Genomic DNA, 72,089 nt, shown 5'->3' with positions numbered 1-72,089 from the left:
CTGGTTTTATTTTAGGGCTTTGTGTGTTGGCAATATGTAGAGTGCATGTAACAAGTCTTTAACCAATGTTAAATAACAGTTTGTTTACCATGCTTACCATTTTGATAGGAGGCAGCATCTGCACTTACACCATGTTTCCCTGTGATCAACTGCCATTACGTAAACCTCCATAATGCCTCCAATGAATAGGGATGTTATATTCACACATCATTCATTTGATCTGATCTGTCTGCCTAATATTTCCTTCTATTTAGTTAGGTATCGAAGTATGGACTTCAGAGCTTAACTGTTTTTGAAAATCTTGGCCTTAACATGTCAGTCAGCATTCTAGCCAGGTGCCATTCTTCCTATGGTTGAAGCCAGGAGAAACAAATGACTAGGTGTTATCATCATCATTGTGCTGAAACCTGAAATGATCCATTATCTAATAAAGCTTACCTTCCGAGAAAGAGGTCTTTCTTATCCTGCTGTATCTGCTGGTGTGTATAAATCCTTATCTGAGATCAAAAGAGAAGGAAAAAGCTGAGGAAGGCTCACTTTTAAAGCACCATTACTTCCACTGAATGTACCTAGCAATAGTCTCCTTTTCTCAGTGGAAAATGCCAGTAGGGAGCAGGACCTCAAAGTAGGTGGAATTTGGCCACTATAACAATTTTACTTCATTTCCAGCAGGAATCTAATTGGGGAGGAAAGAGCTATGTGATTATATAGTTGGTTGCATTTTGCTGTAAGGGGGAAATTATTTCATCTAGTTGTTTGTGTTACAGCCATTCTGTCAAAATAAATTACTTGTTCACATGATCATATTTCTAGACAGATTGTGCGTGAACAAACTTTTACAAAACAGGCAATCAATTAAGCTACCTTTTGGGTAGCTTAAGTCTTCAGTTCTCTCCCTAAAGCTGCACCAGGCTTCAGGCCCACATTGTAGCCATATAGAGCTCCCAAAATGCTGCATATCTGCACCCCCCACCAGCAGCTGTGAAGGGAAGGGCTGGGCTGGGTAGGGCAGGGCAGGGCAGATGGTTTGTGGCCCTGTGATATCTTTACATCCTTTTTAAAAAAAAATATTTTTCAGCCAGCTCTAATGAGCAAAGAGAGAGATTATGATATGAAACTAACTAAATATTTATGAGACTCAAACAGTTTAAAGCCTACTTTCAGTAAAAAGATCAAATCCTGCAGTCCGCATTCAGTTTGGCTTGATCTTTATCCAGGTAGCACTCATTGCAGTTAATAGGCCTAATTAATCCTGAGAGCTACTGAGCACCTGTAACCCCACCTCCCGCCCTGAATGAGGTTAACAGGAGGTGCAGGTGGCCAGCACCTTTCAAACCAAATGGCAATTTTGCTTGAATAAGGACTCAATAAACACTAAGGCATAGAGCCACAACAGGATTTAGGTGCTTAGTTCCTATTTTAGGTGAGTAAGTCCAAAATGTAGATACCATGGAGATCCTCAAAACTCTGTTTGGCTGCTGCCTGACCTATAGATGCTTAAAATCCCTTGGTGCTTACATTTTTGCTGTAAAAGTCCCCTAGGTACATAAATTTATGCCTCTGGGCATGTGCACTGCTGCCTCACACCTAAGCCTCAGTTTGATCCTCAAACTAGGTGAAGTTATGCTTTGCCCTGCCTATCTTTCCAGTGGGCCTGGATTTAGTAGCCATGCTCAGGGTATACCTTTCTTCACGCAAAAGGAGGGAGCGCCAGCAGAGGGGAGGAGGAGGGGGAAAAAAGTTCCTTTGTAACCTTTAGCCCAGTGGTTAGGGTATTCATTCAGGAATATTTTCAATCAACTCTAGAATCAGCTATATTCAACCCTTTGAAACTGGAACTTGAAATATAACTAGGCTAAGAAAATAAGAGCACTTTATGTAGGGTTAGTACTAGAACTGGTTGGGACATTTTTGATGAAAAGAAATTTTGCTGAAATATGCTGTTTTGTCAAAAGCTGAAATATATCAGTTTTGATGTAGTTTTTGTCACAAAAGATTTTTGAGGGGTGTGGTGGGAAGAGAGGTTCTCACGCTCAATAGGCTGATGGTTAGGCTACTGCATTAGGATGTGGGAAACTCAAGTTCAAGGCTCTTCTCTGCTAGATTCAGCATGATCTGGTAGAGAAGGGACTGGAATCTGGATTTCCCACAACTTAGACCACCATCCTAACTGTCAAGACACATATGCTCCTGAAACTGGAAAACTGAGGTTTTGATCTAAAAATGGATATTTCAACACAATTCTTTTCAGGAAAACATTTGAAAGGCTTTGGTTTCATTCCAGTGTGGAATGAAAAGAAATTTCAAAACCTCAAAAGTTGCTGTGAAGCGGAATTTGTCATCTGCCAGTCAATTCTATTTAGTATACATAAAAGAAACAAATTAAATTAAGATAGATAAAATTGAATCAATTCATGAACCACTGGCACCGTTAGTGAATGGTGACAAAACAACAAAAAGATTTGTCTTGTGATTTATAGTTTCTCTTTACAGAGATTCCATCTATACAAAATAAGGGTCCCAATTCAGGATAGCAATTAAGCACATACTTAAATTCATCTGTGTACAGAACAGCATTTAAGCTCCTGGGGGAGCAGCCCCCTTGCCAGCCCCCCTTGCCTCGTAGTGTCTACCAGGTCCTATTACCATGCTTTGTCAACAATAAACCTGTCCTGGTGCCTTTGTACCTTAATGGATCTTGTGGCCATTGGGCAGTTTGTTCGAGATCTGCTGTACTGTCTATCTGCGCAGCATTGGGGCAGCACACAGGGAGAACACACAAATGCAGCCAAACATCTAACTGCACCTGGGACCCACTATAACAGCAGTAGGCCTTCGTTGTCCTGATCCTGAGAAATGTCCTGACCGGACTGGGCCAAGGAGAGGGACCCATATGACATCATAACCTCTGCCAGCTCTGGCTAAATCCCGAATACCATCTGGATGTGAGACTTCGTTGTTCCCCACTCAATTGTCCTTTTTCTCCCTTACCTTATTTCTTCTTTTTCCTATTCCTCGCTTTTTTCCTTCTGTCTAATATAAGTCTGGCTTAGCTGGCCAAGACTGTATATTTTGCAACACTGTGACCAGAAAGGCAGCTCAAAGCAATGCCCTAAACATCTCAATAATGGTTCATGTTTGCCACATCTCAAAGTGGCTGATAAGATCGTGTGCCATACCTGTGTTTTTTCCAGCAGTGAGATTGCAAGTGAAAGTCAACACCAAAGACAGAAGCTGCATTTTCTTTTTTTGCTATTCTTTTCTCTCCCCTTTTGTGTGTATTTGTCTTGTTTTGTCTTCTAGGAAACAGCTGATATTCTCTATGTGAACCAGCCACTAAAGGGGGAACACAACATTCATTTTCCTAGTGACCCACACAACTATTTGCTAGAAACCAGAGAAATGTTGATCCTTAGCACTGGAGAGGAGCGTGGTCTTCTATTACAGACAGCACAGCCAAGCACATACATTAGGCAAATTACACAAATTACTTTGTGTAGCCTCTCAGTTACCTTATTTTTAAAATAGGGGAAAATAATAACTGCCTGACTTCCAAGGTAGGGTTGTCAGGTGTTTCCCTAATTGCTGCAAAGCACACAGAACTAACCCCATTCAGTGAAATAGCTGTAGCTAGAGGTTGTGGTCTCTTCCTGGCTCTAGTCCAGTGCACCTTCCCTTGTCATGAGGTGGCTGCTGCTGCTGTACTGCTCAGTGGGAATGCTAGCTTTGTATATACCATGTAGGAGGTTCAGTGGGGACTAGGAACATGTTCAGTGCATTTGGACTGTAAAGAGGTCCATGAGACTGGAGCATCTCAGTGCAGATGGAATATTCAGAAATTTTAGCATCAAGTCGCTAAGTAGGTCTACTGAACAAGTACCTAGGTTTATAACTCAGCCAAAATTAGTGAATTTTCATGGGAACAGCAGAAGGCACCTCTTTGATCTCAGGATTATGACCCTTACACAATTTCAAGTGCCTGCTCCAAAGCATAGAAGTGCTAGAGCTCTTCAATGAAATAGTTGGAAAAAATTGGTAACTTTGGCAAAACTACCATTTCCCCCCTCCCCCAACCTCACTCTTGGAAACATCTGAACCATTTTCAGTGAAACTTAAAATATATAAAAAAATCAGCTGGGGGCAGAAAGCCAGCATGGAAAATTTCAGCCCAAGTAGTCAGCTTGGCAAAGCTGTAAACTGAAAACAGAAGCTTATAATGGAAAGTGTTAGGTAAGCATAATTATAGGCACCACTGCCAGCTTTGCATATAATGTAATTTGTATAAAAATAAAAGATATAAAGGCTGTGGTTGCTGGGTTACACATTGTTTAGATTCATGTTTAAAATTATTTCAAATTCAGTGTTATGTTCATTCAAGATTAAGATTCTGTGTAAGAAGAATATTAAAATGGACATATGTAAATAAAACAGTGGTAGGTGCCAGTAAAATGAAAAAAAGTTTAGATAGATAGAATTTAATCATGCCCTTTTCATATAAGTAAGTAAATACATTTTGAGGTGAAGAGTCACAATTTCAACTCAATTTAAACAATTCAGTTGACCTCTGACAGTATCATCAGTTCATCTATAATTTTCTACTGTCTTCTCCTTATAATAACATTGCAAAAATTTCAGTGTCCATTTTTCTCTATTAGTCTTGCACAAGATCTGCCAACTACTTGACTGTGATTTGAAAAGTGATGTCAAACTTAATGAATGCTTCATGTGTTTCCTAGTAGCTCTAACTGTAAACTAGAAGCATAGCTCTAGCACTAAAACTAGGGTGACCATATTTCCCTATACTGAATATGGGACACCTGGTAAAATTATTCAGATTCAAGCGAGTTCAACGGCAATCAAGCGTACAAATGTTCAAATTAACATCAAGTTGACTGAGCCCCCATTAAAAAGAAATACTGTTCAGTTGGATTCTTCTTATTTACCTTCTTATCTTTAAGGTTTAGGGTTCAGACGGGGAGGGGTGACACACACACACACACACTCCCATACACTTCTCTCACACGGGGGGGTGATGGACCAACTTGACTCTTCCTTCCTGGTGCTGTCCACCCTCCATGCCTGGTGGGGCCTCTCCTGGTACCTGGCACTGCGTCTTCCCAAGGCAACATGTGTGTGGGCGGCAGGGTTACATGTCACCCCCCCACCCAGATTTCTGCCAGGGTTCACACCAGAACGTGACCAGCAGCAGCCTTTTGGCACTGTGTGGGAGGGAAGGGATGGGAGCTGCTTCCAGCTGCAGGGAAGGAGGAGCTGGGGAAGGGATGACCTATCCCGTGCCTTTGCAGAACTCTTCTCCCCCTCCCGCCCTTCCTGCCTACACAGTGTTGAAAGGCAACTAACACTAGGGTGACCAGATGTCCCGATTTTATAGGGACAGTCCTGATTTTTGAGGCTTTTTCTTATATAGACTCCTATTATTCCACACCCCCTGTCCCGATTTTTCACATTTGCTGTCTGGTCACCCTAACTAACACCTCCAGGCCGGCCACCAATGTAACCCAGCCACCTCCTATCCCCTGGCTACAGTGTGGGCAGGAAGGGGTTAAGCCCGAAGGATGCATTGTGCACTAGGGCCCAGGGAGCCTGACTGCAGGGGCTTCAGTGAACCTCACCGGAGAGCTGGCTCAGCAGAGGAGGATGCCTAGGGGATGGAGCAGCCCCGCACTCCCTGGGGGCAAGACCCAGGGCAGGGGTGGGGTGGGTGACAAGGGTGCTAAGCCCCTGCTCTGGGGGCTGTTGTGGAGTCTGTAGGTTCAGGGCGTTAACAGGCTGGAAACCACTTTCCCCCACCACTCCAGAGCTTAGCTGAGGGGCAGAGAGGCTTCCCCGTACCAGTGCTCTGCAGGGCTTTGGCACATGCAGGGCTCGGCTCCTCCTGGCCAGCACCCCGGGCCGGAGGGTCTTGGACTTTCCCGGGGTGCTGGCCCAGCCAGAGGTAATGGAGGAAGGAAGGAGCCTGCCAGATAGGCTGTTGGTGAGCTGAGCGCTCCGGCCAGGGGCTGGTTCTCCACACAGACTTGGGAGCAGGATGTACCCCATCAGGTGGGATATGGAGGAGCAGTGGGGCTGGTATGGGGGGACTGGGCAAAGAGGGAGAGGACAGTGAGAGGGGGAGCATGTAAAGGGCTGATGGGTGGGCAGCAGAGGTGACACGTATCCGGCTGCCACCTGGTGCCTGCCCACACTACCAGCCACTGCAGCTCGCAGCGCACAGCCAGTGCCATCTAGAAATGGATGAGGGGGGGACCCTGCTGGCCGAGAGCTGGCACACAGTGGGAGCTGCGCTGACAGACTGGCCGGGGGCATGGCTAGCTTTGCACACCTACCTCCATTGTCAGCCATTGGACCTGCACTCACCAATGGTGGGGAGTGGCTGGCGAGCAGGGATCCAGCCAGCAGCAGGACCTGCCAGTACAGATGTGGAGGGGGGGAGGGAGGAGAGACAGAAAATAGGGGACAATTTGTCTGTTTTTAAGAAAAAGTCTGGACATCTGCTTAAATACAGGACTGTCCCTTTAAAAATGGGATGTCTGGTCACCCTAACTACAAAATTGTAATAAATAACAGCCCTGGATCATTAGTACCTAAAAAGTGCATATCTGTTACTCTTAGACTGTAGACTCTTATTGTCTTCACTGTATTACCCCTGTCTTTGAAATTGTTCCATGGCAAGGTGTGGTAGTTTGTCAGCTGCAATTCAGTTAATACCCTTCTGCCAAAATCTGTGTTATTTGCACCCATTTATTTCCACTGATGTCAATAGAATTGTACCAGTGTTAGTCAGCACTGAAACTGGTCACTTGCCTGTGTCCTCCATTACTTATAACTGTAATCATTCTTTTGATTTGTCCCAAGTGTCTTTTATGTTACTTTGTGTAATCGTTTCTGTTAACTTTCCCAGTGTATCTTGCAGATTAGATTAAAAGCAGAAGGAAAGGTTAAAGTGGACATGCTATATAAATATGACAAACCAGCCAAGCATGCATGAACTTGAGAGTCAGCGTCTCACCCTGACTGTGCTAGATGTAGTTTTTGGAAACCCTGTCAACTCTTCCTGCAGAGCTTTGTATTCTTAAGAGATGTTTGTGTTTGCTATCAGACACATACAAATCTAAGCTTTATCAGTGTAGTTTTAAAGCTGAATTTTGTTAGATGATATCACCTTCATTGGACATTACAAGTCAAGATAGCATGCTATCAAGGTCAAGGACCAAAGATAACCATTTTTTTGTTAGTTTCTAAGGTGCCACAAGGACTCCTCATCATTTTTTTAATGTCTCAGTTTCAGCTTCTGCTAAGTCTTTACCTCCTTTAATCTTAAAATAGATTTAAGTAGTCTGAAATCTTATTCACTCAACAGACGCAGATTTGTTTAATCAACATCTTTTCTGGGTTCTGCTGGCTTCAACTGGCAGAATCCCAGAAAAGGGGCTCCAGAATTGGGAACTCTGCCTGAAATGTGTGTGTGTGTGTTGAGGGATGGACACAGCACAGTGATGCAAGACTCTCTGGTCCACTGAAGGATCCAGCTACCTGGCCAATGAACCCCCATTAGTAGTCATGCTGGACAGTTAAAGGAGCAGGGACAGGGCAGCAATATATGCTGGGAAGGATCTCTGCTTATCAGTAATGCTAGGCATCAAGCCCCTGAATATGAATTATCAATGCACCTTGTAATCAAGACATACTGAAGAATCCACCAAAGATGGCCCAGGTACTAGCTTGAAGAAAGCATGGTTTTAAGGAGTGGTGGGGCATTAGCTGTTCCCCCTGCCCTCCTGAGATTTCCTTCTGAATGACCTTTGCAAGGCTTAGCATTTTGTAGTGTAGGAAAATGGATCCTGGATTTTTCTCTTCATCAAGTCAAGTCAGTTAGGGCAGTGCCTGCTCTGAGGTCCACATAACATATCTTGGCTCTGATATCCATCTCTCTCTACCTACACCGAACCATATGCACAATATTACATAGCATAATTTTGACATCTGTAGTCTTGCACATGCACAAAAGCAGAATATCAGGAGATTAGAGTAGAATTTTGCCCTTAATTTTTAATTAACGCCATACAATAGGCCAAATCCTGGAGCTTCTATGTAGGAATTTGGCTTAAATAAAGACTGAGAGCCAGATTCTGAAATACTTAGTCATGCTGAGTATTACCTTACTCGGGCAGTAAATACATTGACTTCAGTAAGGTCACTTCTGGAGTAAATTGCTAGTCAATGTGAGTAAGGGTATCAGAATCTGGCCACAAGGATTGCATCTGGATCAGATTCTGATATCCTCCATTTCAGTAGGTTCAATGACTTCACAGAGTAATAGTATGAGTTAAGGTAATGGAATCTGGCCCCCATTGATTAGGCGGTAGATGTTGGCATCCTTTATTCATACTGACCTTACTCAGCACCAGATTCTCCCACTTTTACTCATATTGAGTTATTCTGTGAGTGGCCTCATTGACTTGAATTATTATTTATTGGGACTATTTACAATGTAAGGTAGTAGCCAATGAGAGTAAATGTGGCAAAACCTGGAATTTTACCCGTTTTGAGGAAACCAACATAACATTTTTTTACCCGTTTTGAGGAAACCAACCAACATAAAGCTTGTCTTTCACCCTTTTCTGGGTCTGATTATATAAAGTCTGTTTCTTATTTGTTTGTCTAGTGGCTGCACATCTCCTTCAGCTTCACTGACCCACTGGATGAATCACCATAGATATTTCCATTCTAATAATAATTGCTTTAAAAAAGTTTAGCTGGATATGCTGCATAGTTGTCTTAAATTCTGATTTTGTTTTAAAACGACAGCATGACTCACTTTGAAAACCACATGAGTATTGAAACCCTGAAAAACATTTACAAAAACCCTAAATCTTTACAGTGCATTGTGACAATGCCCTGGGTGATGCTTCTAGGCACACATACACATTCCGACCTCTCCTTTTAACCTGTTATTGTCGCTATGCCCTCGGCACAGCAAGAGCCACTTCGTATGAGGCAAAACAATGTGATTAATGTAACAGCATGACATACAATGTAAGTTCACAGGACCAGGTGATCCTTTGTTTTGTGTGTGCGCACTTTACAGTACTTCCCTCAATAGATGCAGTTTATGCGGGAAAGGAAGATTTTATTGAGACACTTGCTTTTCCCATTATTCCTTGAACATGATTTAATGTAATTTCATGTTCAGTGTATTGAGATGACTGAGGTGTAGATTAATGTTATTTTTGTCCTCAAAGTTTAAGAGAATTGACTGGGATACAATTTGTTTAAGGTCATTTTTTTCAGAGTGTGAGGTAAAATCTGCATAACTTCTTCCTTCCTTTCAAACCTGTTGCAAATTCAATTCAAAATCACTTCTTATTTAAAGTCTATGGAATGTATAGTTAATTATATTTTGTGTAAATTATGAAAATTATTGTATAAACGTAAAAAGAACAGGAGTACTGGTGGCACCTTAGAGACTAACAAATTTATAAGGTGCCACCAGTACTCCTGTTCTTTTTGCGGATACAGACTAACATGGCTGCTACTCTGAAACCTGTATAAATATAATTTTCTTGAGTCTTCCGTTTCTCCAAAGATGTAAAGACTAAGCATTAAAGAATCTCTTTTATATTTGGCTTTTATAGCAATAAACTTTCTTTCCAAATTTCTTATTAAATTCTACAACTTACACTTTATCCTGAAGAACAGTACCGTTATAAATATCATTCATGTATGCTACAAGATACCCTTATGTTACATTTAAACTTTGTATTTTATTCTTTTTAGTGTGCTGCGAGTGTATATACAAAAACATACATATTACATAAATCTGACAAAAGGCAATTTTTTCTTTACATAGTATCCCCAAACAACATATTGTATGTCAGAAGTGAGATCTAAACATATACCCATTTTTCATAATTGTAACTATCAATTAAATAGCATAAAATATCTCAGTTATGGGGGGTAACTCCTCAACTATACACTAATGAGAATTATCTGAGCAAATCATACAGACCACAGACATACTTTAATAATTACATACAGTCCCCTGCCTGGTGGATATATAATGTGTGTTAATCTTATTTAATTCTCTCAGTATGACAGGCACATGGAACTTTTACTTTGATTTACATGGAGGTATCTATGCACATGAGATTCCTGTTGAACTCAAGCAGGATGGGGCAAATGCCATTATGTTTATAAATGTTGCCACCACAATTCTGCTATGGAGCTAAGATGATGGTCTTGTAGTCCCATTCAGGTACAGTTCCTGGCATTACTACAAGCTTCCTGTATGACCTGGGTCAAGTCACTCAGGACCAAATTTTCAAAGGTATTTAAGTGCCTAAAGATGCAAATAGGTGCTTAATTTAAAAAAAAAACACCTAAACAGATTAGACCCAGATCTTCAAAAGTATTTAGGCACCTAACTCCCATTACTTTTGAGGATCTGGCTCTTAGTACATAACTACCACAGTCTAAAGAAAAGTGTGAAGAAAATTCAAAATGTTTTTGAATTATACAAATTTTAAAATTACACCGTCTGAAAAAAATAAACACACCCTAAAATGTATTGCTTTGTGTTCCACTTGTAACAAATAGCTTGTTACCAGGCATGCAAAATGTTCATAGGGTCAAATTTTCTTGAAAATTTGGAGGTCAACTATATTTGAAGAAATTATGTTGCAATGAAGCAGTTATTAAACGTTTTTGTTGTAGATAGTTTTGGGTCCAACCTGTCTCCCATTGATTTCAATGGGAGTTTTTTAGCCATTGACTTCAGTAGGTGTTATGTGTGCTCATGATGGCTGAAAAATCAGGGCCCTGTTATTTAGGTGATAAATAAGGATTTATGAGTCTAACTTTAGGCATCCATACTTGAATTTTTTGATCATTGTTATTAGCTTTATTTTTCAGATATCATAATTAAAGCACAGAAAAGTGCTATGACTTGGCAGGAAAGAATAATGCCCTAGTGCATTAGGAAGGGACTGCAGAACCAGGAAGATGCATTTGAGTCTAGGGTCTGATACTTATTTGCACTGTAGAACAAAAATATGTATTCTAGCCTTAGGTTTGCTACTTTTGTGCACTTTGACCAACCTTTGGAGTGAGAGCAGGCTGTAAGGCCCATGCATGCATGGCTGAATTTAACTGTCTATGGAATGTGCATATGATGTCCAGTGTGCACTGAGTGATGCAGAGCTCCACAGGAGCTTATTAGTTTTGCTAGCACCACTTGCACTTAATCAATCTGATTATCCAGAGCATCTCATCCATTTAAAATTTGCCTATACAAAAAAGAAAGTGAAAAATGTATATATGAGGAAATTTCCAAACCAAAACACTCTGTTAAAAAAAACCTAATATTGGTAAGTGGCAACAATGTATTTACCTATCACATCATTTACAAAACTCAAACACACAAATGCAAAGAAATAAATAGTGATAACCACACAATAACTAAACACTTGGAACAGCTCCTCAGTGAGTGTAGGTTGGCATAGGTATATTGATTATATCCATTTACATCAGCTGAGGTTCTGGCTCAAATGTATACGAAAATTGATTTGGAAGCCTTTGCTAATACACCTCTACCTCTATAGAACGCTGTCCTTGGGAGCCAAAAAATCTTACTGTGTTATAGGTGAAACTGCGTTATATCGAACTTGCTTTGATCCGCCGGAGTGTGCAGCCCCGCCCCGCCGAAGCACTGCTTTACCGCGTTATATCAGAATTTGTGTTATATCGGATCGCCTTATATCAAGGTAGAGGTGTATGTACACTGACTAATGGTTAAAAGATTAAGAAATGATCAATATCCTAACCTATGACTACCTGTACCATCCAGAGAGTTTATATGATTTTTGAGCCATATACGATGGACTGTATAATGTCCTCACGTTGTGTTTGCTCACCAATTCCTTTGAGCTTGATAATATGACAGTATCTATTTAGTACTTTCTTTTAAATCTTATACTGACTATTTTTATGTGATTTGTCTTTCAGTGTGATGATTTCCTTGTTGCTGATTGTGTATCCTGTTTGGGGACTTTAGACTTTGTTTTTTGTAAGGGTCTGTATTATTCTCTGAAGACTAACACCAGGTTTGGTCATTCAACACTCTTTCACATTAGTGCATGTTTGCAAATACATTGGGGTCATGATCACACAGCTCATATACACACATACAACTCTGGGCATTAGGGGATTTCTACACATAAGCTCACTACACCCAAATGTGAATCACACTTTTGTGCAAGCCCATTTGAAAATGTGATTCATGTACAGAGATAGAGACAAAGGCAGGTAGAATATACTCCAAAACCCTTATTTCCATTCTGTACAATCCTGATAAATTGTGAGGACACTCAGGCAAGCATGGACCCTTGAAAATCAATTGCTCTTCTGCCTCAAAGCCACTTAGGTGCTTTTGAAAATCCCACTCTGTTTGCATTTACTTTTTTTTAAACCATATTTCTTCTGTGAAGTTGTGATTTTTGTGCACTCATATCCATGATGCAATAAATGTCTAGGAATCTTTCTCATAGATCATCATAAAGCCTTCATTGCTATAACTGACACAAAATATAGCGTATATTAAAAATTTGCAAGCTAGTGTTTCTTCTACCAGCGTATGGAAATAGTATCTACTGAAAACATAGGTGCTCATTTTCGACAAGGTAGCATTTTACACTACAATGTAAAACCCTGGCACCTTGTGATCTGTGCAGCTGAGCTGAGAGGGATTTTCTTTTTGTATGAACTATGTCAGACAACTCTGTTTTTCTGTTTTCAGGTCAGATAGTAATGACAAGTTATCTTTTCCTCAGAAATAATTCAGGGCCTGGTTTTATTCTTTAATTTTAAATCTTAAAAACATCCCAAACAATAAAAAACTGCTCCATTTTCTTTAAATGAACAGATGAAGTTAAGGGATATTTAAATTATGTAAATTACATATGGATTTCTATAGTAGGTGTCACCACTGAATCTGTCACACTGTTTCAGAAGTCATACTTCTCTTCTGTTACAATTTTGCATAGATCTAATCAGTTTAATGATAATACTACACACACAACTCTACAGTACTTGGGCAAAATGCCTGTGAGAAACAACCTACAGCACTGCTCCAAGTAGGGGGTACTGCAGAGCTACACCATCACATGGGAAACTTGGGGATAAATTTTGCCTTGGGGATGCACAATCCCTCCATGAGCACTGCAATGGAAAGGGTGACTGCACAGGATGATGCAATATCCTTTGCTCAGACTGCGCTTTAGGCCAGTGTGGACAGGGTAAGGTCATGCCCTCAGGGACTGCCATTCCAATAGGCCCTTGGGACAAGCCTGCAGAGGGTAGGGTCTTTGTTCCACCCCTCTACATATCAGCATAAGGGCCAGACACTATTTGGCACTGAACAAGGACTGCAGGTATGGGCTTTCAATAGGCGTTTTATTGATGGAGAAGTTAATAGCCAAAAAGTAGGGGTCATTGAGTTCTTTTTCATTGTTTTCATCACACATTTTTCTTGAAGATGCATTATTATTACATATTGTGTATCTTGTATCCAAAATTCACTGGACAACCTGCAGAAAATTATGAAAATAAATAGAGATTTAAGGCCCCAGTCCTGTAACTGCCTCCATGTAGGTGGTGTGGAGGGGTTCAGCATGTGTAAGACTAGGGCCTAAGACCTTAAAGAAAGAGGTCCCAGGCATGATATCACAGGCAGTTCATGTGTCCCCCAGGTTTCCTGGTACTTGCAAAAGATTCGATTGAACTTAGTAGGACTCCAAGAGGGACAAAAGGGCTATGCAGTAAATACCACTGACAATTTGGGGCCTCAGCAGAAAACAGATGAAGGTAGGGAAAGATAAGATGCAACAGCAAGTAGTGTTTGAACAGAGAAATTAGTACGCATCTTATTAATTACATGATTTTATACAGTTTATTTTCACCTATATTTTTTCTTGTTTACATTTCTTTCAGAAGAAAACTAGATTTTCTATGCCTTTCAGGGTAAAGGAGGAGGACTGGGGAATCATAGTAGAAATTCATTGAAGTTTGCTTTTCAGGGAATTCTGCAAGCATGCACATCTTACTATCAACTAGGAACATAGTTGGAGTGCAATCTTCCATTCCTCATCCAACCAAAACTTCCACTGGTGTCACTGGAAATTTTGGGTGGGCAAGTAATATATAATCAGATGAGTTGGTTGATCATTACACCTTACATATTTGATTGTGTATTTTTTATTTATTCTACATATATTTTTACTGCCTAATGGAAAAAATACAGCAATTATTTAGTGTCTAAAAATAATATCTGTAAATTTCTACAAATGGTAATCAAAGACTGGACAGACAATTGGATAAAAGTGCCAAATTCATTTTTCAAAGATGGAATATTGACTTAAAATTCTTTTTAAAGTTGTATTTTTATTAAAATTTATATGGCCATTTCCCCAGCATCAAACTGGTAAAATTAATCAAAGGAATAAAAGGAAAGACATATCTGATCTATAATATTTTAATGGAAAACAGTCAGCTTAGAAGAATAACTGTTCAGCCATGATGTAAAATCTACAAAGGAAGTCAAATTGCAAAAGTGTTAACTATTGACGTGATCAAGGTAAACACTTTTGCCACTAATTCAGTCCCCTCTCTTTAATTCAGAACTCTGATGTGGGAGGCCCCAATTCTGCAGGACACAAAAGCTCGTACGCTGCTTTAAACATGTGAGAAATTCCATTGGCATGCTGATTCAGAGCCTGAGCTTTTGAACCTTAGTCAAGGCACTAAGATCTAATTGTGCATTATTCAGTTTGACCACTGAAGTGGCTGCCTTTTTTCATATAGGTGGATCACAGCTAATATGAGTCAACAGTGTAACACTGTTGCAAAAAAAAAGCAAACATAATTCTGGGATGTATTAGCAGGAGTGTTATAAGCAAGACATGAGAAGTAATTCTTCAGCTCTACTCTGTGCTGATTAGGCCTCAGCTAGAGTATTGTGTCCAGTTCTGGGAGCCACATGTCAGATGTGGACAAATTGGAAAAAGTCCAGAGAAGAGTAACAAAAATGATTAAAGGTCTAGAAAACATGATTTATGAGGGAAGACTGAAAACATTAGGTTTGTTTAGTCTGGAGAAAAGAAGACTGAGAGAGGACATGGTAACAATTTTCAAGTACATAAAAGGTTGTTACAAAGAGGAGGGAGAAAAAATTGTTCTCCTTAACCTGAGGATAGGACAAGCAGCAAGGAAAGGGCTTAAATTACAGAAAGGGTGGTTTAGGTTGGACATTGGGAAAAGCTTCCTGTCATGGTTGTTAAACACTGGAATAAATTGCCTAAATTTATTGTGGAATCTCCATTATTGGAGATTTTAAAGAGCAGATTAGACAAATACAAATCAGGGATGGTTGGCATGTGGACCATCAAGGTAATCTGCAAGACATTTTGTTTACATTGACCGTCTGCAGGCACGGCCCCCCCTGCAGCTTTCAGTGGACATGGTTCGCCGTTCCCGGCCAATGGGAGCTACAGGAAGTGGCGGCTAGCACGTTCCTGCTTCCTGCAGCTCCCATTGGCCGGGAACGGCGAACTGCGGCCACTGTGAGCTGCAGCGGGGCCATGCCTGCAGACGGTCAATGTAAATAAAACATCTTGCAGCCCGTCAGCAGATTACCCTGATGGGCCACGTGCCAAAGGTTGCCAACCTCTGGTCTAGATAATATTTAGTCCTTCCATGAGTGCAGGGGACTGGACTAGATAACTTCTCAAGATCCCTTCTAGGCCTACGAGTCTATGATTCTATTGTTACAGTCAAGCAGGATCAAACAGCAGCAGAAAGCTCCTTCCCAAAGGATTTCCTTTGGAAAACTCAAGAGGTATGACTAATTTGAGATAAGGATCCAGACTTTTACAAGCCAGTTTCTGAACCTTAAATTTCATTCACAAAATAACATAAGACCAGCTCAAACTACCAAGACACATGCATATATTGGAGCTGGTCAAAATTTTCCAAATTTTGATTTTGTCACTTTTTTTAAATCTACATTTAAAATTTTGACAAAAAAGGAATGTTTAAATATCTGCATTATTCCCTCCCTCCCAAAGTTTTGACCATTAACTATAAAAGATCAAAACTATAAAATTCTCCTGAACATTTAAATCATGAGCCACAGGTTCTGTGTGTGAAATTTGGAAGCATTCACCAACTCATGAAATGGTACTGATTTAGAAATATAATCACATATATTAGAATCAGAAAGTTTAAGGCCAGAAGGGACCATCAGATCATCTAATCTAAAATTCTATATATCACTGGCCACCAACTCCATCCAGCACCCACACAGTACACCCAACCATCAAAATTACACAGAAGCATTACAGTCCACAAGAGACTAGAATATTATGTGCCGCAGGCAGAGAATAGGAGGGACTGAGGTGCAGCAATCCCTGAGGCCCTCACAATGGGAGAGTAATGATTAAGTGAGATAAACCCAGCTAATTCTGGCAAGTGACCTACCCCCACATGCTGCACAGGAAGGCAACCCCAATCCCCAAGGTCACTGCCAATTGGACATGGGGAAAAATTCCTTCCCAACCCCATATGTGGCAATCAATTAGACCTTGAGAATGTGAGCAAGAACCAGCCAGCCAAGCACCTAAGAGAGAGAAAATGCTTGGTGCTACCTCAGAGCTCTGGCCCATCCCACCCAATGCCCTATCTCCAGCTGTGGCCATTCCTGATAATTCAGTGTAAGGAGATAACACAGACCAAACCAAACCCAGAGTACATTTAGGGTGCGAGGAAGGAAATCCCTGATAGCCAGCTGAAACCACGAATTTTTAGGAACATAAGACATAAATTGGAAGTGAGTGCCAGGGTTGTTGACCCTTGCCCCCCACCATCACAAACAACCCCATCATGCATTCACAATCATAAAAATGTCCATATCTCTCAAAATTAATTTATTTTCTCCCACACCATCTATTTGGAGGCTGTTCCAGAACCTCGCCCCTCTGATGGCTTGAAACCTTCTAATTTCCAGACTGAATTTGTTCATAGACAGTTTTTATCCATTTGTTCTTGTGCAAACTTTGTCCTTTAGCTTAAATAGCTCTTCACCATCAATGGTATTTACTCCCCTAAAGTATTTATGTATATCCCCTCTCAGCCATCGTTTTGCTAGATTGAACAAGCCAATCTCTTCCAATCTCCTTTCATAAAATAGACCCTCCATTCCCCTGATCATCATAGTAGTGCTTCTCTGCATCTTTTCCAGTTTTAATTCATCTTTCTTCAACATAGGTGACCAGAATTGTACACAGTATACCAAATGAGATCTTACCAATACCTAGTACAATGGCATTCATACTTCACTACCTCTACTGGAAATGCCTTACCTGATACATTCTAGGATCATATTTGCCTTTTTCACAACTGTGTAATATTGGTGGCTCCTAGTCATTATGTGAATAGTCCACACACCCAGGTTTCTGCCCTCTTCTGTTGCTTCCAACTGATAAGTTCCCAGCTTGTAGCATAAATTCTTATTATTAGACTCTACATACATGACCTTGCACTTTGTACTATTCAATTTCATCCCATTTCTATTACTCCAGACTTCAAGTTCATCCATATCTTCTTGCATAATATTCCAATCCCCCTCCATGTTGATGATGCATTTCAACATTGAATCATCAGCAAATGTCATTGGCACACTCCTACTTTTTGTGCCAAGGTCATTAATAAAAATATTGACTAAGACTAGTCCCAAGACTGATCCACTGTTAACTTTCCTCCAGTCAATAATTCATCTTTCAGCAGAACCTGTTGCCTTCTCCCTTTTAGTCAGTTCCTTATCTGCCTTACATTTCTTGTACTGATCCCCGTCCTCCCTAATTTAACTAATAATTTTCCATGCGGTACTGTGTCAAATGCTTTGCTGAAGTCCAAGTAGATTAAATAACTGCACTTCCCTTATCTAAAAATATCAGTTATTTTCTCAAAGAAAAAAATCAGGTTACTCTGGCACAGTCTAACCTTTGGTAAACCCTATTGCATTACACCCCCTTTACCATTTACCTCATGAAGTTAATCATTCTTTCTTTCACAATTTGTTCTAATACCACTGAAGTGAGACTATCAGGTCTATAATTACTCCGATCACTTCTCCCCCCCCCCCCGCGCTTTCTTAAAGATAGGTACAACGTTAACTATTCTCCAGTCATATGTTATTACTCCTGAATAGACAGAGTTATTAAAATTCCTTGCTAAAGGACTAGCAATCTCATTTCCCAGTTCTTTCAGTAATCTGGGATGGAAATCTCCTTCCACTTCCCCAATTTGAGTACATTTAGTTCTTTACATTTGTCTTCCACCTCAAATGTGGCAATGTCCATATCCGACACTCATTTCTAACAACCGTATTGCCTTCATGCCCATGTTTCATATTATCATCCTTATTGAAAACCAATGAAAAGGATTCATTCAATTTCTGGCCATACCTAGCTTACCTTTAATGTCCTTCCAATCCACACTGCATAGCGACCCAACTTCATCCTTCCTCATTCTTTTTTTATTTATATAACTAAAAATCCTCATTGTTTATTTAAATTGCTTGGCAAGAGCTAATTCATCTTGACTTTTAGCAATTCTCACTTTATTCCTACATTGTCTAACCTCCACAATGTTACTTTCTTTGTTAATCAACCCCTTTTTCCATTCCCTATAGGGTCTCTGTTAACTCCTAATAATCTTTTGGAGGTAATTATTCATCCAGTTGGTCTGGGACCTTTCCTTACAATTTTATTCCCTTGCTTGGGATGCAAATTTCAGATTGTTTTTGTATAATTGATTTGAAGAAATTCCAAGCCTCCTCCATATTTAAGCTCTTGAGCTCTTCAATTCAGTTGATTTCAGTAACTAAATTCACTGAATTTCCCCAAATCTGCCCTTAGGAAATCAAAAATCATAGCTGATGACCTGGTATGGATTATCCTTCCATTCCTAACTCAGAGTCAATGTTTTACTTGCTAGTCTAATCGTGGTTGTGGTATTCAAAATCTGGGCAAATCAAATGGGGACATCACACTATTAAATAATCCCATATTTGATTCTGAGCAAAAGACTTTGAACATGAAAACATATCTAAAAGATATGGAGCAGGAATTCCATGTTAGCTGTTAGAAAACTGTAGCAGGACGGCTCACCCCCTAATGGGTGTAGGTCTGATGCTAGCCAATCCTGATTACAGAATGAAGGACTCCGGGGTTAAATCAGGTAATTCCCTATAAAGGGCAGCAGGTGGCTGCAGTGAAGGGGTTGGCTCAGGAAGCTGTGGCAGAGCCTGCAGAGAGAGATGAAAGGCTCCTGCAGGGAAGACCCTAAGACCAGGGGAGTTGCCTCAGGCAGGGGGGCCTGAAAGAGATCCTGTCCAAGCAGGGGAGAGAATGCAAAGGCCTCAGGCAGGAAGGCCTGGGCGGAGGAAAAGAAACTTTGTGCTGCGTAGTTTTAGAAATGGACTTTAGAGATTGATTTTTATCTGCAGTTTTATTTTATATTAATAAACCTAGTCCCCAAGGAGGGGTAGTTTTGACCAAGACAAAGCTTAAAGGGAAGTTTTATTTGAACAGTCCAGGAGGGGAAAGTGAGGCAGGCTGCCTATAGCTTGACCCTCGGCCATGATGGGGCGCATGGGAGGTTGCTGGCCAGGTTTCAGAAATGATATTCGGTAGGATGAAGATTATGTCTAACAATCTGTTATAGTTACTCATTTTACTTCATTTATTATGTTGTTTTCAGCTAGCATTTGTCTGAATTACCATGAAAACATGAAAAAAAGTTGGTTGGAAAATACTTTTTATTATAAAATGTACAGTATACTGACCTTACCATTATAAAATACAGTAACGTATCAGAGTCTTGTAAAGACCAATAATTTATAAAATGAGACCAATCACTGTTGTTCTTTCTAGTCTCATAGTCTGGTTTAAAAATATATATAAAATATATAATAATTGGATTCAACTGGAGCATCCTTACTGGCTGGAAAAGGTTCATTCATTACAGTAACTAATGTCTGAATGTCCTTGATTAGAAATAGATCACTCTTATTTGCTAAATTAATCTTTGAACTGGAAGAGCAGATAGAAGAATTAATAGAAAGGTTAGTAATCATATTCTATAAGGCTAGGTTATGAAACGCACTGCAGGGGATAAAAAAACAGATGTCTTTCCTACAAAATAATAAAGCACTTTTATCACTGTAGCTCACTTATTACAGTTAATACTTCTTTGGTATTTTTAAAGTGCTAGTTAAGCCAAGGCATAGCTTTGGAATATCAACAGGTATGTGTACAGTACATTAGGTCTCAGGTGCTATGGAATGCCATGAGAAATTACATTACATCATGTAAACAATTGTGTTAGCCCCCTCATTTAAGTATTTTTGTTGCCTCTTTCTGCTGCAGGATCATGGTCATTATGAAAGCAGTGATGTACTGCTCATGAAAATGAGAATTAAAATCCCACTTTTGTGCCCTCTGTATCCCTGGCTTTGCTTACAAACAGTACTTTCCTGCTGCACTTGCTTGGCAGTGACTGGGCAGTTGTGTCTAGTCAAAGGGGTTTGTTTGAACTTTAGAATATGTGAATATAAGTTGTTTTTGAATCGCTGCCCAGTATATTTTTAGCAGTGCATTTGTAGAAGCCTGCATCCCTTTGTGTAGATTGCTGGATGATTAACGACCCCTGAGGGTGAAGGAATTTGTTTCCATACAGACGGGACTGAGCTCCTGTTGTCAGATGTGATTTGTCTGGGAGCTCCCATGTTATTTCTGCTTTTGGAATCCCAATGGCCATGCAGTTCAGCTTAACTGCATTGCCAGGCCTGGCGTAGATGACTGGTGCTGGCTCACTGGTGATCCGGGGTGGATAGGCTATCACTATGACTGGGACATTCATAATCGAGGTGCCATACTCTGTCACTGCCTTGCAAAGGTAGGTGCCCCTGTCAAATACAGAAGCATTGCGCACAGTGAGCGAGCCATTCTCTAGGAGAGAGAAGCGACCTATGGATTGAGGGCCATCTAGTACCATCCCATTGGGCAGTGTCCAGGAAATGTGTGCCCGAGGGTTCGGCTGGGTGACGCAGTGGAGCTGCAAAGTCTCTCCATTGATGATGCTTACCAAGTTGTTGTACTGGTTGCTGATTTCTGGCTTGAGACCCACCTTCAGGAAGACCACCCTCTCCGCATAGCCACCTGGGTTCCTGGCCGTGCAGCGATAAGTTCCAGCATCCACTGCAGAGAGGCCACTGATGTGCAATTTCCCATCCCTCTTGTGGTAGAATCTCTGCAAGTGGCTGCCGCTCAGCAGCTCAGTGCCATTGGGAAGGATCCAAGATGTGCTGGGCTCAGGGTTCCCGTGCACTGAGCAGTTCAGATTGATACTGTGCCCAGCCGTGGCAGTGATCCTTTCATTGACCGGGTCCCTGAAGGTGGGTTTCTCCAAATGATCTGTGACCAGGAGCTGCACAATCAGCCTAGCCTCTCCCCCTTCATTCCGCCCGATGCACACTAGCTGCACTGAGTCTGTCTGCCTCACCCCCCTGATGTCCAGGGTGCCATTGCGGTGCACAGTAATTCTGTTCCCATAGTAGGGAGAAGGCAGGATCACTCCTTCTGGGAAAGCCCATAAGATCCGTGGAGCTGGGATGCCTTCAGCTTTACAGTCAATAAGTTTCCGGCTCTCCCTCATGGCTGTCTCTCTCACAGATGTGATTGGGTTGGGATGCCCATTGATTCTAGGAGGCTGAACATTGACTTGGATCCAGACTATTTTCCTGTCTTCCCCAGCACTGTTCCGCACCACACAAGTATAATTGCCGCTGTCAGATCTCTGGGCCTTTTGGATGAGGAGGGTGCCATCCCCATACACTTGATATTTGTCAGACAGGAGAGGAATGGGCCTGTTGGTTGGAGAGAGCCATATCACTCTGGGGGTGGGCTCGCCTTTGGCTTCGCAAGCCACAGTGACCACGTCTCCATAGGGTACATTAATAACAGAGTACGTTTTGTTTCTGATAGTTGCAGGCTCAGCCACCACTTTGACCCGTATTCTCATCTCATCCTTCCCAATTTGGTTCTCAGCATAACAGGTGTAGTCCCCTTCCTCTCTCAGCCCCACATCATTGAAATACAGTGTCCCATTGTTAAAGACCACGTATCTCTTTGCTCGGTTTCCACTGTCGTCTGACTGCATGAAGGTGTTTATCATGCTGCCATCAGGGAGGCCCCAGGAGATCTCAGGGTTTGGCAGACCAGTGGCTACACAGTCGACTTTCAAGTCCCCACCATACATAACCTTGTGGTTATTCTCATTCTTGTGTTCTATTTTGGCAGGTCTCATCATCACGTTCACTTTGAGAACTACATAGTCATCTCCGATCTTATTGCGGGCCATACACAGATAGTCTCCTGCATCCTTATCCGTGACTGCATGGACAACCAAAGTCCCATTGCCAAACACCTTGATTCTGGTCTCCAAGCTAATTTGGGGAAAGAAAAGAGAATGCAATATGAGCTGCAAAATCAGTTTTCATTATTTTATTATTTACTGTAACTCACAGAAAACCCCATTAAAAATTGCAGTGTTGCTACAGCTAGGTAATTAGAATGTACTAGAAATTTTAACCATTTTTTCACCAGAAAGAAAATACAAAAATAATTCTGCTCAGTTGCAACTGAACAATTCTTCTCTGAACTTAAATTTACCCATCTACCGAGTTAAGGATTTTTGATTTATTCTATTACTCTTTTAATGTAGAGTGCATCTACCATACTCTGTAATATTCAGACATGGTAAAACTAAACATTAATTTATATATACATGCATCTACATACCCTAACTATGGGAAGAATGGAACGCTATACTCAAGTCAATTATGAAACAAAACGTGTTACTTCCTCCGGATTCCCATACAACCTTTTTAGACTTTCAGAACAATTTCAAGGAGTAAATTTTTAACAGAGTCATATATTTGTACACAAAATTAATCACTTTATAATGGATCTCTTGATGGCTAAGGTAAGGAGAGAATTATTGTTACACAAACTATACAAAATGCCATTTTGTTGCTATAGCTAAAAGGTATAAAAATGTATTGTGGATAATACAGCCTGCCCAAATAATAAATATGTCATCATGAAATAAACCATGATGAACTTGTTCATTAATCAGGAATGCTGTTGGCAAATAATCTGGCATTATCAGGCAGCAAGCATGTTGATCGCAAAATATCTCTTATCACTCTGTTTATGGACCTCAATGAATGATTGAGTGGCATTTTACATATCTGTGTGGGAAATTTATGTTTTGGGGAAAACATATCAGTGGTATTTATTGCAAATTGTGAGACTGATTATTATAGTGGTAGTGTGATTTTATTTCATGGGCATTAGAGAGAGATTTCTCTTATAGAACCTAAGTAGAGTTGAATTTGCACAGGTCTAGTTACAAGCCATTATTAATGCTAGGATGACTGTACTTATTTAAATAAATAATTGTAGGAAGTATTTCTTCAGCACTGAAATTGTGCTAAGGTCATTTCTGTCTAATGGGTCAAATAGACAAAATATAATGGCTCACAGTAGAATGGGCTCATCTGATTGGGAGGGGGGGAAGGAAGACAGAGCATAACAGGAAAATGAAGTAAATGAAGTAAGTGTATACACCTCCCTCCATGTAATCTCTTCTCCCTGATTCACACCCAGGGCTTGAAATGGGTCTGCCATGTGAGTGTCCTCCATACAGTCATTCTCTCTCTCTCTGGTTCAATGAATAGTTATTTATTCATACAAAGTGGAAAGGCTCCAACAGGGGGAAAGGAGAGTAAGAGAGACAGACTCTATAGGCTGGTGGTTAGGACACTTGCCTGAGATGTTCCTGTAGTACCTGATTTGGAGCAGGGACTCAAACCAGAATCTCCCCCTTCCCAAGTTAGTGCTCCAAACACTGGGTACTGGCTATTCTGGGGTGGGTTTCTCTTCTATTTTTTTTTGCCAAAAAAATTCAAAAGGTCTCATTTTTGTTCCATAGCAAAATGAAAATAACTTCCAACCCCCCTCCCAAATTTTAAATGACATACTTCTTTTCCAGCTAGACCTAGGTATTGGTGCAAGCATAAGTATTAGTGTAATGATATAAATTAACTGATTTATAGAAGTTCTGAGCATCCACGGCTCCTTTTGAGTTTGACCGAAGTTATGGGTGCTCAGCTAGGCCTATACATCTTCATGTGTACCAAACTAGACATTTTCAGTGATTTTTAACCCTATCATTACACCATATACAGTATTTTCAATACTAGGAAAAATTACCAGCTTTGTAAAGATGTACCTAGATTTAATGTCCTTCTTAGTTTTTCCTGAACCTGTAATAGGCCAATGGAGGCTGTGGGGAAGTGGCGCAGGCCAAGGGATGTGCTGGCTGTTGCTTCCCACAGCCTCCATTGGCCTGGAACGGTGAAACGTGCCTAGTGGGAGCTGCGATCGGCCAAACCCGCGGATGCTGCAGATAAATAAACCGTCCCGGCCCGCCAGCAGATTTCCCTGAGGGGCCACATGCCAAAGATTGCCAATCCCTGGTATAAGGTAAAAGCAAACAAAAGACCAAATTTCATGGAGGGAGACCAGATTTCACGGTCCATAATGTGTTTTGCATGGCCATGAATTTGATAGGGCCCTAATCATAAATCTTTTACTGCCTGATTCTTTACTACCCTGGCAGTGTGACTGTAATAGATTTAAATTGGATTTTTTTTTCCATTTTATTAGTGTCATTATTTTAAAATAGCTTTGTACAAGCTTTGCTTTGTACTCTTCTCCTATCAAATCAAGTCAATAACAATACTCCTCTTTATTTCAATGGGCTTTGCATCAGCCTCATTGGAAGAATAATTTAAGCAGGCCACAATGAATAGCAATCTACCTGTGCAGAGAATCAATCATCCTTTTTGAAGGCAGCCTCCATAATATCCGGGGCCAGGGATCCCCAGAAGCACTGCAGTCCAGATGCAGGGTACTGCCGTAGGTTACATCTGTTCTCTGCGGAGAGCTCCAAGTGATCTTGGCATTTGACGACTGCTTCTTCACATAGAGCAGAACTGTTCTCCTGGCTGCCCCCACCATGTTAGCCGCGATGCACTCATAGCTCCCACTGTCCTTGGGGGAGACGTTCCGTATGTAAAGGGTTCCATTGGGGAAGACAAATAAATTCCCATTGACAAATTGGGAGGGTCGGATCTGGGTGCCATCAAAGAGCACCCAGCGGATGCTAGGGAGGGGTGCTGCTTTGGCAGTACAGTGAATGTGAATGTTGTGACCAAAGGGCAAGGAAATATTCTCCTGTTTTTCCTGATGGATCATTGGGGGTAACGCCGCAATGTGAAGCCTCACGGCTATGCTGTCTGCTCCTGCAGTGTTGCTAGCTATGCACTTGTACACTCCTCGGTCTGAAAACGTCACCTCCTTGATAGACAAAGTTCTATTTTCATAGAGCATTATCCTGCTCTCAGTGGTGGTTACTGTCTGCAATATCTTCCTGTCAGGTAAAATCCATGAAATATGTGGGCTTGGGATCCCATTGGCCTGGCATTCCATTGCTACCGTGTCTCCAAAATAAATAGTGGCATCTCTGTAGCGGGAAACTAGCATTTTGGGCTGCTGGGCTGTCACTGTCAACAGGACAATCATTTTATCGACACCATGCAGATTCTGAGCAGTGCACAAGTACTGCCCACGGTCCTGGAGTTGAACATTTCGGATAATGAATGTGCCATTTTTCAAGACTTCAAACCGTTGTATCCTTGTGTTTGCTGTCATCAGAGCTCCTGGGAGGATAGGACGAAAGAAAGAAAATTGGAGAGTTTGTTCTTAAGACAGATAACATTGCACTGAAAGACATTTATAGAAACGTCTCTCTTTACTGCATATTAACAATAATGAAGTAGAATCTAGGAGTGAAGATGAATGGGGAGAACAGACTCCCCAGTTAAGAATGATATATATGGGCAAAATCTGATATATGCCTTCTGATATACTCCTGTGGCTTTAGCTTAAGAATTTGGCCCTGGAGTTTTTGTTGTCCAAACTAATCATCCAAAAAGTCCAAGACTTAAAAACAGTGGGAAAAGGTTCTCAGAGTACAATATACTCTTAATGCTTTGGGGGGGTCAATTAACCTCTTACATGATTTCCAGGAACATTTTACTGATATACCTAGACATATAACATAAAGAACTCTGAAGTACTCTCCTAACTAATCAGTTCCCCTAGGCTCCTCTAGCATAAATTCCAGTCTAGGAGAACATGCACACTTGGATGCCCGGATCTCTTAAAGACAAAGTGTTTTCTTTTGATACATTTCCCTCCTCCTCCTGCGTTTTACATTTTTTAGTGGGGGTAACTTTTAATGTTAAAAATTATAGTGCATTCACAGACTGATCCAAAGGGCAATGAAGCATTGATTTTGGATCAGGCCCTTAGAGTATCTTTTAGGAAAGGACCTAAAAGTCATTTTTATTTCAGAGTAGCAGAAAGTGGAGGTTTTTCTCATATCCATGTGCAGAAATGGGTAGCCTTAAAAAAGACTAAAATATCCTAGTGGTCCAAACTATTAACATGGATAAAAGTGTTATATAGTGTTTTGGATCATTACTGTACAATACTACTGTATTTGTTTTAATATGGAAGTTACTGTATGTGTCCCCTTTTACAGCTATATGGCAGATCAAATGTTTAACTAACTTACCTGTGGAGACTTTTGTCCAAGTAACAAAGGGCTTGGGTTCTCCTACTACATCACATGGGATAACCGCATCTGTTTCAGCAAGGATGGATAAGCTCTGAGGACCTTTCGTGGTAATTTTAGGTCTTTCACCATGTGCCCTGAAGTTAGTTGAAGGTTGAATTACACTTGAATTATTTGGCATAATTCCTCCCAGTTTAGGCACAGATGGGACTTTTTGATTATTATAAAGTACACTTCTGAAGGACTGAATGTTAGAGGATATTTGAGGTCTGATGCTTTGAGAGATGAATGATGGAAGAGTGCTCTTCAAAGTAGTTGTGGCTGGTGGTGTGGTACTTGAGTTGTGGAACAATGGAGCTACTGGAACAACTGTGGCCTTTAGAACAGTGCCTTGCATTGTAATCCCAGCAGATGAGACTTGGATGGCTTTCTTCTCATTTGTATTTACTGGAGGAAGTGGACTAGGCATCACTGGTTTAGGATTCACTCCTAAGTGTGAAAATGTTCTGGTTCTATTAAAGACAAAGGAGATTCCAGGGTTGGGGTAATATGGGATTCCTTGACTCGATAGTCTCCCAGCTGTGCCTCTGTTATCGGGAATATAGTTATTGCCAAAAACTCTGGAGTGAACATTGTATCTGTTTTGTCCCTGATTGCCAAATCTACCTGGAGCAAGTGGGATAGGTCTGTATAATGGAGTGGCTGTCGTTGTAGTGGTTGGCTCTGTTTGAGGAGCATAGGTTTTTCTGTCCTGTGTTGTGTGTGCAGCATATGCTGTTATCTCTGGTTTGTTGGTATAGTGGAGGGGCTGGTGAGTTATAAAATGATGAAATGATCCTTGTATTATGAGATATGGTGGTCTCTTTGTCCCCCTCACTGGAATATACTTTGGAGGTGCTACAGCCGGTTGCTGGTTAAAGATCGGTACCATTCCAGCTGACTGATGGGGAAAGTTTGGATTTAACAATAAACTATTGTTAGACCTAATAAGACCAAATGTCTCTTTAAATTGCTCTTGTTTGTGTTGTGCTTTAATCCTGTTTTGGTTTGAATAAGATGTGGAAAATACGTTTTGTCTTGTGCTGTGTGTGATTGTTGTACCATCAATTTCATCTCCTTTGGTCGCTGGAAATCTTACTTGATTGAATGTGGTATTTTGCTTGGTAGAAGAATGAATAGACAAATGTAAAGTGCTTGAAATTGATGGTGGAGGAGCACCAGGTTTTGTAAATGGAACAAAGTCAATGGTTGCAACTGGAGATTCAGGTTTTTCAGTTGTGTATATAGCAATTTGATCATGATCAAATGCATGAGAGTTGGTTTCCTTCTTGTCCCAGGAAGACGATACTGTTTTTGTCCAAGTTTGTACAGGAACAATAATTGGTTTCTTGGTTTCTGTAGGTGTGAAAGGTTGAGGTCTTGTTGTGCTGAAGGGAAAGGATACAGTCACAATTTCTGTTTGCTGAAGTGGTGTGGTTACTGTAGCTGTTTTTAAAGATTTTGAAGGCTTCTGAAGTTCATCTGAAATTGACAGGTTCTTAAAACTTTCCACTGTGCCAACAAGAGCACTTGAGTGCAGCACAGTGGGAGGTATTGGCTGAGATACTCTCGAGCTGATTCCATTCTCTCCAACTTTTGATCCAAGAGGAATGGAATCTTCTCGAAATTCTGGAGTCACTGAATAACCAGGGCTAAGCAGGCTATTAATGTACTCAGTGGAGACTGAACTGCTTGTTTTTTGTGCCTTACCATCTGTAACTTCATAACTTGTTTTAATGACATTTTCTTCAGACACATTAACTAGTGTATGGTACGTTGCGGTTGTCCGCTGATCTGGTTCTTGGGACAAATGTAACTCTGTAACAGAGGCTGTGTTAAGTCCACCATATGATGATGCAGTTGTGATAGCTGTAGTCACAGGAAGTACCTGGGTTTCACCAGCATTAGAAAGCATTGAATGTTTTGTTTCAGGTAAAGAAGCAGTAGGCCTAAGTGAAAAAGCTGCCTCTGTGTCTCTGACTTTGGTCAACCTCTCTAATACATTTGCCTCTGTAACCAATGAAGAAATCATCTCTAAATGATTATGTTTCTTAATTTGTATTTTAGCATCAGTTTTACAATCACCCTCAACAACAGATCCAGGAGAACTTCTAGTAGCACCTTCTATTTTAGGTGTTTTTTGAATAACAAGCATCTCCTCTGTGGTAAAAGCAGGAGAAGGAATAGGTTTTGGTCTTTGTCGAAATCTGTTTGGTCTTAATCTCCTTCTCCCATAAGGTCTTCTTCTGGGATGCTGGGTAAGCAGTGTGTTAGAGGTAGTAGTCTTTCTAGAGGGAGTTGTAACCTCGGCCATAGTGGTCAGGTTGCCAAATGAAACAGCAGTTGTTACTGATTCTGTTTTTTTAAGAGGAGCAATGGTACTTGCCAAAGTGAATGTGGAGTCTGATTTTGGAACAGGCATATCTTCATGTGCAGCTCCTTCAGAGCTCCCATAGATGCTACTAGACACTCTTATCTGAGTCTCTATATCCTTGTTTGTCTCATTAACTGATGTGAAAACTTGAAACATTGTGCTTAAGTCAATGTCCGTAATTTTAGTCTGATCTGTAGGTACCTCCCTGTGCTGATGCTTTACGACATTGCTCTCTCTAGTAACAAAATCCTTAAATGGAGAAGCAGAAGAAGAAATAGTAGTAGTGGCTATTAAATCTATATAGCTGATCTTATCACCCTGAGAAGGTGAGGAATTTATGGAATCCGCATCTACTTCATTGTGCTGTACATCTGTCTCCAAGGTGGTAGGGAGATTTACAACAGTCTGAGGTTCTGCAAGGACAGTAGCATGCCCTGGTAGCTCAGCAGAAGCGGAAGTGGAAGATTCCAGTGTTGTTGTAGCTGCATTTTCCACTGTGTGAAAACTGCTTTGAATATTGGGCAAGGTGTTTGTTTGTTCATCTAGGGGATCTTCAGTGACAGTGTTAATGCTTTCTTCTGCTACTGGTGAATAATCAGTCTTTACATCAGCATGCTGCTGATCATATGAGTGATGTGAGTGTAAAGTTGGAGAGATTGGAGTAAGGTACGTAGACCACACAAAGGATGGTTCTACAGTGTATATACTTCCAGGTGTTCCTAAAGACTGGCGTTCTATGGAGGGCTCAGTTTCTGTGCTCATTAATGTGGGTTGAGCAGAAGTTGTTTGATCTGGGCTAAAATCTTGTGCTATAACGGTGGGGGAAACAGTGACTGAGAAGATCTTGTCCTCACCCAAGTGTGATACATCTGCAGAAGACTCTTCTCCATTGGCTGCATTCTCTAGAGAAGGCTTCTGGGGGGGACTGGCCATAGGAGAAGGAGCTGTAGTGGCTTTCTGCATGAGTGATGGCAATGTAGTCATTAAAGAAGGGCTTGCTGCTGCTGTTGTTTTAGTAAGATTTTTCCCACGGACCTTTGCCAAAATGTCAGCCCAGTGTTGTGGATTAATCTTTTTGTTTGACATATTTATTCTTCTTCGAGATTCAAATACCCTACGGCCTTCAGCAACATTGCTGTCCTGGGTTCTATCTGTACCTTTCCATAACTTCATTTTTCTCCTGCCTTTCTTGTTTTTTTTAACCTGAACCTCAGGAATGAGGTCATTCTTTTGTTTAATGGATGCTTCACGGTCCTTCAGATGGTTCTTTTTGTACTGGGACTCAGCTGGGACTTCCACTCCTGATCCCCCTTCATCTTCTATCACCCCCCCTCTTCTTTTTCCGGAGGTTTTCAAACCTGGACGCTTCCTCATTTTTATCCTTTTGGATGATCTGTCAGATACCATCTTATTTACTGATACCCTAACAGCAAACTGATCTGATCCCTGCTGATTGACAGCCACACACCTGTAATACCCGCTGTCACTGACATGACTCTTTGGAATTAACAATGTGCCGTTGTGAGACACGTACCCTTTGGATGAGTTTGACAAATCATTAAGCACATGGCTGTTCGGAAGGATCCAGCTCAGCTGTGCATCTGGTATGGCAATTGCACTGCAGGGCAAAACTATTGGGTCCCCTACATTTTTTTCAACCCTCATTACATCAGAGTCAGTGGGCTGAATGACTGGAGGCTGCACTAAAACTCTGTAAGCCATTCTGTCTGCATCATCTCTCACCTGGGCAACACAGTGGTACAAACCAGAATCAGTGTAACCCACTTTTTTGATCATTAACTGGCCGCTGCTGAGGATGGAAAACCTACTGTGTTTCTGATTAAATGGAGCTATCAGCTTACTCCCATCTGGCAACACCCACTGGATGACAGGACTCTCTGATGCTCTCACATTGCATCTTAGCTGACAGTCTGAGCCTTCAATAACACTCTGGGCTGTCTTTGAGTTCTGAGGTTGCTCTATCATCACCCAGCTTTGTCTGTGCTGCCTTATGTCTTTCATCTGAATTGTTTGAGAAAACTGGGTAAAAAAAGACAGCACCACTTTTTTCCCTGTGCTCTGGTGTCTATTTAATTGAATGTTTATCAGTGGTTGCATAACCCAGGCAGGTTCTGCAAGTATTTGAGCTTTGACACCCGTATAATAAAGGGCATCATCATCTGAATCTTGCCGGTACTCATAACTTATTTTAGACTCTTTGCTGAGCATAAGTTCTCTTTGTAATTTAACAGGCACTTCGCTGTAATAAGCTATAAGTTTCCATAATTTTTCATAGTTTTCTCGTTTCATTGGGCATTCAAAATCGAGTGAAACTGTAGCATTGATATCAATTTCCTGAGGATTGATTTGGTTCCATTGAATTTTGTCAGAGTCTGTTGGTTTCTTGATTTCACAGTTTAAGTTCACTATGTTCCCATGCTCATCAGTCATATTAAGAATAATGTTCCATGGAGATAGCTGAAACGCCTCCATAGGAATTTCATAACTGTCCCTATCTTCCTCCTCATCAATGCTGTTGTTCTGTTTCAATTGGGATTGTATAATAGGTTTCTTACAGGAAAGATCTTTCAAGTTTTGAATATCTTGTTTCTGCAGTTGTTTGGGGCTGGTGCACTTAGGGCAGAGTTGACCTCCTTCATAAGCTTTATCCTTCTTGCACTTTAATACACCTGGAAGAAAAAAAAAGATACATTCTAGAGACCAACACAGAATTCTGACATAGAATTCTAGCATTTTTTAGAGAGCTAAATGAATGTTGTAATAATACACATATCTTCAGCCAAATTTTCCAAAGTGGCCACTGATTTTGGGTGCCTTAGTTTCTAGATTTTCAACTTGATGCAACAAAGAGCCTGATTTTCAAAGTAGCTGAGCAACCATGGCTCTCGTTGATTTTAATGATAAGTTTGAATGTTCCAAGCCTCTGAAAATCAGACTCCCATCTCTCGAGTTGGACACCCAGTTATCGAGGAATCTAAGGTCACTTTTTAAAATGTTACCTATATAGCACAAGTCAATTTTTCAAGTCTGTGTTTGTGCTGTGCCCACAAAAAGACCATGCACACTTTTTCACACAAGCAAATGGGCATTTGCTTAAGCAGAGCAGATAAGCTGTGCCTAAGTACTTATTTACTTAAGTCTATCGAACAACAACAATTTGAAAAACAAGATTTTGTAAAGTTTGGAGTTTCATGTCTCCAATATTATGTAGATTCTTTTCTCTTGTAAATTGATGACAAAAATGGGAGCATACCAATGGATATGGTGAACATCTGTAGCATGCGTACACTAAGCTTTCAACATTATCATTGTGATTTATGTGACTGTTACCAACAGTCAAGGCCAAACTGTGGAAAATATCTAACATAGTTGAATGGTTACTTGGTTATTACATGTTTACAGCAACTTTATTAGGTTTGCAGGTGGCATATTTAAAACAAGTTTTAAATGTTTTTTGCAAGTCATGCAAAGGTCTTTAGTCGCAAACTTTTTAAAAAAATATTTGTAGAGTTTCCTTGAGAAATGTAGCACATATTCTTCATTCATCAAATGTTCCAGCAGATTATTTATAATTAGGCTGAAATGGAATAATCAGGGATGCAGAGTAAAATAGTAGACATAATTATTGAGGGAAAACAACACTTTTTTTAATTTATGCAGTTCCCCACACTGTGAGGGCTTGGGGTTTGTGTTCTACATAAACATTTTATGCTTATTCCTCAATAATAATACTGTATTTATGCAAACCTTTCTACTCTATCTGCCATAACCCCTTTGCTCTGACTGATTTGTGTCCTTTCAAGCTATTTGCCAGCAGCAAAAATGGCTTTATCAGCTTTTCCCTTCCTTCACTGGAAGCTAACAATCTTCACAATTTACATGAAGAAAAAGGGGAAAAAATACCAAACAGAAAAGAAAATGGGGCTGTTGAAGTTATGAAAGAGAAATCCTATTGCTTGCCGGGTTCCTTCCCTCCATACAGGCTAGCAAAACCCTTGTCCTCAGACATATACTTGTATTTACATTATTTTGGTTAGTAGAATCCCAGCTGCTTCCTGAAAATTCCATTTGGAAACTCAATGTAAACAGAATATATTGCAATTATTCTGGGTACAAGAGTCATGCTGACTTCTAGTGAGGGAGCAGGGATGGGTGAATGAAATGGGTGAAATGAGGAAGGAAAATAAAGGATGACGATAGGATGAAGGAAGGAAGGGGCAAGAGAGTTTTAAAACTTTTTTTATTTAAACAATGTATTGTTTGTCATTTTGACAGTCCTTTTATGTAAAGCTCTCCCCCACTTCCCATTCAAATTAAACTAGACTATTAATTATGATATTTTAAAAACAAATAAAGCCCCTTCAGCCCCAGAGTTTATTCAGCCCAGTGTTAGTTGTTGCCCCACAAAAAGGAAGCACCCTCAAATCTCAAATGACCATTTTAACAATATTTATGCCCATATCCTGGCATGTACAGAACTTCTAATGAAGTCAGTGAAAGATTTGTATAAAAATAACTAAACATAAAAGTTACATCTATTTGACAATCACAAGAATAACTTTCTTACTACATCCAAAAGTAGTTCCCAACACTAGCATGCTGGTTTAGAAAACAAAACTAATCGAATAAAAATTGTGGCAAACTATTACTGTGTAAGAAAAGAGTGCTTAACACAGTGGTTGAGCCTAAATTAGTGCATGTGCAGAGGAAAGCTAATATCTATCAGGTGAAATGGGACAATTTAAAATAATTTGACACATCTACTGTGTGTTAAGGACAATTTATCTATTAGACTATTAGAAGGCAAACTATCTAAATACAAAACTAAAGATAAATGCTTAAAATCATTTTAGTCCTGTTAGGTATCCCACCCTCACAAGTCCAAAATAATAAAGTTCTACAACACAAAGATCTGTAACAATGTGACCCCCAACAAAGTGCTACAAGCTACACACTATATGAGGAAATCTATGCCACCAGAATCTGCTATGATTGATTACATCTGCTCAACCCACTCCCAAGTGCTATAAATCTTTTGATTCACCTCAGTGAAAGCAACCCTCACACCTTGTCACTAACCCTGCCCAAACCTCTTCCATTGCATCAACCTTCCTGAGAAAAACAGTCCCTTCTTGATGCCCAGTCAGCTACAGCAACTCTTACAGTCTCCTATGAGTCCTCTACCTGTTCTTTTTCATGTTGGTATAACCCCAATCCCACACTTATGTGAGTCCCTAACCTAGCTGACCCTTCCCAGTGCTGCAACCTTCTTGATCCTCCTCATAAGACTTCCAACTTCTGGTCTTCTTTTCTTCTTCCCTGAGATGAGGTTTGCCTGGGAGTGACTGTCCTCCCAATCCATTCTCGGAAATGGCCTTTAATTTCCTCTTTGTTAACTGCAGCTGAATTCGTTGCAACAAAGCCAGCTCCTTGGCTCCTGCACCATGGATAGATCTTATTTCTCTATTAATAGTGTGCTCTACCACCTTTTTATTCCAATTACAATTTTCAGAAATCATGCTTTTTAACTCAGTTGTGACCATGATTCCCTCATGTATAAACAGATTTTTTGCCTGAGATTCAAAATTATTTCTCCATCACATTACTTTTTGGAATGTTTCTTGTTTGCGAGATAGTGGAAAAAATAGAGCAGTCCTTAGGAATTCACAATATATAAGCAGTACAGCCAAGAGAATAACCAATTCTCTTTCATGTGCCCAGCAGAAGAAGGGCATATTACTGGAATGTTGTCACTATAATGAATAGAATAATCATTGATCTTTTCTCACCTCCAGACTTTTTATCCCATTCCAGGAGCCATTTCAAGCTGCAGTCACAGGACCAGGGATTCCCATGAAGGTAAAGATTCTCCAGGAGTGGCATTCCTTGAAACATCCCTACAGGCAGTGTCCTAATGATATTTTCAGACAGATAGAGGTGTTTTACTGTTGACAGTCTGAAATAATCCAGGAATGTAAATGTTGAAAATGTGTTGGGATGAAGCTGCTGGAGTAAGTTTCCTTCCAAATGGAGCAATCTCAGAGAAGTTAACCCATTAAAAGCATTTGGGTGGATGAATTCAATTCTGTTGTGGTCCATGTGCAATCTCATTAAGCTTGAAAGTCCTTGGAAAGTTTGGCCTGTTAGAACTTTCAGCTTGTTGTAGCTAATTTTGAATACCTAAAAAAGAAATACCTAATAGTGAAACAGAGAGCAGAGTAACAGAATAACATCAGCCATTAATGGACATTATTAATCATGATATTATTGTAATTCAAAAGTTTTCAATATATTTGGAACAAAAATGGATAACCTATTGGACAATAAATGAAGCATTAAAGAAACCTACTTATTTCAGTCTTTTATCATTGTATAACTTGTAATTTATTATATTTAGAAACACCTTAGTATTACCTGTAGAGACATGAGATCTTTTAAAGCCCCATTGGGTATATTTTGGATGTCATTTCCATGAATCATGAGCAATTCCAGTTTTGTAAGTCCTGAAAATGAGTTTTCAGATATGGACTGTATGCTATTAAACCTGGGGAAAAAAACACAACACATTCAGTTATATTTCATGCATGACAGACTCTCATGGATTGCTAAAGCTAAATTAACAGAACCTGACTTTCTAGGAAACATTGGATGCATCCTAAAATATGCAGTTAAAGGACCAAATGTTTCAGTAAACATTTTTATAAGGCCAAGTATACTTAGCCCATATTTACATTATGTTTTTTTAATTCAATTTGTGCTAGTTTAGACATAATTTAAAGTAAAAGCAAATGGGAGTTTAAATTCTAAGAGAAGTCAGTTAGTATATTTTTCCATGGAATTCTCATTATGGGAATGGTATAAGTTAATGGCATGTTGCCAGCCTATGACGGTATGGAGACTGGCAAACTACCGCAGTATTGCCAATAGCAGGATTGCCAACAAAGCAACTAACAATAAACAAATGAAGCTTTGTGAAGAGGACTATTTGAAAATAAACATTTGCCAAGCAGTTCCTGAATTGAAAAACCACAGTTACTAGCTCAACTGCTTGCCCTACTTTTACCACGTGCTACTGGATATTTAACTACTGACATAAAATCCAGATACTCATCTTCCAGTTGCAAAATTATTTGAGCTTTCTTTTGAGAAGTAAGGGAGACAGAATTTGCTATTTGAAAACAACTCATTTCAGCTTTTTGAACTGACACGTAAGGTTTCATTTGCCAACTTGGGTGCCTTAAATTAGGATGCCCAGTTCTGCATTTGGGCACACAAATGCCAAATGCAGGAATATCCAGTGCTGACCTGAGCACCAGGAACTCTAAATTAGGCACCCAAGTTTTAAAATTGGATTTTTCATGCTTTCTAATGCTGTAATGCATTATTTTTCAGGAAAAGCAGAATATCAGGAGCATGGAGGAGATACATTTAGATACTGAGATGTATGGTTTTGATGAATTTGCTAAAGATTTCATGCTTTTTTAAAAGACATTTTTAGACCTTTTATAGGGGGCAAATTAATTATATGTTTTGTACCTTCTATTTCTTGATTTCAAAATCATCCATTTCCATTTGGAAAACAATATTTTCTTCCTAAATCTATTGTTTTAATGATGCTTATGAAGAAAACTTTCAAGTCTGAAAACAAATGCAACAGCAAACATGCATAAACTTTACTCCCTAGCACAAACATTATTTGCTCTAATGAAAAGCTAACTTTATAGCATAGCAAAGACCATTGTAATGCTACCATTAAATACGTCACTTTTATAAGAAACACTCATCTGCTGGGTTAACGTTTTCAAAAATGACTACATGGATTATAATGTCCCATTTTCAACAGTGAATTAGGGCTCAACTTTTAAAGGTGTTTAGGTGCCTAAAGATGCAGATAGGTGCCCATGTGGGATTTTCAAAGGCACCTAAAGAAATTGAGTTGCCTAACTGCCACTGAAATCAATGTCCAGATTAAAAATATGATTCAAGTACCTAAAACACTTTTGAAAAATGGATCTTGGGCCCCATAAGTCACATAAGTGCTTTTGAAAAATGTATTCTTGATCTAAAGGGCCAAATTTTCAGCCAGGAGTGTCTGAGTTTTGCCCACAAAAAGTGTGTGCACAAATAGCTAATAATGCAAGAGAAACACATTCAGTGGGCATGAAACAAATAACTGCTTACACAAATGTATATTTGTATACTCAAGTACCCTTTTGCACATATACTTAACTATTTTGTGCTTGTACATATGGACTCTGCATATTCAATTCACTGTTTTAATGGGTGCATTGTCTGCAAGCTCAATTTCGAGGCCAATGATGAAAAATTTAGCTCAGTGTGCCTTTAACAGTTTTTAATAGAAAATGCCATTACAATGAGCAGATGGATCATATTATTATTATTAAATATTTGTCTAGCACCAGGGTTTTACATGGAAGTTTATAGAAATAAAAAGACATGATCCCTGCTCTGGAGAACTTAAAATCTAAATTGGACAAACATAGGAAATACTGAGAAGTAAGAAGGAAAGGGATGAGAATTTAACAAATACAGAGATTGGGACCATATGTTGTGCATGCATCTTGAAAGTCCAGACAATTGCATTTGAGAATAAGGCCTGGTCTACACTATAGATTAGGTCTAAACTAAAATGTACCTCCGACACATATGTAACTCACCCACTATACCAATTGAATAACTCCATCTCCTCAAGAGGCGAAATGCTTGGGTCGATGTAGTTAGGTTGACACAGTGTCAGTGTAGACACTGTGTTGTTTACATTGACTGCTGCTGCCTTTCAGAAGCCATCCCACAATACCTCACACTGACAGTTAAATCGGAAAGTCATTCTGGGCATAGGAAAAAGGCAGAAAGGCATGAGTGAAAAAAGGAAAAGTATCAAAGTGAGAAGAGTTGACAGAGCACAAATCACATTGTAGGGAGTAAGTAGAGACAAAGGTGAGATATAGGTTGAGTCAAACTCGTGTGGCACCTTGAAAATAAGGATTAGGTGTTCAGAGTCGATGCAGAAGTGTGTGTGAGAGTGAGTGAGTGAGAGAGAGAGGCGGTGGAGGGAAGCAGTAGAAATAGGGGGTGATGTAGTCAGAGTGGTGGGAAAAATGTTTATTTGCAGGATATTTGGACAGTTTGAAGAGGGAGAAATAATCAGGAAGGCTGGAGAGAAGGAAGTTACTATAGATTATGGATGATATAAGGAGTTTAGGCTAGGAAGTTCATTAAGGGGTCCCCAGCAACATTTCAACCTTCAGTGTCGCTATGACTGTAACTGCAGAAATTCTACCAAATCCTCCTTGCCTTTACTGCGAGCAAGGAAACTTGCCATTAGTGACATTGAGAACTCCCAAGAAAAGAAATCTTTTATGTCTGCACAACTAGACTTGATTTATATTATTCTTGTTGAATGCAGTGAAACTGAGTAAGATTATGAGATAATTTTCGCTCCGTAGCTAGTGTGAGAATACTATAATTCAGAGGTGAAATATATGTGGCTGACCTTTTTCTATTCTAACTGAATACAAGCCATCAGATGGAAAGAACAGCAAGCGGAAACTAAAATAAGTATTCTGTTTGGAGGGAGACAGGCACACCCGTATAAATGGAGTTAATGGGCCTGATTCTCCAATCCCTTATGTAATTTTTACACCATTGTAATTCAGAGGTACAATGTCATAAACCCAACATAACAGGTGCAGAATCAGGATCGTAATTCATTAAAAAAAATATTTAGTCAGATTCACTGGTGTCAAACTGACAATGCCAAACCATAGTAAACCCCTCTAAATCATCAGGTTCAGTTGGGTTTATGATTACTTTGCTTCACCAGAGCAGCACAAAACAACCAAACCCTGTACTTGAATGTGGTCCATTGTATGAGCTCCTATACATGGTGGAAAGACATACGTAAAGAATCCTGTTTGCAGGGAATAATTCAGCCCTCAGAAAAATTAGAACCCTTTAGCTGATTTGCGTACCTCGTTCACAATTCAGTAAGCAGTTTAGGAAACAAATAACATGATTCTCTGGTACTCTGACTAATTTGGGCTGCTTCAGTAGCGCAAACAGTCATAACTCTGACTTAAATGTCTCCCAGAGGATTTTCTTTATGCATAGGAACCCTCGGGTGGTAAAGGGCAGCTGTACTGACTTCTCTCAAAGGGTAGGAAATAAGAAGTTGTTATCCATTGACTGGATATGGCTACCAGAGCTATGGTATATCCACAACCATTATCAAATATCTGTCCCCTTGATTGTCACTTGGTCAAGATGCTGGTGAAAATTGGTATAATTCCGTTGTCTACAATAGAGTTACACAAAATTATATTAGCTGAGCATCTGGTTTATAATGTTTAGCACTTTACATCATTCATTTAAATCAGTCTCTCTAGCCTCGTATAATTTTTGTTGCTCTTCTCTGAATAAGTTTTAGTTTTCTGATGTACTCAGAAATGTACACAGTACTCCAAGCATGGTCTCACCTGTGCCATGTAGAAAAAGGTGAGGGCCTGACTGATCCATGTTATGACATTTTTGTGCATGTAGTCAAAAAGCACGTTGGCTGTTTTTGCCATCATGTTGTACAGTATCCTTATATCCAATGTGCTACCCACTTTGATTCTTAGAACTTATTTATACTACTGTATTCCAGTTATTAACCTCACAATGACTATTTGTTCCCCTGTTTCTAATCTATATAGGGGAAATCCAACTCCCATTAAGACTAGAACTGGTCAAAAAAATTTTGATGGAACAGTTTTCCATTGGAAAATGCCACTTTGTTGAAATCTAAAGGTTTTGTGGGAACACAATGAACTTTTTTGAATGATGCCATGTTTCTGAATCAAAATATTTTGGAATTTCTGTTCCCTGAAATATTTCCAGATTTTGACTTTTAATCCCAGTTTAGGATGAAAACAAATTTTGAAATGTCAGAATTTCTGGCAGCATGGAAATTCTGTTTTCTGACCAGCTCAGCTGAGACTGAAAAATCTTTCCACTGACTTCAGTTGATCTGGATCAAGTTCAAGGCCTCTGTGTCAATTTTCTGTCCTCACTAACATTTGCAGCAAATCACAATTTTATAGTATCTGAAAATATAATTAACGCATAGTTTAGCCCTTCTTCCAGGTCAGATTAATAGAAATGCGAAGTAAAAGATAGCCAAGCACTGATGTTTGGAACCCTAGGTATATTTACAGTTATGTTAAGCCTTATAGTTACTTTACCTTAAGTAACAAATATTTGCTGCAGAAGAAACATATCAGAGACAGTTTCATTCTATGAGTCATAAAATATACACAAATTCTGAAATCCTCCTCCTACTTCTACTGCATTAGAGCCATGCAAGAGAAAAGAATGCAAATTGAAAGAATACAGCTGTAGTTTCAAATACTGTCTGTGCCATTACTTATAGTAATCAGCTATTTTTAAGAAAAAATTCTGCAGTGCACTACAGTGATTTCTAATTGTTACTTTAGGTGTCTGAGGGAATGAAGTGGAGAGGGGAGGAAATGCAGCAGCAAAATACTTGATCCTATAGGTAAAACTTCATGAAACAAATGAGAACAGTGCCTGTACAATGGCTGCAGGATATGGATGTAAGAAATGAAGGAACTGATCTTACTACTGCTAACTTCACTGAGAGAAGGGGACGGGGCTCTAAAAGAAAGCGAATAAGTAGACCAGCCACAGTTCTCAATTCTGGAGAACTGATTTACACTCCATTCAGTCCCACCTTAGTCACAGCTCTAAATCGCAGAATAGACTCTAGGGTCTTGTTTTAATTACTATTTGTTAAGGGCTAATGATGTGCTCATGGCTATACAAGTAAAAGCGTGGGTGGCAGGGAAGGAGAGGAGAGATGTATTACATCTAAAAGACCGAAACAGAGATAAGACAAAAGAACTAGGAAACCAAGAAATAGTGCTGGCTTGTATGTCTTTAAAATACATGGTGTGAAATCCTGACCCCATTGAAGTCAAAGGGAGTTTTGCCATTAATTTTAAAAGGGCCAGGATTTTACCCATGCATCCTACCTCTCTCTCTTCTAAAAATCAAGAGGGTTTTAAATGAGGTGAGGGTGTAGGCCTGGAGCTTTGGGATTAGACCACAAATGTAGGTCTTGTCTACATAGGCATTTTAAACCAGATCAAATCAAATTAATTTGTTTTGAAAGCACTTGCCTACATATGATGCAACCCATCAGTGCACACTAACTCTGCATTTATTGGGAACTCTGGAGTCCTTCTACAAAGTGATTGACTTTGAATGTAATTAGTTCTGTCTTTTGTTTATGTTCACACAATTGCTGTGCACCACTTTTTGCATGTTGCCAACAGCTATTCCACAATGCTTTGTAGGTCCATCATTACTGTTCTTTCAATTTACTTGTGTGCTCTCCCAGCCCTGGTGTCAAGTTTCCAGGATGATCCTTCCCTTCTCTCCTTTAAAAGGTGGTGCAGAGCCAGATTTTGCCCATTTGCTTGTGGATCCCATGTGATACAACCACAATAGCACGCCAGAAGCCCCACAATATGCATTACACAGCCTGGAGCCATGCTGGGCCCCTGGATCTCATCACCATCTGGGGAGAAGCATCGGTTTGGGAAGCTCTTGTGGCCACAGGAATAAGGACCTTTTTGTGGACATTGCAAAGCAGATCTCTGTGAGGGATCATGACCAGTGCCAGATAAAGAACAAGCAACTCAGGAGAAACTACACTGAAATGAGGGATAAAAGGAGACATCTGGCAGGAGACATGTAACCTGTGCATTTTTTTGATGAACTGGACAGGATTCTACACAATGATAGAATGATAGTACAACCCATCACAGAACTATTTGAGCCTGCTTCCTGCACTCCCTACCCTCTCAGTCTAGGATGACTGGCTCAGCCCATCAGGGGATGAACAGCAGAGGAGCTGCTCTCTGTGTGGGAGGACCTTTGGGGGATTCAGGAACCTGAGGATGGCCAGCAGGACAGCCAGCCTAAGTCCTGCCCTGCTAGAAGGGACTCTGATTCCTGCCTTGTATCAGCTGATCCTGAGTCCCCACCATTCCATTGACTTGTGGGGAGAAGTAAACCCCACCAGAAACACAGGCTGGGACCAGAGTCAGATCTCCCAGAGGGAATTGCAGCATGTAAGTACCTATCTTTACAATTTATTATTGATTATTGGTGGTGAATGTGAGCTAGGAGCCTCCCCCCTTCCTCCCACCCCCTCCTTTTGCTGCTTCAAAACGGTGCCCGCCAGCATGGCACAGTCACAAACAGTTCCCCATCCCCCACCTGCCCCTACCCCACAGCAGATTTGAATACCGAAAGCATTCATTTGTGCAAGAATTCAACTGTTTATTGAGACAGGGCTTACAGGAAAAGAAATGTGGTTAGTTTTCATAGTTTACATGAGGTATGAGGGCACGTTGTGGACCCAGTCAAGGCACAAACAATACTGCTCCTTGCTGAGGTACAAATGCCTTGTACCTGCTTTCTAGCTGGCAATCATTGCAGGACCCTATTTAATTTTCTCTACACTTTCCCCTCTCTGCAGGGGAGATGTAGCAGAACTTAAGATTGAGAAATTGCTCCATTTTGTTTAGCACATTATAAGAAATAGCCACACACCCATGCCCCCTGATAGAGCTTGCAAGTCCCTTCCACTCTTGCAGAGCTTCTGGTGGGGTGAAGCGGGGGGGGCAATCCTGGTGAATAACTTCACAGCAGATCTTGCTGGTGTGTCATTTGCCTTTCTGAGTAAGACCATTCTCTATCTCCTAGTGGCCTGCCTCAGCATACTCAGCAACAGACAGGACAGCCTCAAGGGGATGTACAGGGGATTAGTATCCAGCACACCCTCCATGCATGCCTCTTTTTAAAATATCTCTGATGCCACAGAAGCACTCCAGTGCACCAACAAAACTGCAAAAACAAACCTGTAACAGCTCCAACCACCCAACCTGACTCCGACCAGCAGATGAATGCAGACACACTAGACTGAAATCCAAATGCACCCAGCAATCTACCTTCTCTGAGGTTCCCTAAAAGTGGAGGTAAAGTCACATATACATACTTAAAAAAAAACCCATAACTTGTCTGGAATATGAACAAACAACTGTTTTTTTTTCTTCCTGCTCCCATAAAGCCACAGTACCTGCAACAGCCAGACCACCAAGGACAAGGCCTGTACTGCTGACAGACTGGCCAGCCTGAAGGGAGGAGAAGGGAGAGAAGGAAGACTCTGAATGAGAATGCATGGCAGAGTGAAAGGAAAACTCAGCTGGATGAGAGGTGGAAGCTGTACACGAGAACCCAGTGGGAGAAATAAATGCAGCTTTCCTAGGAGATCATGGCAGTAGCCAAGGACAGTGTCATGGTTGCCAGGGAAAGAGTGGGTGTGGCCAAAGACAGCATCACCATGGTGAAGAAAAGCATGGAAAAAGACAGAGAGATGCACAGGCATCTCATGGATGCTGTCCTGAGCAGAATGCCCTCCAGCAAAACATGGTCATGCTAGGCCTGCAATCCCATAATTTGGGACTCAGCCATGTCCTTCTGCCCCTGGACAATGCTGGCTATGGCGACCAGCAGCAACTCCTAATCTTTGCATCCCAGCAGCAGTACTTCCAGCGGCTCCCATAAACCTTTTAGATTCAGCCTTTGGGCACCAAACACACGTCACCCAAACTCCAGCTCTTTTGAGCCCTGAGAATTTTGAGCTGTGGCACTCAATCCAGAACCCATGAGGACAAGAAGAGCCAGAAACAAAGTGTATACATGTGTCTCACTATATGCACTCCCTGCCCTCCACAAAATTGTACTACTTTGAGTTTTGTTTATACTGCTGTAGTAATTAAAGGTTTGTATATAGCTGGTTATTTATGAAGATTGGTTAGTTAAAAGTTTTTTCCAAATACAAAGATATTATTATTCCATTGTTTTCATTAAAACTTAACTATTTTTTATTGTTATTTCATAATAAAACTGCTTACAATAAATCCAGGAGTCATGATTGCATTTAATACAGAAAATCCTTTAAATAAAGCTGAAATAATTCATAGCATTTTACAATAGCACATAGGAATGTGGAACTTCAACCACCCACACACAATCCCCCACAATCAGCATCCCCACACCCTCCATGGGCTAACATGTTCAGGAAGGAGGCTTAATAAATGAACAATAGGCATCCCTATCAGGGTGCCCCCAGCATTTTTGTGGAACTCTGTGGAACTCCTGGAGGTCTGCTCAAACCTCCAAGCAAGTTTCCACACCTCAGCCTCCCACTCTTCAGTAAAGCTTCCTCTCTTGCTCTCATAAATATTGTACAAAATACAACATGCTGTTAGAATGACTGGAGCATTTTTTTCCTGCTGTTTCCAACCTATTCCATAAACAGTCCCATCTGTCTTTCAAAAGGCCAGATGCACACTCAACTACCATTCTGCAGCTACTCAGGCGATAGTTAAAAATATTCCTTCCTTCTGTCCAAGTGATCTGTGAATTGCATCAGTAGCCAGGGCACCAGCGAATAAGCCCAGAATAACCCGACAAACCTCCACACCGTTAATGGCCACCGTGCTCCTGGGACAAACAGTCCTTTCTCCATAGTTTAAATAGTACTGAGTTCTGAAAGACCTTAGCATCATGGACCCTCCCAGACCACTCTGCAATTTTGTCTATAAACCTGCCACAGTGGTCCACCAGTCCTTGGAGCACTATGAAGAAATACCCCTTTCTGTTTATACATTCTGTGCTCTGGGGCATGGGGAATGATAGGCATATGGGTTCCATCAATTGCCCCAATACACTTTGGGAACCCCATGCATGCAAAGCCATAAATAATTTCCTAAGCGTTACCCAGTTTCATGACCTAATTAGACAGCACCTTATCAAAGCCATACGAGACCTTTAGGAGAATGGCCCCAAAAGCTGATCTTCCTATGCCCAATTGGATGGCTACAGACCAAGAACGTTCTGGGATAGTCAGCTTCCAGATGGTAATAGTGACCCATTTGTCCACAGGTATGAGGCTTCACATGTTGATATGCTGTTGCAGAATATCTGGAGTCAGTTCTCCACAGATCTCAAAAAAGATAGCTCTCCCCATCTTGAAGTTCTCTGCCCATTGCTGATCATCCTGGCTCTGTAGAATGATCCTCTCCCACCAATCCACACTGGTTTCCTGACCCCAGAGACAGCACTGAATGAAGTGTAGGTCATCCAGGACCAGGCCTCCTGTTCCAACAGCTTGGCATCTTCCTGTTCTTCCTCCTCCCTCCTGATGCCAGAGAAACTGCTGCTATTGCTATCGAATATTGTCCTGGTCCCGCAGCTCATTGGTGCAACAGGCAAAGTTGAATGCCAAATTTCTCCAGCTCTGAGAGCTTTAATACAGTCCAAGCAGCCTGCGCATATTCACATGTCACCATAGCAGCACAGAGCATTGTTGGGACCATATGGCCAATGGGAATTTGAAAATGGTGCAAACCAGCCCAGAAAGGAAGCATGGGGTTGAGCAAGTGGAAATGTGATTTGAAAAACAAAACAAAACTGAACCTATCTGACATCTTATAATTCACAGCAAATATAATCCCAGAATGCACGCTGCTCAGCAGCAAAGCGAAGGACCATGGGATATCCGTGGAGAATGCTACAGCCTCAGTTGGCAGCAAACTGCAGTGTGTCCATCTGATGTGAAATGAAAATGGAGCAGGCATTGCGTGTGCATGCTATTGATGAGACTTGTGTACTGTGAGTTACCTGACCCACATCAAAAAGCTTCAGACAATGTAGACACAACATTAATGTTTTCATCCTAGTTCCCATCTATGCACAACAAAAATCCTGAACACCATTGTCACTGAAAAACAGTAGTCCAGATAATCAGCTGGTCTAATTCAGCACAGCTATGTTAATTTCTGAAGGTCAACTGAGGATCTGACCCAATAATCATAATTAATAACTAGAGCTGTCCAAATAACAGATTTTGCAGCTCACTGGCAATTCTTAAAATTGAAAAAAATAGTTTCAAGTTTAATTAAATGTTTTGTTTCAACAACATCAAAACATGTCATTTTAATTTTGACCATTTTAAAATGTTTTTATTGGATTTGTTTAAAATAAACTTAAAGGACTTTTTCAATGAAAAGTCATTTCAAACTGAAAAACCGAAACATTTTGTTCTGAAAATATCAAAACTAAATGTTTTGATTGTTTCACATTTTTTTCTGACCGAAATAAATTGGCAAAATTGACAGAAATTCACAAAATGAATTGGTGTAGCTGAATCTGCTTTAGCCAAAACATTCACCTAATTCTAAAAACAACAACAATACACTCAGCATCATGATTTCAAATATATGACTAAGACAGTCCAAAGATTAGTAGAAGATTAGTGTAAAGAAGGACTAAGACAGAACTGTATATAAAAGCTTGAGTAATGCTTGTCTTTACTATGTCTGGCTCATGAGAACTAAGTTCATTCACAAAAAGGGTAAACCAACCAAATAATAGAGAATCTCTCTCCTCCCTGTGGTAAAACGTGCAAGAGGGGCCTAAACCTGAACTCCTACCAAACCATTCTGACTGGGAGGTAAGATTTCCCCCCACCTAGTGCAGAATGGGCCATTTGTCTAGGAAAAGAAAGCTGGGAGTGCGGCCGTGGAGATGTCCAATCCTCTATTCCTTTTCCATATTAGGAAGAGAACCCCAAATAAAACCTCCATGAGCAGATCTTTAGGGCAAGATCTCCACATAGTTGTTATAGGTAGAACTGGTAGAGATGTGTGTAGTAACGTTGCTTAAAAATTTCCATCTAAAATGCTGTTCACTTGCTTATAATTTTGCCAGATTTTAATTGTTTGGGCTCAAATTTTCCATGTCAGGTGTTTGCCTCAGACTGAATTATTCTGCAAATTTTCAGTGGAAAAAATGTCAATGCACTCATGTAATTAAAGATTGTATCATAATGCATATGCACAAGGTGGAAAATTAACTTTTCACAGGCAACCTTAACTCTGGCACTTCCTAAATTTTGAGTGCTTGACTTTGCAACCTTATTATTCTGTTAGCATAGATTTTTGGATATAATTTTATTTAATAATGACTCCTGTGAACGTTCAATAATTTTTCTATTTTCCAACCAAAGATTCACTAACGGTTTTAGGGCCAACTAGAGCAGTGCAAACATGGCAGGATAGAATTCGACTTCTCTTCATTTCAGTTTGTTTGGCTACAGCTTTGAGACAACAATTCTAATGACTCCCTGGGGTAACATATCTGTTCAATGTAATTAAGATTTATTTCCCATTTATTTGTGCACACAATTTATTTTCTAAATGGGGCCCATTAAAAATTATACTAATAGCAGATGGTCTGACATAATCACAGACCAGATCTGGGCCAACACTATAGCCGTTTGCACCACTGGAGCAATGAAAAGGAGTAATAAAGCTGTCCTAACTAGGCATCCCTTCTGTATTGTGGGAGTTATACATTATTCTGTGAGCAGTCCCATTGATTTCAGAATGGGCAGTGGAAAGACTAAAAGAGCTAGGAAACTATAATAGGCTGTAGTATAAAAATAGGTCCTCTTCTAAAATGAATATTATTTGATGTACAGAATTAGTCTAAGATGGGAAGAGAGCCTTTCTTTCAACTTCAGTAGAGCAATTATATCAAGATCCAGACTATCACTCATAAATTATAGACTTTTTCTGGTTTCTAGTATTGTTCTAAAGTTATTTTGCAAAACAGTTTACTACAAGTGCAGTTATCAAATTCCTATTGGGTGCAATATTTCTCTAAGATACGTCTTATTCCAGATATTCCTAATAAAATATAATTTCAGGTAAAATATTCATTTGTATAGACTTTAAAACATTGAATTTGTCTTACCAATGTTCATAAAATGTTATTCAAATGTATGTATAGCATTTAATAGTAATTCCCATCACAATAATTTTTGTTCGAAAAAAATGGGACCCAATCTTGGAAAATTAGGCTTGACCAAAACATCCTTGTTACCAGTGACTCTGATGTCATTTTGAACTCAAGCAGTTATCAATAATCATCCACAGTTGCAATTCTGCTCAGCAAGGATACATAATGCTTTCACCTTGCAGCATGTGTGCTGAGCTATATAGGATTATACACAGAAAATGTAAAACTCTTCAGTAAAATTGCAATACAAACCCCAAATTGATTCTTTCCACATGTTTAGAGATTCTTGCTGGCACTGCTGCCAAGGATCGAAATGTGCAGTGAACTTCAGTGGGAACGTAACAGGCACATGGGCGTGGACATGCAAAAGCGATTTGTGGAAGCCCCAGAGACACAATCAGCACCACGGATAGTGCCCCCAAATTTGCCCTCTTTTGCATCTTGTCAGTTGTCTTCATTTCGCTGTATCTGTTTTATTTGTAAAAGAAAATGTTTTTATCTTCATAAACACACTTATAGAGCATGATCACTTAAATGATGGCTTCTGTAGGAGCTACTTTTCCTAAGGCTTCCTGACTGAGCTATAAAATAGAGAAAATGTAAATAAAGAAAACTTTGTACAAATCTATTTCTATGCAACCTGATAGGCAATTTAGGTAAAAGTTTATGAAATATGGTTTGAAAAGAGCTTTTCTTTCAAGCTATTTGCTATTTCAAAGTTAACTTTTCCCCTCGTTTCTATTTCACCATAATTATACTAATTTTCTGTTTCTCTGTGGTAAAATATTGTATACTTTTGGTTTACACATATAACTTTTATGGGAGAAGGCATTCTCTAGTAGCTTAGGGCAGAGAACTAGGTGTCATTATATCTGGGACTGTCATACTTTACCTCTCATTTGTTGTCTGATGTTGGTATGCAATGTCATTTAAGCCAAAACGTTCAATGGAAGCTGTGGATAATCAGGACTTCTAAAACCAAGCCACTTATTTAGAAGCCTAAACATGGATGTAGGAGGAAGCTTACGCTCCCAAGTGTGAAAATTTTGGCCTTAACATCTATAAAACTTAAGCCAACATTTTAAAACTTGGATTTCCAGAAGTTAAGCTGGTAAATTCATATTAAGGCACCTCAGCAACAATCCACATTTTACAAAGCTGCTCAGAACCTGCAGCTGTCATTGACTTTGAGGACTTAGCACTTTAGAAAATCAATTTACTTGGGTGCCTAATTGTGGCTTGAAGAGACTAGCTTCAGGCAAACAAGTTGAACATTTTAGTTCTAATTGTTAGACCTTTATGAAGAGCTTTGAGTGCTTCAGATGAAAGGTGCCACATAAAGGCAACTTATTATTAATTTTGTTGTTATTGTTGTATAGCCTAGTCTAACAATGAAGGACACTCATCCAAGTCTATGGTGGCTTGTGGATTTCAGCCATATTAAAACTTCATCCAGTATTGCCTACATCAAGCTATTACCCTTAGTATAAAAGTAAAATTTTTAAAATTTTCAAACAGTATGACTCTCATTTTTCTACCAACATCATATGCAAACCATTATAATTCAAAGAAGAGACTCATAAATCTGAAGATGTTTCTCAAATGTCTGTGGTCAAGTTAATAAGACAGCTACTATTCTCAACAGAAACACTTCATAAAGTGTGTAAGAACTATGCACTTCTTCAGGTGTTCTCTTTAGTGAAAGTTGTCATGTTAAAATACCTTACACATTTCATTTTCTTTTGAAGTGTACTAAACCCCCATTTTCTTTTATATAATTCTTGCAGGAGTCAAGAAGAAGTTACAACAACATGAGGACTTGCTAAGCAAGATCAAGAATTAAACTTCTAAGTGGGAAATTATAGATTGCATATTTTTTCTCCATTTAAGAAAATAAAATGAATAACAATAATGCAAAATACTCATAACATTGAAATTGTTAAATTTTGAAAAAATATCCACCTAATACATACTAACTTGCAATAAAATGTATTCTCCTTTCAGTGCAATACAAAATCCCTCTCCTTTTAAGCATTCTAAATATTATTTAGTTCAATAATGAAGAAACATTTGGAAGAGAATAAATGATACATCTTCAGACTCTTCATAATATATTTTATTAATAGAAAGGGATGATTTCGTTAAGTTTAGGGAACTCAAGGAAATGTCCTACAAGAGGCACTGCTCTTTTGGCAAGATCTCTTTGGAGGCCCTGATACGTCAAGATGCAGATTTGGGACAGAAAGGACAAAACAACCACCACCACCACCAACAACAAAAAGGAGAACCTACAGCCCAGATCTCCAGGGGGTATTTAGGCACCTAACTCCCATTAAGAGTCTAAATAATTTAAAGTTACTAAAAGCAAGAAGTTTAAACTGATTTAGGATTCATTTCTTTAAGAGGAGTTACATTTACTATAACCTCCATTTCATGACTCATTTCTGATGTTTTCATCATTAACAACAATTTCTGCAACTAATAATGATATTTAACTTTTCAGTTATTCCCCAAACTTTCATTGAGTCTTAAAGCACTCCTGTTATTCAGACAAACATTCTTCTCATTTTGCAGATGATTAGGTGACTTCTCCAACATCACAGAATAAGTCGGTGGGACAGCAAATAATGGAACCCCAGGAGTTCTGACCTCTAGTCCCCAGCTGTAATCACTAGACCAATGTTTCTCAGACTGTGGAAGAGTCCAAACCCCTGTAGAGGTAGGTGCAAACAAAGAGCAATTACCTTTGTTCTCTCCACCAGGAGCTGCTGCCACATACCATGAGAGAAAAAAGAAGGACTGGAAACACAAGTGAGTGTGGTGTTGCCAGCCACCACTAGGAGTCATCAATGGGAAAGTGAGAATGGGAGCAGAGAGAATAGAACCAGGTAGGTCTGCCAGCATGTCAAGTGGATCAAGGAACCAGGCACGTTGCCATTATGTGTAGGGAAGGAGGCAACCAAATAGCTAGGAATTGTGTGCAGGGGAACAGGCTACTGGGCAGTATATTTAGGGGAGCTGGGAACCAGGCAGCTGAACAGTGTATGCAGGACAAAAGGGATCTGGACAGCATGTGCAGGGGAGCAGAGAACCAGGGGGCAACACACATATTCACAGGAGGGGGCTGCAAGGGAGTGTTGCAGTTGGAAGAAGGGTTGAGAAAGCACATGCAGAGAGAGAGAAAAATCAAACACCAATAGAGAAGCATACGCCAGGAGGAAAGAGAGACAGAACACATGAGAGGGGAGTGGAAATGAACAAAAAAAAGTGTGATTCCCACTCCACACCCCCAAAAAGAGGACAAGACATTTGTCATAGTCAATACAATTAAATATGCAGTTGCCACAGGAACATTGCACGATCATGAGTGGCACGCTGGAGGGGAAGGGGCCCACGGTACAAAGCATTTAACACACACCCCCCCCCCCCAGCGCACACACAATAAGCAGAGCAAGGTAAAAGCGCTTGGAGAGCAAAGGGTGCAATTTGGGATGCCGGGGGAGAGATGTGGAAAGCCCCTGGCCAGCTCTACTTTGAATTCTTTCCAGAATGACCTACACTAGTAGAGTTTAAGGCCCCACCTCCTGCCAGGGCTGGCTCTACTTCCCACAAGCTTGACCAGGGCATTAGTAGTTTGGCTCAGGTCTGAGGTAGCAGGTCCATCATTCCTCTGATTGGCACAAACCAGAGGGATGTTTGTGATGGGCTGTTTTCAACTGTTACTAGCTGAGTGAGAACCAACTGGCCTCAGTCTCCTGAACAGTGGCACGAGGTGCCCCCCCTCCCGAAACTGCACCGGGCGGGAGGGGGGGGAGGAGGAGATACTGACAATGCCCAGGCATTAGTGACAGCATCACTGGGGAGCTGAGTGGCTGACTAGGGGAGGGCGCAGCTCTGAGACCACCACTGGTGCGGGGGGAGTGGGGACACTCACTCTTACAAAGTGAGCTGAAAGCTCCTTGCGTGGCTCTCCACGGATACCGCTGCGACGTCACGGGGGGCTCTGCCTGAGGAAGGACTGCAAGCCCAAAGCCAGTATGTGGCCTCAGGTTTCCGTCACTGAGGGGCAGTGACGGGGAGGGGGAAAGACGCTGATTATTTCAGCAGCACGATTTGCTGGAGCTGCTGCACGAGGAATCTCAGAAGGGGGGGGGGGGGGGGGGGGGGGCTTCCCTTCTTAGCTTTTTTCAGGGCAGATGCTTCCCATTAGGGAAGAATTCCCCTAATACACCGAGGTCGACTTGAAGGGAGCTCATTCCCTGCACAGCCGGACAGTGAGCACCGAACAAACAGAGGGAAATAAAACAAGCCCCGATTGCATGGAGGTGAACCCCGGCCCCCAACCATCCCCTCCCCGCATTCGGGCAGCATTTCACCTCTACAGCCTGAGGCTTCCAAGCAGCCCAGGGAACCTAACGAACCACATCCAAAGTGGCTGCTGCACCAGCGTGCGTTTGTTTGGGTTAATCAGGCATTTTTCCATCTCTTCTCCCCCCTCCACCCCCGCGCGGGGCTCCTCTGCAAGGGCTCACATTGCCAGTTAAAATGCAATGAACAGCACGCAGCAACGCGACCCCATGCGGGGAGGGGCAGACAGCGAAAAGGCATTGGGTGCAACAGCCATTACCTGCAGTTCGGTATCACAAAACTCCGGCAGCGGCAGCGCCCATCCTCCTCCGTCGCTGCCAGGGGCTAGAAGCTCGTCTAAGGTATGCCCAGGAACGTGGTTGTTTCAGATCCTGCGTGCTCCGGCAGCGTGTCTGTCATTGGGTGCCCCCCAGGCTCCAAAAGTTCATCCCAGCCCAAACAAACCTGGCTCAGCCCCGGGCTATCATTCCTTACGCCTTCGCATTGCCCGCCAGCCAGGTTGGGGAGTCATGGCTCAAAAAAAAAAAAAAAAATTAGCCCTCGAAATCCATCCACCTTTTGTTATTATTATTTTTTTTTATTAAAGACAACAAATCCCGAGATCACTCGTTTCAAAGCAAGCAGACCATGCAGGCAGCTTGTAGCATTTCCCGGCACCACCGCTCTTTCCTCCCAGGCACTTGGGGGAGAGCGCAAAGCAATTCACCAGCTTTTGTTTCCTGCAGCAGATGGCTCAGCCCCCAGCGCCGCAGCCTCAGGCTCAAATCCAGCCCCGGGACAGGCAGGAAAGGAAGCGCTCACAGCGCTCGGGGCACGGCAGCACTTCTCGGGCGGTGTGTCTGGAGCGAGGACGGAGTAACTGCTCAGCTCCTCTTTCTCGGTGGGCGGCTCTTCAGAGGGGAGCTGATGGGGAGGGAGCTAAGCGAAGGTGCTGGAGACAGCAGAGCTTAACTGAGGTATAATTTACGCAAATTGAAAGCTGTCTCTTGCTGGGTAGCCACTGGCAATCGACAGAAAAACCAGGACCACAGCTCATGGTGGAGGAGGGAGAGAGCATTGTGAAAAACAAAACAACAAAAAACCATATCTGGCACCTGGGTTTCCAGGGCCAGCTCCAGGCACCAGCCTATCAAGCATGTACTTGGGGCAGCACCTGGAGGGGGTGGTGCTCAGGGTTGTTTTTTGTTTTTTTAAACATACTGGGGCTGTTGGGGCGCCTGGCGGTGCTCCTGTCCAAGAGCGGGGCTGTGACTGGGCTCGCCGCCCTCCCCCGGCGCTCCGGCCCGCAGGGGACAGCGGGGCCATGGCCGGGCGGGCCGGGCTCGGCGCCCTCCCCTGCCACGCTCCCCGCCGGAGGGCAGCGGGAGGCTTTTTTGCCTGGGGCGGCAAAAAACTCAGAGCCAGCCCTATGGGTTTCAGACAGGTTTTTCCTCTAAATCCTTGAATTATACTGTCTGGACTCAATTAGGGTAGACTGGGCCATGACACCAAAAAATCTAATTTACTGCTGTGCAATAATAATGCAAAACTCTATATCTAGCACTTGGGGATTGCTTGATCCAGCCAATTTTTGGAGACTCTAAATCATACCCTCAAAATAGGGAAACAATGTAGCTGCTGCCATTACACACACGCAGGCACACACAAACTAAAATCCTGTGTCTAATTCATCCTAAAACAAGCAAATTGCCAAAGGTGTACATTGAAACGTAGAGCCTAATGGATCTAGTCAATATTTGGCCTGAATTCTGCCATATAGACAAGTGGATCTCCCGTCACCACACCAGGAAAAAAACAACCCAAAAGACCCCAGCTCAGTACCTGACATGAGATTGCCTCAGGAACCTGTCTACCAGTCTAGGGATTTGAACCCTTGAATTCTACTAGTGCAAGAACCACAGAAATACACAAGCATAGCTAGAAAACTCTGAGCAAGAGCTCAGAAAAAAAATCTGATCTGGCACTTGGCTCCATCTATGGTAGAGACAGTGTTTGGCCTTGTATCTCTAAATTCTACTACAGTAATAGAAAAATGGAGTCACTGCTATTTCACCAGAAAAATCCAGACTCTGACTTACAGCTGGAACAGCATCTAAAACCCCATCTCAGGGCAGATGGATCCTGCCATCTCCTCCCATTTTAAAATGGTCAATAAGCAGCAAAAGGCAACGCCTGGGAGGGGAAGAAGGGTCACATGCCCCTCCCCAGAAATGTAATCATTTGTTGCGGGTTTGGGGAACCTGAATGCTTTTGAAAATGAAAGTTACATGTTGGTCCAGTCAAAGGTGACATTGCGTAGCCATTTAATTTTACATTTACTTGCACCATCCTACAAGTGGTTATGCTACTGATCCTTAAACTAACACTGAGAATGGCATTATTATTCATCAGAGGAATCCATTTAAAATGAAATGGTATCTAAAATCTTAGTTCCTGTTGGTGGTACCCAAATAACAGTCCTCTAACATCAGAGGGGTAGCCGTGTTAGTCTGGATCTGTAAAAAGCGACAAAAAAGAGTCCTGTGGCACCTTATAGACTAACAGAAGTATTGGAGCATAAGCTTTTGTGGGTGAATACATGTGTCTGACGAAGTGGGTATTCACCCACGAAAGCTTATGCTCCAATACTTCTGTTAGTCTATAAGATGCCACAATCCTCTAATCACTATTTGCACTATTAGCATCTCCTGTCCATATCTCAGATGTTTTAAGATACTTGCCATTAAGTCACAACAGTTGTCCTACAAATGAAAGAAGCTGTCTAAAAATCCCAGTGATAGGCAGAAAAGTTAAGTTTAACTTCACCTTTTATACCCACTTAAAGCAAGCAGAATGTCACATTTACTTTGGAAACCATTAAATACAAAATACATTCGATAACAAGATACAGTGGCTAGAAGTTGATGTCAGCAGAATTCAAACTGGAAATAAGATGCAGAATTTCAACAGAGAAGTTAGTTAGCCATTGGAACAGATTACTAAGGGATGTGGCAAATCCTCCATCACTTGGGGTTTCTAACCTGGGATTAGATTTCTCTCAAAGATATGCTGTAGTCCTGGCACAAGTCATTGGACTATATTGTCAGGAAGCAGAAGGGGATACAATTAATGAAAACAAAAGTTTAGATCCACAGTATTTAAGCTACTGAAGCAACTATTACTATCTTATATGTCATAAACAACATTTCAGTAGAATAATTTTCACCACCAGTAACATGCACATCCATATTAAATATATTAACAATTCATGAGCTAAATCACATCCAATTTGACAATGAACAGCCCTTCCAGCTATACTTCATCCACTTCACTTACTGCAAATTTGCAAGATTTGGTTGAATCCACATAGATCATGATACCATAACTGGACTTATGGAAACACAAAAAAATAGGTCCAGACTTTTCTACATCTATACTTAATAGCTATTTAGACAGCATGATGATAGAGTTCAGAGTAAAAAATTGGCAGCATAGAGCAAAAGCTAGGTGCTGGATAAGGATTTGGCAGCGGTCTTAAGCCACTGGATCAGGATCTGGATTTTTCTGAGGATGGGACCCACAAAGATGCCTAAGTCCCATTATTAGGCACCACTGTGACCTACAACACTCCTGTTCTGCTGTTGCCTAACCTCATTTGGTACCTAGGTTTTTACAGTAAAAGTTCCCTACATGCTTATGTTTGTTCATTTGAGCATGTGCATTGTGGCCTCACTCTGATCACCCAGGTGCCTCTCTCCCACTTAAGTCCCCGAGCAATCCATGAACACAGGTATTTAACAGTGTAAGTCATGTGGGGCCTGCTCTGGTAGGTGTGCTCAGATGCCCCCTACCTAAGCAGCTGCGGCAGCTCACTGATAACCTTGTGGTTAGGGTATGCATCCAGGCTGCGGAAGATCCTTGGGTCAAGTCCCCCCTCTACCTGATAAGGAATTTAAACAGGGATCTGTCCCCTCTCAGGAGAGATGTCCCAGCACTAGTATGCCTCCCACAGTCAGCACACTCTGTTCTTCTATAATCCCTCCCTAGATAATCTCCCCTCTCCACTTGGGCACAGTCTTCCCCAGCTGGGTTTGTATGTCCTTGTCCTAGCAATTCCTTCCTCCGGCCCATGCAAAGGGTGGCTAGTGGGTGTCCTCTGCCTCAGTGCTTACTTTGTAATAAAAGAGGTGCTGGGGCTCAAGCCATTTTTTTTTTACTTTCATAACTGATGTGGAGGGCCCAGAGGTGCTGGGGCTATGAACTGCCAAGCCTAGAGGTGCTGGGGCATAGCCCTGGCAAGCCCTGGCACAAATTAAGCACTGCTCTGTCTCTTCCCACCTGTTCCAGGTCTGTAGGGAGGAAGATTCCCTTCTTCTTCTCCCTTCACCTTGTGGAGAGTGCAGGTGCAGACAGCATAGAAACTGGGCTCTTCTCTCTGGCTCCCCATGCTGATTGAGTCTGGTTTCTCTCTGCTTTTCAGGTGCTATGCAAGGCTCTCCTCAGTTTTTAAGCAGCCCTGCAGATGGGAGACAGTTGACCCTGCCCCACTGCAAATGTCAGAGCTTATGAAGCCAGAACTGGCCTCCTCTTCCTTCCTTTCTGCTACAGGCTCAAAGTTCAGAGGAAAGTTATTGTTGTTGCCCTGCCTGAAGGTTAGTGGAAAATGTCCCCCCTCAGGCTGCTAGAAATTATACCTAAGGTTAAAACTAGAAACAAATTGCTGAATTTGGATCATTAGCAATAGATTGAAATCCAGTGAGTGATGTATGCATGAAGTAGTGATAGAATAACACTGATACCCCACAACTGCTGTTTAGCAGACCCTGGTTCCAAAATGTATTCTCCTGGAGTTGGTAAGAGATCTAACACCTGCTTTGACCGGTTGGTGGAATCTAAGAAGTGAATTTCTGCTTGTGAATCAAATCTAGCTTAGCTTCCAGTAGAAGAATGGGGGAGTTTAGAAAATGCGACAGATAATGCTGGACTATATGCAGCAGAAAAACAGGTTACACTCTTGAAATAATGCCCACATACCTATTCTCCATTCTCTTCCATCTCAGTGTATTGGTGTTGTGCTGACTCTGGTGCCATTGTCAGTGTTTCCTTTATTTCCTTTTGACTTTACACATGTTTGTATTGTAGTTCCTGACCAGGCAAATTGCAAGCAAGTGATGCATTGATAGGGAGCAATGCAAAATGAAGGCAAAGGATGTAGTAAGGAAAACAATGATAGACTGGGGCTCACTGAGGGGGATGTGGAAAATGTGGACAGTGAAAGGAAGAAAGTTAGAGACTGAGTAAAGGTCAGTAAATGATGTGAAAGATGAGGATGTGAATGAGTGAGTGAATGAGCAAATCTAAGGGATTTTCTGTGAGGACAATGACTGAGTGAGGGATCCATCATAGTGTGAAGTGAATCAGTGGGGAATGGTAGGTCTGATTGAAAGTCTGGTTGAGAAAGCAAAAGATCATAGTCCCTCTGATTTCATACACACATCCCCATCTCCCTCCTTTCACACTGTTTCTTTTCTCAGTGAGATATTGTGCATCTAGATGAGGGGTAGTCAATAGGCGGACCGCAAGCCAAATCCGGACCACCAGACACTTTTAAATTGAGCCTGTAATCTTTTTATTTATCTTTTATATATCTCTCTATATAGATATCTATATCTATATTTATATAGATATAGATATAATTTTCTCTGGATTCTGGACCTTAACTATACCTTGATCAAGAAATTTGGACCTTGACAAAAAATAATTGACTACTCCTGAATAAATGAACACTGACTCCCTCAGTCTATCAGTTTACTGGGAATAATTCATTAGTTCTCCTGTGACAGTAACAGGGAAATGACAGGGTAGCACAGGGATAGGCAACCTTTGGCATGCAGCCCATCAGGGAAATCCTCTGGCGGGCCGAGATGGTTTGTTTACCTGCAGCGTCTGCAGGTTCAGCAGATCGCAGCTCCCACTGGCCGCTGTTTGCCGTTTCAGGCCAATGGGGGCTGTGGGAAGCAACGTGGGCCGAGGGATGTGCTGGCTGCCGCTTCCCGCAGTGTTAGTGATTTCTTCCCCACCAGGAAGCTGACCTCCAGAATCATGAGGTGACTTTTTTCTATGGATTGCATTATGCTGGGAAAGAAAGTAATGGGATAACCTAAGAATAAATGGATCTTACAAGAGCTGATCAAAATCACCTAGAATTAGAGCTAGTTGGGAATTTGCCCACAAAATGTTCTTTTTTCATGGAAAAGTGCAAATTTGTTGAAACCAAAACTTTTCAGCAAAGGATTCATTAAAACAAATTTGCCAACTTGAAATAAAATTGTAAAAAAAGTTTTGAAATTGTTGAAACATCCCAGATTGACCTCTTCAATACAAAAAGATTCATTTTTTTAGTGCGAAACACTTTTGTTTAGAAATTTAGTTCATTTTATATTAACAACAACAACAACAGGTTAAAATCTATCAGATTTTTTTTTTTTATTTCAAAAGGGCAGACACTGGGAAATTAAGAGAATTTAGTTTTAAAAAGTCAATTGGGTGGAAGAGCTCAGGGACTTAAATGTGGAGGAGGCTTGGAATTTCTTTAAATCAATTGTATAAAAACTATCTGAAATTTGCATCCTGAACAAGGGGATAAAACTTGTAGGGAAAGACCCAGCTTGTTGAATAACCATCTCAAAAAGGTGTTAGGCATAATCAGAGAGTTTATAGGGAATGGAAAAAAGGACTGATCAGCAAAGAAAGTTACATCTCAGAGGCTAGAAAATATAGGAATAAAGTGAGAATTGCTAAAAAAGCAAAGACAAATTAGCTCTTGCAAAGGAAATTAAAATAAATAATAATGAGTTTTTTTAGTTATATGAATATAAAGAGATTAAGGAAGGATGGGGTTGGGCTGCTATGCAGTGCAGATTGGAAGGAGATTAAAAATAATCTATGTATGGCCCAAAAACTAAGTGACTATTTTGCCTCAGTTTTCAGTAAGGATGATAGTATAAAACATGGGCATGAAAGCAGGATGGCTTATGAAAATGAGGGTATAGAAATGGAAATTACCACATCTGAGATGCAATAAAATCTTTAAAGATCTTAATGCGTTCAAATTGGGGGACTGGATAATTTCCATCCCAGAATATTGAAACAACTGTTTTATGAGATTGCTAGTCCAGTATCAAGGATTTATAATATATCTATCTATTTGGGGATAATACCATATAGGTGCTGAATAGCTAATGTCGTACCCATATTTAGGAAACGAAAAAAGTGATCAACCTGTTAGTCTGACTTCAGTAGTATGCTAGCCTTTAGAACAAATTGTAAAGGAAAGAATAATTAAATTCATGGAGGTAAATGATAAAGGGGATGTAAAGGAATTGGTTTACTAAAAGTAGATCATGCCAGTCAGACTAACCTGATTTTCTTCTTTGAGAAAATAACTGATATTTTTAGATAAGGGAAGTGCAGTAGATCTAATATATTTGGACTTCAGTAAACCATTTGACATGGTACCACATGGGAAATTATTAGTTAAATTAAAGAAGATGGGGATCAGTACAAGACCTGTAAGAGGGACAAGGAACTGGCTAAAAGGGAGAAGAGAATAGCTGAAAGTTGAGTTATCAGACTGGAGGGAGGTTAATAGTGGAGTTCTTCCAGGATCAGTCTTGGGACAAATATTATTCAATATTTTTATTAAAGATCTTGGCACAAAAAAGTGGGAGAATGCTAATGATGATCATTTGCTGATTATACAAATTGGGAGGCATCATCAATATGGAGGAGGATTGGAATATTACACAGGAAAATCTGAATGACCTGAAGGACTGCAGTGATATAAATGGGATGAACTTGAATAGTACCAAGGGCAAGATCATGCCCTTAGGGTCTAATAATAAGAATTTCTGCTGCAAGTTGAGGTCTCATTAGTTGAAAGCTACAGAGGAGGAGAGAGACATGGATGTGTTGTTGATCACAGGCTGACTAAGACCCACCAATGTGATGCAGTTGCAGATGTATCAGTTGAGGCATTTCCAGTAGAGATAGAGAAATATTAATGCCATTGGACAAGGCACTGGTAAGACCTCATTTGGAATAATGTGTGCTATTCTGGTCACCCATCTTGAAGAAAGATTAATTCAAACTGCAACAGGTGCAGAGAAGAGCTGCTAGGGTGATCAAGGTAATGGAGGGACTATGTTATGAGAGGAGATTGAAGAGCTTGGCTTGTTTAGTCTAGTAAAAAAGAAGGCTGAGAGGGGATATGATTGCTCTCTATAAATACATTGGGGGTAAACAACAGGGGAGCTATTTAAGGTAAAGGTCAAGGTTGGCATGAGAACAAATGGGCATAAACTATCCATGACCAAATTCAGGCTGGAAATCAGAATATTTCTAACCATCAGAGAAGTGAGGTTGTGGAACAGCCTCCCAGTGGGAGTGGTGGGGGGGCAAACAATTTAATTTTAAGAAAGCTGGCCAAAGTTTTGAGTGTTTTGTATGATGGGGCTACTTGTGATGGTAGGGCTCAGCAGCATTTTGGGACTCACCTCCCATTTATATTTTATGTTCCATTCTTGGAGTGGCCCCTTGAGAGTCCTTTCCAACCTCAGTAACTTTCCACAACCACTCCAGGTCTTCTTAACCAGCATGCTTTATTATATTTACGGTTAGTAGCCTGCTTCCCCAATTGCTCCTGGGGAAGGGTGCAGTAGTAGCAGCAGCCAGTCCTGCCTACTTCTGCCTTCCTTCAGGCTTCCTACTCTCCTTCAGCACTTCCTTTCTGTCTGCTTATATATTTCTAGCTGCTGGAGATACTTCCACTCAATTAGTCCTCAGTTCTATCTCCACTCAGTTAATTGGCATCCTCTGCAACTTCCAGTCTTTCAATCAGAGTGCAGTTAATATAAACTGAAGGGGATTTGAGTAACAGAGTGCTGAGTTAGCTCCTGACTCAGCACACCTGGTTACAGTTCCTAAAAGTTCATGCTTCAGGGTTTCAGCCAACCACCTGCAGGGGTCAGGAAGGGATATTCCCCCTCCTTATTTGTTATGTCTCTTTCCTCTGAAGCATCAAGGATGGCCATTGATGAAGACTGGACATTGGATGGAGCATTCTGTCTCTCTCTCTCTCTCAGGTGCTTGACTGGCTGGTTCTTACTCACAGTTTAACTGATCATAATATGTGGGGTCAGGAAGGAGTCTTTCCCCACGTTAGAATGGCAATGACCTTGGGGGATTTTCACCTTCTTTGGCAGCATGTGGGTGTGGGTCACTTGCCAGTATTAGCTGGTTATATCTCACTTAATCATTTCCCTGTCATTGTAGGGGCCTCTAGCACTGGTGCACCTTGGTCCCTCCTATTCTCTCCCTGTGGCGCATAATAGTTTAGTCTCTTGTGGGCTGTAATACTTTGGTCTAATTTTGGTTGTTGGGCTTAGTGTGTGGATGCTGGGTGGTGTTGGATGCCAGACTGGAGGATCTATGATTGAAATGATCAAAACTAAATGTTTCAATTGACTTCAACTGAATTTCTTTTCCGTTTGTTAGTTTGCAAAATTTTCTGAGATTTTTACCTTTCATCCTGCTTTGGGATGCTAACATTTTTTAAAACCTCAAAATCCACATAGCTCTATCTGGAATTCACTGCTGTTTGGAGCAATGCTGAGAACTCTGAAATTGATACTCAAAAGACATTCCCGCTAAATCAACTGAGTGCAGTTCCAGCGTGGAAGTGAGGCAAAACTTACGGTGCACTAAACACAAATCTGCATGGCATGTGGGGGACACTGAATTGTGTGTTTGAAATCTAGTGCAAAACAATTAATGCAACTCTGTAGTGAAAACAAGCCCAATGATTAACTGCTCCTTGATGGGTATGAAATACATTGTGCTGCCAGTACAGAGATTCCTCTCGGCACTTGACCTCTTAATACTTGAGGAAGGAGTAGAAAGCAAAAACTATTTTTATTTTCAGAGGTTACAGGACTGTTAAACAACTTTTTATTAGATTCTAATGTGTACTTTTTTTAGGAAGAACACCTGCAATTATTTTATGTTTGATATACAAAACACAAGCAGAAATTGGACAAAAAGAAGGGTGGATATTTTCCATATTTTCAACATGTTGGTGCGGATAGGTTACTTTAGATTATGTCCTGTTGCATCTTGTTAAATTTGAGATAATTGAGATAAAGCAATTTTATACAAAACTGTAAAACACAGATAACTTAAATATAAAACGCAGTGTGCCAGCATATTAGAAATCAAAACTCTTATTTTGTTTAAAAAGAATACATACGTATAGCACACACCCATCACATATCTTGAACATACAGTGTGTTTTGATTTTAATAAAATATGTTCATTATATTTACAGTTCTGGGAGAACTGTTTTTTTCCTACCAGCTAACCACCCCCCCAAAAAAAACAACCCCTCCCCCCCCCAAAATAGAATGCAATAGATTTTCCTTTTACATAATGTATCTATGTACTGTTCAGGTGTTCAACGTGTTTTATGTACAGACATATGTGTATAACATACAAGTCCTGGTGGTGCTCCCATTGAATCCAGACGCAGGGACTTCACTCTGCATCTGTAATTGTTTCCACTATAAACCCCTATTTCAGGGTTCAGAATTTAAAATTGGCTCCAGTATATAACTTGGCATATCAGGTCACAGTCTAGGAACATTTCTTATTATTTCATTAGAATTTTCACTGAAAATAATTTTTGCTCTTGTAAGTTATACATGTACCCAAAGTGTTTTATTGCTGGTTTTAGCATGTAAAACTTAACAATGCCGTCATCTGACAAAGGGAAATTTGGTGGAGAAGAAGCTGTGATGTGGATTGACAGTTTTAGTGTTTAACCCCAAAGCCCTAAAACATCCAAGCCATTGCTTCACTCCTCTCTGAGTAAGTAGGAGTATAGCTACTCCAGATCTGCTTTGCTGAGGGTGAAATCCAGCCTTCCCTGCACAAAGACCAAGTAAACATGTTTTCTTTAAAGAACTAAACAGAGATTTTAGGAGTAACACAATCCCCTCCTAAACATGTGACCGAACTACAGGGTTATAATGCAGCCCATCCATGGCTCCTGATTCCAAACTATGGGGTGGAATATTTTCTTCTGCCTTTTAAGCTCATTGGAGGTATAGTGACCCAGCCCCAACATTCCCTTCCAATGTCTGTTTGTTTGAAACCTGCATGGAATCATCTCCTCCCTAGCATTCAGAGAGGGTGGAAGTTCACTGGACAGTTTCTCTGTCCATGCTCCTCCATGTACTGTGGAGCTTGCACAACACAGAAGGTTTTGCATTGGCCCCCTGCCAGTAGGTTTAAATTAAGCCTAAGTGTCTGAGAAGGTCCATATGTTTAGTTGTGTTCAGCCTTTTTTATGCAGGCAATTAAGCAAGAGTGGATCAGTGGGAAGGTGAGGGTCAGTTGGCTTGTCAATTGCTTCTTCTCAGCATCTGTTAAGTGGCACATGGAGCAAAGATTGGGTTTTCTGTCATTATTAGCACATTTCATCACTTATCAAGACAGGGCCTGGCGAGTATTGGTTGCAAAATGAGGCTGCTGCCTTGCCTCCATTTGTCATGGCTCTCTGGTGAGAAAGTAACTTACAAAGGGAAAGTAGAACCTGTTTATAAAGTGACTTCTAATACAAGCTGTTGGTTATGAAGTCCTGCTCCTCCTTACCGAATATCATTTGAAGGGGCAAGATTTTTGGCAGGACAGGGAACCACTGCAGGTTAGATTGTTGCCTGGGACAATGACCGTTAGTGATATTTTTCTACCTTCATAGCTGTGAGACACAGCAGGAAGGAGCTACTGTCTCCCAAACAGCAGACAGTCCTATATAAATCCTGATAAGAGCCAGTTATGCATTTTAAAAGTAATCTGAAAGGTATTTTACCTGTCAGTACCTGACTTCTGGCTCATGTCTCTCTGGCAAGAGGAAATGCCAACACTAAAGGCATGGCAGAGAGCTGCATTCCTTACAGTACTGGGGGTATTTGCACAGGGCTCAAACAGGACAAATAAAAGTGCTGGTATTAACTCTCCTGTCCACACCCACCAAAGGCCACAAGAGATCCAGTTCTTCTCTCTGTTCTAGTCAGGTTCTTATGCTGCACTCCTCATCATGGTATCTGAGCATCTTTCAAAATTATAATAAATAAATAAAACCCAAGAAGACCATGGTCTCTCAAGAGTGGCTTACTCTCTGTGGGTATGTCTACAGTACGAAATTAGGTCGAATTTATAGAAGTCGATTTTTAGGAAGCAATTTTATACAGTCAATTGTGTGTGTCCCCACTAAGCGCATTATGTCGGCGGAGTGCGTCCACAGTACCGTGGCTAGCGTCAACTTTCGGAGCATTGCACTGTGGGTAGCTATCCCACATTTCCCGCAAACGCCGCTGCCCATTGGAATTCTCGGTTGAGCTCCCAATGCCTGATGGGGTAAAAACATTGTTGTGGGTGTTTTGGGGTACATGTCGTCAGTCACCCCTCCCTCCATGAAAGCAATGGCAGATAATCGTTTCGCACCTTTTTTCCGTGCAGACGCCATACTGCTTTCAGCTGACAGTGCAGTAGGACTGCTAAATGTCATCATCCAACCACCACTTCCGCTGCAACTCTGCTCTCCTGGTGCCATGAATCCACTTCGGAATTCCTCTTGTTGTTCGGTATAAATATCTATTCTCGTGGCATCCGTCGTCATCCACCGCTTCCGCTGCAACTCTGCTCTTCTGCAGACACCATACCACGGCAAAAATGGAGCTCGCTCAGCTCATCGCTGCTGTTGTGAGCATTGTAAACACCTTGCACATTATCCTGCAGTATGTGCAGAACCAGAACCTGCAAAAGCAGGCGAGGAGGTGACGACAGCGCGATGACAATAGTGATGAGGACCTGGACACAGACTTCTCTCAAAGCACGGGTCCTGGCAATTTGGACATCATGGTGGTAATGGGACAGGTTCATGTCATGGAACGCCGATTCTGGGCTTAGGAAACAAGCACAGACTGGTGGGACTGCATAGTGTTGCAGGTCTGGCACGATTCCCAGTGGCTGCGAAACTTTCGCATGCGTAAGGGCACTTTCATGGAACTTTGTGACTTGCTTTCCCCTGCCCTGAAGCACAAGAATACCAAGATGAGAGCAGCCCTCACAGTTGAGAAGCGAGTGGCGATAGCCCTCTGGAAGCTTGCAACGCCAGACAGCTACCGGTCTGTCGAGAATCAATTTGGAGAGGGCAAATCTACTGTGGGAGCTGCTGTGATCCAAGTAGCCAGTGCAATCACTGAACTGCTGCTATCAAGGGTAGTGACTTTGGGAAATGTGCAGGTCATAGTGGATGGCTTTGCTGCAATGGGATTCCCTAACTATGTTGGGGTGATCGACGGAACACGTATCCCTATCTTGGGACCAGACCACCTTGGCAGCCAGTACATAAACCACAAGGGGTACTTTTCAATGGTGCTGCAAGCACTGGTGGATCACAAGGAACGTTTCACTGACATCAACGTGGGATGGCCGGGAAAGGTACATCACGCTCACATCTTCAGGAACTCTGGTCTGTTTGAACAGTTGCAGGAAGGGACTTACTTCCCAGACTAGAAAATAACTGTTGGGGATGTTGAAATGCCTATAATTATCCTTGGGGACCCAGCCTACCCCTTAATGCCATGGCTCATGAAGCCATACGCAGGCACCCTGGACAGTAGTAAGAAGCCATTCAACTGTAGGCTGAGCAAGTGCAGAATAGTGGTAGAATGTACATTTGGACATTTAAAAGCGCTCTGGCGCAGTTTACTGACTTGGTTAGACCTCAGCAAAACCAATATTCCAATTGTTATTGCCACTTGCTGTGTGCTCCACAATATCTGTGAGAGTAAGGGGGAGATGTTTATGGCAGGGTGGGAGGTTGAGGCAAATCCCCTGGCCGCTGATTACATGCAGCCAGACACTGGGGTGATTAGAAGAGCACAGCAGGGTGCGCCGCGCATCAGAGAAGCTTTGAAAACCAGTTTCATGACTGGCCAGGCTACAGTGTGACAGTTGTGTTTGTTTCTCTTTGACGAAAACCCGCCCCCTTGGTTCACTCTACTTCCCTGTAAGCCAACCGCCCTCCCCCCTTTGATCACCGCTTTCAGAGGCAATAAAGTCATTATTGTTTCAAAATCATGCATTCTTTATTAATTCATCACACAAATAGGGGGATAACTGCCAAGGTAGCCCAGGAGGGGTGGGGGAGGATGGAAGCACTGAGTGGGGTGATGGAGAAGGGAAGGACAAGGCCACACTGCATTTCAAAACTTATTGAATGCCAGCCTTCTGTTGTTTGGACAGTCTTCTGAAGTGGAGAGGTTGGGTGCCCGGAGCCTCCTCCTGTCTCTCGCCCCCCCCCCCCTCATTCTTGGACGTCTGGGTGAGGAGGCTATGGAACTCGGGGCGGAGGGTGGGCGGTTACACAGGGGCAGCAGTGGCGGTCTGTGCTCCTGCTGCCTTTCCTGCATCTCCATCAGACGCTGGAGCATATCAGTTTGATCCCCCAGTAGTCTCAGCATTGCATCCTGCCACCTCTCATCACGCTGCCGCCACCTCTCATCACGCTGCTGCCACCTCTCATCTTGTTCCCGCCGCCTCTCATCTCGTTCATCCCTCCTGTCCTCGTATTGTTTGCCTCCACGCATTCTGCTGAACTCTTTCAGTGCGGGAGGACTGCATGAGCTCAGAGAACATTTCATCGCAAGTGTGTTTTTTTCGCCTTCTTATCTGTGCTACCCTCTGGGACGGAGATGGTAGGGGGAGCATTGAAACATTTGCAGCTGCGGGAGGAAAAAAAGGGAGAGTACTATTTAAAAAGACACATTTTAGAGAACAATGGATAGACTCTTTCACGGTGAACCAAACTGTTAACATTACATAGCACATGTGCTTTCATACAAGGTCGCATTTTGCCTCTTATATTGAGGGCCTGCCAGTTTGGCATGAGAGATCACACATGCAGGGCTGAGCAACAGAATTCGGCTTGCAGGCAGCCATGGTAAGCCAGAGTCTTTTGGTTTCTTCAACCTTCAGAACATGTGGGAATGGTTTCAAACAGCAGCGGCCTTCTTTCCCATACCAAGCACCCGTTGGGTTGGCCATTTAAAAGGAGGGGCTGTACTGGCTGAGAATGCATCCCAAGTCTTCAGGGCAAATTAATCATTAAACACACTTGCTTTTAAACCATGCATTATATTTACAAAGGTACACTCACCAGAGGTGCCTTCTCCAGCTTCATGGTCTGTGAGCCCACCTCGGGAGGGTTAGGAGGGTATTGGCTCCAGGGTAATAAACAGTTCCTGGCTGTCAGGGAGAATGGTTTCTCTGCTTGTGTGCTGTGCGCTATCCTCCTCCTTCTCCACCTCCTCATCTTCCTCATCTCCAAAATCCTCATCCCTGTTTCATTAGACTCCTTCCTTGCAGGTGTCCATGGACAGGGGTGGGGTAGTGGTAGCCCCCCGCCCCCCAGAATTGCATGCAGATCATCATAGAAGTGGCATGTCTGGGGCTCTGACCCAGAGCAGCCATTTGCCTCTTAGGTTTTTTAGTAGGCTTGCCTGAGCTCCTTAATTTTCATGCGGCACTGCTGTGGGTCCCTGTTGTAGTCTCTGTGTCCTTTGTGCTCTTGGAGATTTTTTCAAATATTTTGGCATTTCATCATTTGGAACGGAGTTCTGATAGCACAGATTCGTCTCCCCAAACAGCGATCAGATCCAGTACTTCCTGTTTGATCCATGCTGGAGCTCTTTTGCAATTCTGGGACTGCATGGTCACCTGTGCTGATGAGCTCGCCATGCTGGCCAAACAGGAAATGAAATTCAAAAGTTCCCGGGGCTTTTGCTGTGTACCTGCGAGTGCATCTGAGTTGAAAGTGCTGTCCAGAGTGGTCACAATGGAGCACTCTGAGATAGCTCCCGGAGGCCAATACTGTCGAATTGCATCCACACTACCCCAGATTCAACCCGGCAATGTCTATTTCAGCACTAATCCCCTCATCAGGGAGGAGTACAGAAACCAATTTTAAGAGCCCTTTAAGTCTACAAAAATGACTTTGTCGTGTGGACGGGTGCAGGGTTAAATTGATTTAACGCTGCTAAATTTGACCTAAACTCATAGTGTAGACCAGGGCTGTGTCTTTCTATAGTGACAAAAACTGCACTTGAGGGTGTTTGTCTCTCTTGTATGAGTAAGCTAATGTGTTAGGAAGTACACTGTACCCTCGCTAGAACGCGGGATTTGGGATCCATGTGCGGTACCACGTTAATGCAGGGACCACGTTAAAATGAATTGCAATTAAAGTAATTAAATTTGGGATCAATGGCCGCAACTGCATTATATGCGAATTCGCACTATATAGACGTGCGTTCTAGCAAGGGTCCGGTGTAGTCATTAGGGAAGGCCCAATCAAAGAAATACACTTCACATTTGGATTGGAAAGCATTCAGGTTTGAAGTACTTCTCAGCAGGGATCCTCGTTTTCCATGATAAAATAAAAACAAAATTCTCTGATAAAAAAAAATATAAAACCCCACAATTTTACATGATTAAAATGAAGCGCTGAACTTAGTTTCCCTAGCCTCAATAGATATGTATATATATATATATATATATATGTATACGTATATAATGTATAGCGATAAAACATGGTGTTCAACTGATAGGGGTCAATTGAAAACCAAGTTTTATTGCTATACAGTGGAACCCTGTTTATCTGACCTATTTGGGACCAGGGCTCTTTGGATAATCTGGAAAGCATCTGCCCTAGGCGGTAGGGCTCAGGCTGACAGCCAGAGTCCTATCTCCCATGGCTGACAGTCCAAGTCCCACTGCCCATGAGTCAAGCTGAAAACCCCAATACATTTGATATGGCGAGCCAGATAATGGAGGCTTGGATAAACGGGTTTCTACTGTATATGTTTTTATATTTTCACAAAATGTTAAAACTAAAGATTCTCTGTAAAAATGCAAATTCTGTATTTTTCTAGGATCCCTTCTTCTCAGGTCCTGCAGGAATTAGTTCTAGAGTCTTAAGCCAGCCCTCAAGAAAACTCTGTCATATGAGCTTCACTCTTGCAACAGACACTCATATGCTTCCTGAGAAGTGGAGTGGTTGAGATCGATTGAGGTCAAGGAACCTGTGGCAATCTTTTATATATTCTGAGCCTAGAACATTCAGCACCTTAAAAATAAGGATTGTGACCTTAAACCCAGGCAACGCCTACACTAGAAATTTTTCCTTGTATAGCAGTGTTGGGCAGGGGCGTGATTTTTGTGACATTTCTGTATCAGCAAAAGCCCTAATGTAGATCGTTATATTGACAAAACTATATAGCTATACCATTTACCTCTACTATCAAACCATCTCCAGTGTAGATCTAGCCTTATGGAGAAGAGCTATAGGAAACCAGTATAGCAAGTGAAGGATAGGTCTGATGTGTTTCATTGCAGTCATTTTGCTGAGGAGGCATGTCATTGCACTTTGCATCAGCTACAATTTTCTAAGGGCTGATGTTTTTTAACCCAGCAAAAGTCCAGTGGCCCTAATCCGTAATAGCTGGTGACAAAGGATTATCATAGCTAGGTCAGCAGCAGCAGCAGTCTCATAGCCACCCAGCTATGGTAATATGGTGTGTGAGATCCCAGCAGCAGCAGCCAAGGGTACAGATGAACACCTAAGCAGGTGCCAGTTTTGATGACTTGTGTGCACTGTAGTGGTAAATTCTTCTCAGTGTTTTCTTCTGCTTCCCAACTTGTTAGGATTTAACTTCGGCCAGCTATTTCTCACTCCTGTGCTGATCTCAGCTAGGCATTGGGATAAGAGGGAGTATTGAAAGAATGACAAAGTTCTATATCATTTGCATATTTTTGACTCTTACCATTTTTTCTAATGTGTCCAGGAGAATATTGAATAGGACCAGGGAGAGATGAGAAACTTGTGGTGTTCCACAGGTGAGTGGTCTGGTTGCAGAGTTGCAATTTCCCATCACTATCCTCTGGGGATTCAAAAATATTTTAGAGCAGTAGTTCTTCTATCCCACATTGTGACCGGATTGTCCCTGTGCCACCCCCCTCGTGGTCCATCAGGTCACAACTGGGGGGGGGATAGCTCAGTGGTTTGAGCATTGGCCTGCTAAACCCAGGGTTGTGAGTTCAATCCTTGAGGGGGCCACTTAGGGATCTGGGGCAAAATCAGTACTTAGTCCTGCTAGTGAAGGCAGGGGGCTGGACTCGATGACCTTTCAAGGTCCCTTCCAGTTCTAGGAGATGGGATATCTCCATTAATTTAAATTTAAACTCACACAGCTGGTAGGTCATTGTCTCTGTGAGGTCCAAGGTAGCAGTGTCTTGGCCAGAATCTTCTATCCTACCCCTTCCAGGGTGCTGTGATCCAAAAGAAATCAGGAACAACCTCCCCCCCCCCAAAAAAATATTCAAAACAAGGTCATACGATGAACCCTCAGTGGGATTCACCCTTCTATTCAGGGCTTTTCTTCACACAATCCATACTTCAGTTGATCCCTCAGATCTGGTCATCCCTTTTAATATGAGGCTCGTCCAGCCAGTAATCCACCTCAATCTCTGGACCACAACCAGGCTTCACTCACATAAGATGCAGTAGAGCTCTACTCTCATTCTTTGGAAGCCCTGAACTGAGCTCAGTCTCTTCCTTTTAACTCCCCTCTCTATGCCTGACATTGGCAGCAGGTGTAGCGAGGCGAGGCAAGTTGGGTCCAGAGGCTCATATTACCCTCTTATTGCCAGTGTCGGGCCCATCTGCCCCATCACACACCTACACTGATTTTTAACTCTTATGGGTGCGAAAAATAGAGATTGACACACACCCATCCCCCACCAAACTACATTGAAATAACATAATATGACTAACTCCACAAAATCCAGGAAGCATACAGTGAAGGTTTTCTCTCTCTCTTTCACACACACACACACACACACACACACACACCATACTCTTCTCAAATATTGCCAGACGTATGATAAATCATTCATGGTGAAATATCTACTCATAGTTGGGCCAAATTTTTCAAATCCATCCTGCAGCTGCTTAATTTGAAGATAAATTCCCATTTTGCTGGGTCGTTGAGGTTGGAGGAGGTAGATCAGGTAGGTGGGGGTCCCCAGAATAACTGTTGGCATGGAGATACTGTACAGAATTATGTCATTTCTGGGGAATAATGTCCCTTCCTCCCTCTTTAAGTACAGTTCTAATCTCCTCAGCACCCTGGCAACATGAACCCTTCCTGTGTGTCCAAAGTTAGTGTTCATGAACCTGCCTTTGTAGTCCAGTAGGCATTGAAGAATGAGTGAATAGTAAACTTTCTGATCAACGTACTCACTTGCTTCTTTCTGTGGGCGAAGTATGGAAATAAGTATGCCATCAGTGTTCTCTGCATGGTTCAGAAACCCCATTCTCTGGAACCCAGCT

General features: G+C 41.5%; 1 protein-coding gene across 1 annotated transcript; it reads right to left on the bottom strand.

Moving 5' to 3' along the window:
• Positions 1-19,881: 19,881 nt before the first annotated feature.
• Positions 19,882-53,491, bottom strand: MXRA5 (matrix remodeling associated 5). Its single transcript, XM_034757473.1, has 7 exons — positions 52,860-53,491; positions 48,485-48,700; positions 35,690-35,819; positions 35,065-35,455; positions 26,842-31,944; positions 25,021-25,921; positions 19,882-22,579 (listed from the first exon to the last, which is right to left on the bottom strand). Exons 2-7 carry the CDS (start codon positions 48,688-48,690, stop codon positions 20,671-20,673), a joined length of 8,640 nt encoding a protein of 2,879 aa, XP_034613364.1. The 5' UTR covers positions 48,691-48,700; positions 52,860-53,491; the 3' UTR covers positions 19,882-20,670.
• Between the last annotated feature and the right edge of the window lie 18,598 nt (positions 53,492-72,089).

This window comes from Trachemys scripta, chromosome 1, assembly GCF_013100865.1.
Source record: "Trachemys scripta elegans isolate TJP31775 chromosome 1, CAS_Tse_1.0, whole genome shotgun sequence".
NCBI classification, from domain to species: domain Eukaryota; kingdom Metazoa; phylum Chordata; order Testudines; family Emydidae; genus Trachemys; species Trachemys scripta.
This window is presented reverse-complemented; position numbering and strand designations above follow the sequence as displayed.

Excerpts from the sequence above, each read along its gene's own strand:
- MXRA5 (XM_034757473.1), bottom strand. The coding sequence starts at position 48,690 with ATGAAGACAACTGACAAGATGCAAAAGAGGGCAAATTTGGGGGCACTA. Across the intron at positions 31,945-35,064 it reads ATGGGATAAAAAGTCTGGAG|GTGTATTAAAGTGCAAGAAG; the intron begins GTGAGAAAAGAT and ends TTTTTCTTCCAG. Across the intron at positions 22,580-25,020 it reads ATGATTGATTCTCTGCACAG|CTTGGAGACCAGAATCAAGG; the intron begins GTAGATTGCTAT and ends TCCCCAAATTAG.